The sequence below is a fragment of the Microtus pennsylvanicus genome, chromosome 1, assembly GCF_037038515.1.
Source record: "Microtus pennsylvanicus isolate mMicPen1 chromosome 1, mMicPen1.hap1, whole genome shotgun sequence".
In the NCBI taxonomy this organism is placed as follows: Eukaryota; Metazoa; Chordata; class Mammalia; order Rodentia; family Cricetidae; genus Microtus; species Microtus pennsylvanicus.
In genome coordinates this window covers 90,225,750-90,287,861 of record NC_134579.1, presented here as the reverse complement: position 1 = coordinate 90,287,861, position 62,112 = coordinate 90,225,750, and the positions used below count along the sequence as shown (strand labels likewise).

At 38.9% G+C, this 62,112-nt stretch overlaps 2 protein-coding genes and 1 pseudogene across 2 annotated transcripts; 2 read left to right on the top strand and 1 right to left on the bottom strand.

The window, feature by feature from the left end:
• Positions 1-9,652: 9,652 nt before the first annotated feature.
• On the top strand, positions 9,653-11,992 carry LOC142849940 (uncharacterized). Its single transcript, XM_075972830.1, has 3 exons — positions 9,653-9,686; positions 9,880-9,940; positions 11,047-11,992. Exons 1-3 carry the CDS (start codon positions 9,653-9,655, stop codon positions 11,990-11,992), a joined length of 1,041 nt encoding a protein of 346 aa, XP_075828945.1.
• An 8,223-nt stretch (positions 11,993-20,215) lies between these two features.
• On the bottom strand, positions 20,216-20,544 carry LOC142840230 (non-histone chromosomal protein HMG-14 pseudogene; annotated as a pseudogene).
• Positions 20,545-32,206: 11,662 nt separating this feature from the next.
• On the top strand, positions 32,207-34,602 carry LOC142849933 (uncharacterized). Its single transcript, XM_075972819.1, has 3 exons — positions 32,207-32,240; positions 32,432-32,492; positions 33,639-34,602. The coding sequence occupies exons 1-3, from the start codon at positions 32,207-32,209 to the stop codon at positions 34,600-34,602; spliced, it is 1,059 nt and encodes a 352-aa protein (XP_075828934.1).
• Positions 34,603-62,112: the final 27,510 nt, after the last annotated feature.

Below are 62,112 nucleotides of genomic sequence, written 5' to 3'. Positions count from 1 at the left end.
AGGTGTTTTCCCATTCTGTAGGCTGCTATTTTGTATTGTTGACCATGTCCTTTGTTTTATAGAAGCATCTCAGTTTCAGGAGGTTCCATTTATTAATTGTTTCTCTCAGTGTCTGTGCTACTGGGATTGTATTTAGGAAGTGGTCTCCTGCCAATGCATACAAGTGTATTTCCCACTTTCTCTTCTTTTATTTTAATATTTATTTATTTATTATGTATACAATATTCTTTCTGCGTGTATGCCTGAAGGCCAGAAGAGGGCACCAGACCTCATTTCAGATGGTTGTGAGCCACCATGTGGTTGCTGGGAATTGAACTCAAGATCTTTGGAAGAGCAGGCAATGCTCTTAACCGCTGAGCCATCTCTCCAGCCCCCCCCCCACTTTCTCTTCTATGAAGTTCAGTGTGGTTGGCTTTGATCTGTTTGGACATGAGTTTTATGCATGGTAACGGGTATGGATCTATTTTCATTCTTCTACATGTTGATATCCAGTTATACCAACACCATTTGTTGAATATGGTTTTTATTTCCATTTTATATTTTTTTGCTTCTTTGTCAAAAATCAGGTGTTTGAAGGTGTGTGGATTAATATCTGGGTTTTTAGTTCATTTTATTTAGTTTTCCTGTCTGTTTTTATGCCAGTACCAGGCTGTATTCAGTATTGTAGCTCTGTAGTTGAGTTTGAAGGCAGGAATTGTGATGCCTCCAAAATTTCTTTTATTGTACAGGATTGTTTTGTCTATCCTGGGTTTTTTGCTTTTCTAAATGAATTTGAGTACTGTTCTTTCAACGTCTATGAAAAATTTTGCTGGGATTTCAATGGGCATTGTATATTGAATCTGTAGATTGCTTTTGGTAAGATTCCCGTTTTTACCATGTTAATTCTGTATACTCAAGAGTATGGCAGATCTTTCTGTTTTCTGGTGAATTCTTCAATTTCTTGCAGGGATGGTTCAACATATGAAAATCTGTCAATGCAATCCATCATATAAACAAACAGAAAGAAAAAACTACATGATCATATCATTAGATGCTGAAAAAGCCCTACACAAAATTCAACAACCCTTCATGATAAAGGTCTTGGACTGAGCAGGGTTACAAGGAACATACCTAAACACAATAAAGGCAATATACAGCAAGCAAACAGCCAACATCAAGCTAAATGGAGAGAAACTCAAAGCAATCCCACTGAAATCAGGAACAAGACAAAGTTGTCCACTTTCTCAATATAGTTCTTAAGGTCCTAGCTATAGCAATAAGACAGCAAAAGGGGATCCAGGGGATACAAATTGGAAAAGAAGTCAAACTCTCACTATTTGCTGATGATATGACAGTTCACATAAACAACCCCAAAAATTCTACCAAGGAACTTCGACAACTGGGAAACACTTTCAGTAATGTAGCAGGATACAAGATAACTAAAAATAAATCAGTAGCCTTCCTTTACACAGATGATAAATGAGCTGAGAAAGAAATCAGGAAAACATCACCCTTTACGTTAGCCACAAACAACATAAAATATCTCAGAGTAGCTCTAACCAAACAAATGAAGACCTGTATTACAAGGGCTGATTTCTCAGACAAAGTGTTGCTTCTGTTGGATGGTGATTATTGATGACTCATTCAAGTCTACAGTAAAAAATGAAACAAGTGGGACAGAAAGAAAGGAAAAGTTTGTTTGGTAGAAGAAAAAGCATTGGGAAGTTTTAGATGCCAGTCGTATGGAGAAAAAGGCAGAAATTTTCAAGTAGACTGTCAGCATTAAAGAAAAGCCCATTGCTCTAGAGTGAAAGCCTAGCAAGTTGTTGTAAGGGTAAGATTCCATACAGCTAAACTTTCAACTGATGGAAGGAGTAAGCAAAATGTTTCCTAGTTCCAGGGATCAACTTCCTAAAAAAATCTACTGCAACTCTAGTCCATGCAACTCTGTTAGGGTCCATTCCAACATGTTGGAGCCCATGTGGGTTCAACACAGACAATTATATTCCCAAACTGGACTGAAACGTAGTCACGAGGAATAATCAGACACAACTTACACGGTTGTCATGGAAGGGCAAGATCTCTCTCGTTTATTCTCCAAACAATTTATAAATCGCGTAAATTGAGCGGGGACAACACATTTGGCTCTATCCTAGGTAACCCTGGTGAATGGCCTTTAGTCACGTCCCTCCGCGACTACCTGTAGGGTAGCTGTGTAGGCCATGAATTAGCATCTCTATAAGACTTCCTCCAAATTACCAAGAAATAAGCACCAAACATCCTGACCAGTCTCAGCCAACACCTCTCCTCAGGAGATCTACATTTCTAACAAAAGAAGAAAGGAGCAGTACATCCTTGCTATTGTTACGCAGCCACAGCTTGTCTGCAGAGCTACGTGATCAGCTCAGACTAGGTCTGTGGCTTTTATGCCTGGCTGGTACACCATACAGAAATATAGGCCTACACCAACATAGAAGCCAGACTTGTCATGATCATCCATGTTGTTCTGGTTCTGGAAACAATAAAGATGCAAATGTAAAGGTCATGGATTCTCCCTCTGTGGGTTCAGTTCAGCACTGGTGAACCCATCTGTGTTTGGCAGGGTCAGAAACCTCATGAGGAGCCTTTGGGAGTTGATAGCATGAAGTTGTAAAGCATGTTTGGAGCCTATCCAGAAACTAGCTCTGTAGACCAGGCTGGTCTCGAACTCACAGAGATCCACCTGCCTCTGCCTCCAGAGTGCTGGGATTAAAGGCGTGCGCCACCATCGCCCGGCTTTTTCTTTCCTTCTTTAAGGGATTTATTCTCATATGCCCTGTCAGGACTGATATCATCTTTATAAAATTTGTTTAAGGTCTTTTACTTGTGCTTCTGCTGTGTTGGAGTATTGAGGACTTTTAGTAGGATAGCTGGGCTTTGATGGGTACAAATTGCCCTGGCTGTTCTTTGTGTTCTTTAACTGGCATCTGTGTATCTGGGTTTGTGGTGATTGTGAGTCTACATTCCTATTTCTCATTTTGTGTCTTTTGAATGGATGTTTTGTTCTTTGGTTTCTATTTGTTCTCCTCTCTTTTTCTGGTCTGTGTGGCTAGCCTATGGTTCAACAACAGTCCCCCTTATCCATATTTGGGACCAGAAATCTGGGGGCAGATGTGCCCTTTGTTCTTTTAGGGTGTCTTTGTGACAGTTGCAGACTGGGGAAATGTGAATGGTGGATGTGAACAGTGTGGTGTTGGGGACTTTAAGAGTGGGGGTGTCTGTGGGCAGGCGGCCTACATGGACTTCTAGCAGCTGGTGTGTCTTTTTTGTTCAAACAGAGCATCCCCACAGATGTTGAGCACTAAAACAGAGTGACAAGGAGGCAAGTGGGATTTGGAGTAGTGTGGGGGAGGTACTCAAAGAGTGGAGGAGATCAATTCGTGGGCAGTCTGCCTGGAATTATAATGGCTCATGTGGACTCTGTTTCATCAGGGAGTCTCAGTCTGAGTTCACCTACCTCTTCTTCTGGCTTGTTTGACCTGCTCATAAGCAGGGGTCTCACACCCAGTTTGGGTGTGGGGATATGGCTTCATGGGTGAAGGCTGTGGAATTGCTGTGGGATTGTGTCTATGGGAACTAAAGGAAAGGAGGAGTTTCATGGACTGCTGACCTGTTTTTCTGTCTGTTGTGGTCTGTATATGAGTATGAAATGTCTGCCCAAATTGGAGCCTGGACCACCACCAGTCACCTTTCTTTCTTTCTAAATGGGAATATATCCCGTGCCATTATATATCTGAATAGTTTGCTTTGTTTATTATTTTACAAGATATCACAAGACAATATTTTTTCTTGATTATCAGAGGTGAATTTGGATATTTGAACAGCATGGGGCTGTTAAAGAGTATGAGGATCATAAGTTAGAATTAAAGCTGCTTTTTCATTTCTTTTTGTTTATTTTCTTTATTTGTTTTTCTCTCATACAATACATCCCGACCACAGCCTAAACTCTGTCTGTTCTTCCTAGTCCCCAAGATTCCCACTGCCTCAGATCCACTGTTCCTCTGTTTTCTTCAGAAACAGCAGGCCTCCCAGGGATATCAACTGAATATTATGACAGGATACAATAAGACTAGACACAAACCTTCATATTTTAGGGACATTAGGCAGCCCAGTAGAAGGAAAAGAGTCCCAAGAGCAATAAAAAAGAGTCAGAAATGCACACACTCTTACTGTTAGGAGTCCCACAAAGACACCAAGCAAAGCAACCACAGTATGCGTAGAGAGGATCGGACTCAGACCCTGCAAGCTCCATAATTGCTCTGTCAGGCTCTTTAAGCCCTTATGATCCCTGCTTAGTTGATTCTGTGGATTGTGTTTTTTTCTGGTGTCCTTGACATCTCTGGCCACTATACAAACTCCCATCCAAATTTCTGCATCCTTCCAGTGCTTCATCTAGTGTTTGGGTGGAGTTCTCTGCATCTGCCACAATCAATTGTCAGAGGAAACCCCTCTGATGACAATTAGGATAGGAAACAATCTATGATTTTATCATGCAGAGTAGAGCTAGGAATCATTATTGGCCATTATTTTCTTTTTTGTTACTTAAATTTTGTTCTACTCTAAATCTCTGAGCCATCCAACAACTTCTTTTCTTGTCATCCAGCCAGTGTTGATTTAGTTTGGGCCTCAATTTGGTCCAGTCACTTGTTTGCCATTACACCAAGTTAAGACACCAGTTCCCTGATATATTTTCCAGACAACACAAGTATGTGTTGAATAATTTATGACTGGCTTTATTTTCTAGTCCCACTACTTGGAGCCATATGTCTGCAATTACAGATGATGACGCATCCACATTTTTAGTTATTGAGAGTCCTCACTAATGTCACCATCATAGCTTGCAGAAGTTTCTACTGTACTAAATTTCCACATCAACCCTAAAATTTTCTCTATTTCAGTCACCTCTCCTTCTGATCCTCAATTACTCCCATGACCCTTCCTGTTGTTGCTCCCAGTCCACTCATAAAAACCTAATTTGTTTTCTCTTCCCATGGGAAATCAATGCATCCCCTACTACAACCTTCCTCTCTGGGTCTGTGGATTGTACTGTGATGATTCTTTATTCAGCTGCTAATATCCACTGACATGTGACCTTGATAATGATGTGAAATATCAGGAGCCAGATCAAGAGGTTTCAGAGTAGGATTTAAGTATGTCGCTTAGAAGTCATTCTTGTGATATTTTGGTGAAGGATGTGGTTGAATTTTGCCATGGTCCCAAGAATCTGCCTGAGGCAAAAGTGAAGAGTTTTTTATTAACTCCATTTGAAGAAAAAAATCTCAAAACAGTGTAGGATTGACTCTGTCATATGGATATTAGTGGTAACTCTACTGAAGATATATATTGAAAGGAGCAGCTAAAAAAGGAAAAATACTTTAGGAAAAGGGGGGCATCCAAAAGTGGGATGTAGCTACGTTCACAATTTGAGGACATAAAACGATTAAGAAATGGAATAAAGGGTATAGTGACCTGAGGGGTTGGTGGCACATGCCTGTAATCCTAGCATGCAGAAAAGAGAGGTAGGCATATCTCTGAGTTCAATGCCATTGTGGTCTACAGAGCAAGTTTCAGGACGGCCAAGCTTTGGCAGTGAAAGGCAGAAAGCTGGTGAAGATGTAATTAAACAAGGGGCCCAGTTCCAACCCCAGTAAGCAGCAGAACCTGACAGCTTGGGACACATGGTTCTGGCTTAAGAGTTAAGAATAGAATAAAAGCATTAAATCCTCTGCTTTGATTAGCTGGGGCTGAAGAATCAGCTGTAGTGAGCAAGTTACGAGACGTATTTAAGTGAAACTTTGCTTTGCTGGGTAGTTGAGGCTGGTCAGGTAGAGCTAAGAAATTAGTGTTGATTAAGAGACCAGCACCACAGATATGAAAATGTCTTGGGATTATTTTCCTCAGAGCACAGAGAAGCTGTCTTTTAGATGTAGCCAAGGTTGTATCTCATGTTGGTAGGTAGACTTGGTAATGTGTATCACCCAGGTGGTACTGGTTTTGAAGGTATGGATGGATGTGAGGCATGGCACTGTGAGGGACCAGAAAAGGCCATCACTGAAGGTGTAGTCTCATTGGCAGTTGAAAGCCCTGGACTCTAGAAGTCATGCCAAGAAGTTGAGGTGTGGCACCTTGAGGAGATCCTATTAGAGACTACTGGTGAAAGTGCAGCCAAGTTGTAACAGAAGCCCCCATTGTTTTGGAGATGCTAGCACTGTGAAATGAACATCAAAAATAGCAGGAGTAGTGAAATTGAGCCAGCTGGAGTCTAGAAAACCAGTTGTCTGTACTTCAGAGGGCAGAGTCAGTGTAATTGACACAAGGCCTGTGAAGGAGTCTGGAAGATCGTAAGTGGATCTTTGATATTGGAAGGTTACAAGTATTTAACTATGTAAGATGATAGTGATGCCAGCGTCATAGGTTACCTGCCAAGGAGAGCTGCTAATGGGGAGTGCACAGCCCAAGAAAAAGAAGTGTGTTGTACTTAACAAGGCTGAACAGAATTGGAGACCTGGAGAGCCATTGGACATAGAGTTAGGTATCATTACATTGACTTATTTTTTCTTCTTCCTTAGTTGTATTTAGTTCTACCCTAGTTCTTTGAGATATCCAACTTTTGATTCCTGCCTATCTAGGCATACATCCTGGCCAACTTGGGCCTCAGTTAGGCTAATCATTGGATTACCACTAGACCAATTATGAGCCATCATTTCCCTGATATCTATTCCAGACACAACGAGTGTGTGTCAAATATTTTATGGTTGGCTAAGTTTCCTAGTCCAACTCTTGGGAACTGTATGTGGTTACAGAAGATGGCCAGGTCAGGCTCCATATTCTGAGTTACTGGTAGTTCTCCCCAGAGTCACCTCGTAGCTTGTAGAAAGTTGCTACTGCACTGTTTCCACATCACTAATGAAAGATTTTCTATTCCAGTTATCTTTTGCTGTTTCTTCCCCTCTCTCCCTCCATTTACTTCCATGATCCTTACTGTTTTTGCTCTGTGTCCACCCATAAAATTTAGTCTATTTCCTGTTTGCATGGGGCCTCATTGCACCCCTTGCTACAGACATCCTTGTTCCTTACCATCTCTGGGTCTTAGGATTGTACTGTGATTATTCTTTATTTAACAGCTAAAGTCCACTTAAAATGAGTATATATCATGTTAGTCTATGTGGTTTGAGTTTACTTGCTTAGAAGGAAAAAGAACTGAATATGTTACACATCAACAAATAAATCAACTAAAAATATGGTAGAGATCTAAACAAAGAATTCTAAATAGATTGAATCTAAACTAGCTTAGAAACACATAACTAAATGTTCAACATCCTTGGCCATCAATAAAACGTAAATCAAAACAGCTTTTAGAATTCACCTTCTAATGTGAGAATGGCTAGGTTCAATAACACAAGTGATCACTCATTCTGGCTAGAGTATTGAGCAAGGAGAACACTACTCCATTGCTGATGAAATTGCAATCCCTATAATCACTATGGAAATCAATATGGTAGCTCCTCAGATAATTGGGAGTCTCTACCTCACTGTGGTATTTTGCATGTAGTTGGCTCCCATTATCTCCTGTGGAGTGGCAGCTTTAGGAGGTCTGGCTTTTTTGGATTGGGTATGGCCAAGTCAACTCAATATCATGAGTGTTATAAGAAATTTCACATTGAAACAGTTCAGGGACTGTTCCAGGCTATGACAATCATTGAAGTTAGACAACATACTTTTTTTTTTTTTCGAGACAGGGTTTCTCTGTGGTTTTGGAGCCTGTCCTGGAACTAGCTCTTGTAGACCAGGCTGGTCTCAAACTCACAGAGATCCGCCTGCCTCTGCCTCCCGAGTGCTGGGATTAAAGGCATGCACCACCATCACCCAGCAACAACATACTTTTTTTTTATCATAAGATGACTATGAATATTTAGTGACCATAATCAAAATACAGTTGATTGACAGAAAAGATCCCCAAATTGGATTAAGCATTTGAACCCTTGTCTGTTATTGATGCCCTTCTTTGTTGTGTTTGTAGAACCTTTCGAAGGAGGAGCCTCTTGAATGAAATTCCTCATTGGGGATTGGATTTACATGTCTATAGCCTCAACCCATTTCTGGTTATGTGTGTCCTGCTCTCATGAATTCACCACCATTATAGATGGTATCACTAAATGACAAAACACACATTTGAAGTAATTGATACTCAATATTAATCCTCTTTGCTATCCTGATTTTTATTTTAATTATTTTTGGTTTCAGTTTTGTTTTTGAAAGACAATGTTTTTCTCTGTATCTTTGGCTGTCCTGAAAGAAGCTCCTTAGAGCACACTAACCTCAAATCAGAGATATAAATGATTCTGGCCTCTGGACACAGGGATTAATTGTGGGCCAATATGCTTCTTTTTATGCAATTTTTATTTGCTAATGGACCTTGAATGTAGATTTTTGTGCATTCCAAGCATTTGTTGCTATGCTGAACTTCCCTGCATCTTACTTTGACGTTTAGTGGAGGGTATCCTTCTCTTTCCCAAGATAGCAATATCCATGCTATTAATACCTTGACTTCTGAATCATTGGATTGGAGGTATATTACATGCTTCCTGCCTGTTTTTCTGTTTTGAAATCTATTGAATGAACATGTGTTTTTCCTTTATTCATTGGTTTGTATCACATGTGTTCTTGTTCCCCAAAGTAGTCAGAACAGGCCTCAGAACCCGGGGAGTTGAAGTGCTGGATAGTTCTAAGCCCCTGTGTAAGTACTGACAATTGAGCCCACCTATCTGTAAGACCAACAAGACCATCTTAAGTGCAGGGCCATCTCTCCTGCCCTGTGTTATTTATGATCAACATTTACATTGCTGATGTTATCTTTGGTCCATTTGTAACTTTTGAAACAGGCCCACTATTTAGAAAGATCTTATTCTGTTACACTTTAAACGGGCCCACCACAGGTTCTGGAAGATGAATGCAGAGCAAGAAGGAATGCAAAACTTTTTGTAGGAACTTCAGTAAAAACCTCTGATTTCTTTTTACATTTTTTATTTGAATGATTTTTTTTGGGGGGGCGGGGAGACCTAGTGTTATCAATTTGTAACTCTAGCTAAACTGTAACTCAGTGCATAGGCTTTGGCTGGCACCCAACTCAATTTAATTTATCAGCTTTTACATAGAATACTGGTATTAAAGGCATAAGCCAATATACTAAAGTTATCCATCTCTTTTGTAGTTAATAATTGTCTCTGCAATCTTTCTGATGTGTTCTCAGTAGCACTGATCTGCTTGCTTGTCTGTCTCTGTATGTCTGTTCATTGGCATTTCTTTCTCAAGGCTGTATCCTATTTAAAGGCGAGGGAATGGCACATGTGGTCCTCCTGTTCAGTTTCTTTCTACAGTAACATGGTAATGACCTATGTAATATACATAGGTAGTTATAATACCTATGTCATGGAAGAAGTGTGGGACATACCAGAATTATGTGAATATATTACTGTAAAAGAAGTATCCATTTACAATATCAGGATCAGACTTTGTTTTACTGTTGGTTTTATTATTGTAGAATACCATAAACTATGATGATGTGCACATTGACTTCACTCAGGATGAGTGGGCTTTGCTAAGTCCTTCCCAGAAGAGTCTCTACAAAGATGTGATGCTGGAGACATACAGGATCCTCACTGCTATAGGTGAGACTGTAAACTTTCCCTTACATTTTTATAGAAGGGGACAACTGTGTCTTGGTTACTTATACTCTTGTGTGATTTTGTTGGAGAAAGTTTGAGATATGACCTGAATAACCAAGGCATGGTTCACTTAAATTATTATTTTTTTTACAATACCCAATAATATATCCTATATTTTTCTGGTACTATATTTTAGGCTACAGTTGGGAAGACCATAGTTTTGAAGAACATTGCCAAAATCCTAGAACACATGAAAGGTAATTTTCATGTACAACTGGATATAAATTTGCCTCTGAAGAAATTGTAATGTGTCCTAGAAGATTTAAAGCAAAGCAACAGTATAAATATGAACAGATTAAAGTATATTGATCATTATCAATTTCTCACAAAATCATATGCTGCAATATCAGTGTTTTTAAGGCATTCCTCTAATAAAGAAAAGAAATAAACAATGACTTATCTGACACCACCATTTGAATTATAGCCCCTTGATAACTATATTATAGAACAGCGAATCCATTTAGTTTCATACAACTCTGATACTATACAAGGCATACGCATTGAATAGATAATAAGTACATGTCAAAATCTGTCTGAGAAGTAAACAGTCTGTAGTAAAGGTAGAGTTACTCAAATAATTGAGATATTATTAACCCTATTGAAAGGGTGAGATCATGAAAGTCAAAAAGACTCTTGGGGAGAAGCTTTAATCCCTGTACCACATAAGCTGGAGGAACAGAAAGTGAAGCTGTGTGAATTCAATGAAAAAAAAATGTTCTTCATTTAATAAGAATATCATATGTCACTCTGAACACGAGCAAGTGAACATTCAGGTTATGGAAAGGACTGGACCTCACTCAGAATAATGAGAAGATGTGAAAGGTATTTTGTATTTCAACATTGAATAGATTATTTGAATGTGATTCAAGTTTATATTTAATTAGTTTTCCAACTTTATTGGGAAGACAAACTCACAGTGAAGAAAAGTCCTATGAGTGTTGGACTGTATACTTACTTTGTTTGTCCTGGCACACTTTCTTATATAGTATGTATTATATTATAGAAATATGGTAAAGCTTATTTAAAACTGAGTTCATCTGGTTCTTTTCAAATATGTAAAAAATCTCATATAAAATGATGCTATAAATGTGGTCTAAGAAATGATGACTCTTATTATTACCATCACAGATTCTTCATAGACACCAAACACTCCATAATGAAGGAAAGTACCAGGAGTGCAAAACTTAAAATCTGATTCCTCTTTATAATTAGACAAAAGTATAAAATTAATTCATAAAGATATTAAGATTCATCAGTCTAATGCATGTGGTAAAACATTTACATGTGTCAATTATCTTTGCAGGGATGGAAGAAGCCATCCTGGAGACAAGCCCTCTGAATATACTGCATGTGTTAAAGCCTTTGCATGTTACATTCATCTTCAAAGGCATGAAAATAGCCATTCTGCAGAGAAACCATACGATGGTGTTCAATATGATGAAGACTTTGCAGGTACCAGTTGTCTCCAAATACCTGAAAGAACACATGCTAGAGAAAAACCCCATGAATGTAATCAATGCAGTAAAGCTTTTGCCAGTCATGATCAGCTCCAAAAACATAAAAGAACACATACTGGAGAGAAGCCATTTGAATGTAATCATTGTGGCAAAGCCTTTTCATACCCGAGTCATCTCAAAGCACATAAAAGAACACATACTGGCGAGAAACCTTATCAATGTAATCAATGTGATAAAGCTTTTGCAGACAATGGCATGCTTCACAGACATGAAAGAACACATACTGGAGAGAAACCTTATGAATGTACTAAATGTGGTAAATTCTTTGCATATCACAATTATCTTCGCATACATCAAAGAACACATACTGGAGAGAAGCCCTTTGAATGTAATCAATGTGGTAAAGCTTTTTCACAACACTCTAAACTCCAAAATCACAAAAGAACACATACTGGAGAGAAACCCTATGAATGTACTGAATGTGGTAAAGCCTTTGCACACCTGCATCATCTCAAAATTCATAAAAGAACACATACTGGGGAGAAACCTTATCAATGTAATCAATGTGATAAAGCTTTTGCAGATTATGGCACACTTCACAAGCATAAAAAAATACATACTGGAGAGAAACCTTATGAATGTACTGAATGTGGTAAATTCTTTGCATATCTCTATTGTCTCTCCATACATAAAAGAACACATACTGGAGAGAAACCCTACACCTGTAATCAATGTGGTAAAGCCTATTCCCAGAACAGTCATCTCCGAGTACATCAAAGAACACATAAGTAGAGAGAAACCTTGTCAATGTAATCAATGTGGTAAAGCTTTTGCAAGTCATGGCAAGCTTCACGGACATAAAAGAACACATACTGGAGAGAAGCCCTTTGAATGTAACCAATGTATAATGCTTTTTTTTCACAGCTCTGCAAACTCCAAAGACACAAAACAACACGTATGGGGGGAAAACCCTATGAATGTAATCAATGTGATAAAGCCTTTTCACACCTTAGTAGTCTCCAAAAACATTAAAGAACACATACTGGAGAGAAATCTTATAAATGCCATCAATGTAGTAAAGCCACTGTATGTTGTAGAAGTCTTCACATCCAACAGAGAACACATACTGAATAGAAACCTTATAAATTTAGCCAGTGCAATAACGCCTATGTAGGTATCATCAGTCTTTAAAATCATGAGAAAAAAAATCATACTGCAGAGAAATTTTTTTTTTAAGTTTTTTGAGACAGGGTTTCTTTGTAGCACTGGGAGTCTGTCATAGACCAGACTGGCCTTGAAGTAACAGAGTTTCACACATCCCTGCTTCCTGAGTGCTGGGATTAAAGGGGTATGCCACCAGACTCTGGCTAGAGGAACTAATTTAGTGTAATGAGTGTGGTAAAGTTTTCCTCTTTTTAGTATTCTTTATACAAGAGTAAAACTTTCGAATAGTAGGTCTATTAAAGCCTTTGCATATTGCAATACCCTTTGAGGCACTGAGAAAATTCATACTGAAGGGAATATGACTATAAATTTTTGGTAATATCTTCAGTCAACACATAGTTACTTATATAAGATTGTAAAGAAAAAAATCTACAGGTGTAGGTTCAAGCATTGTGTAATATTTTCTTCAATTACATAAATACACTTATCCAGATGTAAAATTTTATAGATGTGTATGAGTGCCTCATCTTTGTCTGTGATAAAACATAATGTGTATGTCAATTTATGAAAGAGTTTAAGTTGATCCTGGGTTCCAGAGGGTTATATGATCACCATAAATGTATCATGTCAAATGTCAGACATGGCAGCCACATTGGGAAGCTAAGAACATACATCCTTAGCCTGCAGCATGAGCCAGGGATAGGAACTTGAAATGGTGTGTGGATGTACAATCTCAGGCAGAACCCCAATGACAAACTTCTTTCAGAAGAACCGTGTTTTTTAAAACATCCCAAATGATGCCACCAATTGAGAAGGATTTATTTCTTTAACTCCAAGTCTCCATGCTTGCATTCTATTATACGACCCCATGAATGACGAAGAAAACTCTGATAGTAAGCCTTTAAATGCCTCAACACCTGTGTTACACGAATGAATATTCAGAGGAGACAAGTGAAAGTCTATTTGCTTGTAGATTTGTTTTGATTTTAATTATATGATGTCATTGTATGGTCTGGGAATCTTTGTGCTTGTTCTCAAGAAGGTTAGACTTTTGTGTATTCCTGTAGCAGGATCTACAGGAAATTCTCAAAAACCTGAATTTTTTTTGCTGGTAATGAACTGAACATAACTGCTTGTCCATGTCTCTAGCCCTATAAATATTTTAACGACTTTTGTATCATCTTGATATCAGGTAAAAGGAATGAACTGCAAGAGAAAAAGCCTCTTTATATAAATGATTTGGTAAAGACTTTAGACATCACAATTGTCTGTAGTTTTAAGAAATTCTTGTTTCATGTCTTTTTTATTATGAAGAAAGTTAATTATTTACTATTATCACTGAAGACTGATGGTGGAGATCACTGCATTGTGATTTCTACATTTCAGCATTTGAGACAGATATTAAAGTGTTCTATATGTTTCACAAACCCATTTATTGAAGTTTATTTTGTGCTCTTTGTGTTCCTTCTGTGACTTTTGTATATCTCCCACAGTGCTTTAACTTAGTGATAGGTATTTTTTCTGCTGAAATGTTAAGAATCAGATGCCCATCATCTAAGTGTTACATTGCTTATTTAAATATCAGGCAGTGTGTGATCATGCTTTTCAAGTAAGGGTGTCTGTGAAAGGGTAGAGGATTGTTGTTCTTGGTTTTGTTTTTCATATCTTTACAAATTCCCTTGATGTTTGTTACCCAGCCTAGCTTGTATGTCAGTAATTATGGATATATTTGAACTGAGAAACCTCAAGACTTAGTCTCTTGAGTGTAAATCTAATGGTACATGATGTATTCAAACATTTGCTGTTTTGTCAACATATTTTAACAAAGTTAATGTTAACATGCTTAATAGAGAATATAAAAAAATCTTAAATACCTCAAATGTGGATTCAAACCAACCTCTACATCGGACTGGTAGAGATGTAATAATGTCGGATGATCAGTCATCAATTGCATATTTCACAGTACAGCTTGAAGTCCTAATGGAATTGCTTTCTTCTGAGGGAATGATCTATAGATGCCATATAATGTAATATCAATAATATGTATTTTTAAAAGCTTCTATTATATGTATGTGTAATATGATTCTAGGGTTTTAGGTCTGACAGATATGTGGAGACCATAAGACAACATTATGTGGTTGATTTTTGTCTCACTTCATATGGTGATCAAGATTAGGTCACCAGCTTTGCACACCATACACATTTCCCACTGGGGCATCACCCTGATAAGTTGAAACATTAAGTCAGTAAAATATTGCCTTCTTTTCAGATTGTAAACATGTTTTCTTTGCAGGATAGAAGAAAACAGAATTTGAATAATAAAATCTAACAATTTAAAATGATAAACTGGTATCTTTTTTTTTTTCCTTTTCTGTGGAATGTGTTATTCTGTGGACTAAGTGGCTGCTAACCCTGATGACTTGAATTTCTCAGTGTATATTCCAAGTGGATGCCAGGGACCAGTGGAGCCACAAGAGGCTATCTGATCCCCTGTAACTGGATTTAAAGAGAGTAGTAAGCTCCTCTGGTGGTTGTGGGATTCCAAGTCCAGCCCTGTGGCTGAGCAGCCAGTGTTCTCATCTGCTGAGCCATCTATTCAGCCTATGAGCATGTCATTATAGCAGTGAGGTGTGAATGGGTGATCCTGAGTTCATCTCTACCTCACTCCTTGGGACCCAAAAGAAATACAAGACGGATAATAGCATCATAAACGAACTTAGACATGGTGCACAAAGATGTCTCTGAGCCCAAATCTCCACTAAACAAGGAAAACTCTTGAGGAGAGAAACTGATAATACAAGTCTTTCAAATGTGACTGACACGATAAAACCACAAGACTGAATTTCGCCCAAAAGTGGTAAATAGTCAGCCATGGGAGAGCACAAGGATAAACGTCAGGGGGTCCCCTGCTGGAGTTTACACTTCCTTTAAGGAAATAAAGGTAAGTTGCCGTCAAGAAGAATGACTTTTCTGATTGTGGTCATAGTCTGCTTCCCTGATGACTGTAAAGTTTTCAGTTTTGCAGGAGCCTTGACCTGTGGTGACTCCCAATGAAATGCAGATTTTTAAGAAATTCTGGGACTTAAAGTGAAATCCCTCTAAGACTTGGACAATCAGGCATTTACAGAGAGCTGTGGAGCAGTGAGTTGTTAGTGGGGTTGCTCTGCATGTGGAAATCAGATCAAATGGAGAGAGGGCAATGCTTGTGCTGTACCTGAAGACAAGTTCGCTCTACTGTGGTGATCCACCCCCTTCAGATCTTCTACTGTTTTGTTTTTTTGACAACTATATTTACCTATCATTGATATTTTCCTACAGACTGATACTTTCAGGTCACCACATGGGCAATAAATTTTCAAAGTCCCGATCCTTTCAATAATGTGCCTGTCTCGGAGGACTAAGAATATTCTAAATAGACAAATCTCTCCCTATGACCAACAACTAGTAAAACTGTGGACCCAACCACAACTGTCAGTTGTAACAGGGAGCCATGGGTAAACATCATGGTATTAGGAAGGCCCATCTCTTTTCTTTTGAACACCAGAGCCACATACTTGGTACTGAAGGAGTTCTAGGGGCCTACCTCTCCTGGTTTTCCTACCTCAGCAGACCCTAACACTTAACTGTGTTTTTAGGGGTTTTTATCTCATTCATTCATTTTTAGTCATGCCAACTTTCCCAGTACCTCTTATGGGAAGAGATTTTTTTTTTTAGCAAACGTAGGAGCTTCCATTTCATTTGCTCCTGTTCACCTTACACCAACTTGCCAGCTGCTCTACTCCTCCTCCTTCTAGCCTCCCAGTCTCCAGCCCCAATGTTTACTTCTACCAATGTTTTCCTCTACCAGCCTCCCAGGATGACCCCCAAGTCTGTGACACCCAAAATCCCTCTGTTTCTAAACACCATTCCCTCATCGTTATTCAATTACAAGATCCTACTAAGTACATTACCCAAGCTCAGTACCCCCTCTCTCTCCAGGGGCTTAAGAGACTTAATCCTATTTTCTCTAACCTTTAGAAAAAAAACCTACTTTGCCCCACCTCTTCTTCCTTTAACACCCCTATACTTGGTTAAAAAACCTAATGGAACCTATTGCCTGGTTAAAGACCTCCAGCTTATTAACTCTGCAGTGGTCCCTCTTCATTTCGCAGTGCCTAATGCTTACACACTTCTTCCCACTATCCCCCCAGACACCTCCCACTTCTCAGTTCTAGATCTCAAGGATGCCTTTTTCTCTATTCCTCTCAGCTCACAATCTCAAAACATCTTTGCCTTCACCTGGACTGATCCTGACACTCACCTAAGGATTCTTGGACAGCCCACACCTCTTTGGTCAGGCTTTAGCTTCAGACCTTCTCTCACTGTCTCTCCCTAAGTCTTAACTCAAACAGTATGTGATATTTTACTTTGCAGTCCATCTTTGGAGATCAGCAAACCGATACCTATGCTCTTTTAAATTTCCTGTCCAAAAGGGGCTATCGAGTCTCACCTTCTAAGGCCCAACTGTCTACCCCCTCAGGTCATTTATTTGGGATTAACTATAATTCCAACTCAAAAGGCTATTACCCTAGACAGAAGGAAACTAATTCAGTCCCTTACCGTTTCTTCCACAAAAGAAGACGTTTTATCATTGTTAGGAATAGCTGGCTTCCTGCGTTCCTGTATCCCCTCTTTTTCTCTCCTCGCCTGCCCTTATATGAGGCAGCTCTTGGCTCTCTGCATGAGCTCCCTCTCCATCCCATTACTAAACCCTTTCAGAGACTCCAGCAAGCCCATATCCAGGCCTCAGCTCTTCATACCCCAGATTTAACATGTCCTTTCTCCCTCTATGTAATAGAGAAGGAATATGTCCTTGGTGTCCTAGGACATCAGCTGGGATCTTCTTTTTCACCTGTAGGGTACAAATAAAAGAAGCTGGACCTCACTACTCAGGGCTGGGCACCCTGCATATGTGCTTTAGTGGCCACTGAGCTTCTTATTCATGAGTCAAAGAAACTAAATTTTGGGTCACCCAAAACTGTCTTCTCCCAGAACAATTCATCCCATCTCTTAATTTGCAAAGTCTTATAAACTTTATCCCCTTCCCAAGTTCTTTCCCTCCAGGTGGAATTAGTAGAAGTTGCCACACTGACTTTCCAATGTTGTCCACCTTTTAATATCTCAAATCTCTCAAATCTCCTACTTCAACCTAACATTAATTATTCCCCATCTCACACCTGAAATGATTTTAAAAAGTATTATATTGCCCCAATTTTCTAATTCTGCTATCTGGAATGTTATTCAGTTTTGTGTGCTGTCTCTCTCTCTCTCTCTCTCTCTCTCTCTCTCTCTCTCTCTCTCTCTCTCTCTCTGTGTGTGTGTGTGTGCCTATATAGACTATATAGCACATATTTTGAAACTCACAATGATATTCTTTTCACTTTGTCTGGAGTACTGGTACTAAAAGAATTTTGGAAAAAATAATTTCTTTGGTGTATATCACTTGTCTTATGGTTTTGTTGTGATTACTTTTAAAAACTATTTTTACTCATTTCATATGTATGGGTGTTTTTCTAGTTTGCATGTCTTTGTGTCCCATTCATGTATGGTGTCTAAGAGGCCAGCAGATGCTGTAAGAACAGTTACAGAGAGTACTGAGCTTCAACATGTACTGGAAATGACACCTGGTTACTCTGGAAGAATCTTCAGTCCTCTTAACTACTAAGGTATTTCCCACCCCAAGTTTTCTCTTCTTCATTGTTTCCTGTCCAAGACAACCTAATCACAGTCAGACTCCTGATATTGATTTAAAACAGTTTAATTCCCCTCTATGTGATAGAATAAGCCACCAGTAGGGCTGAAGTTCTTAATTGTTTATAAAATACAGTGTTGTCAGCCCCTAAACCACAAAACTACAACTAATAAAACAAACTCATCAGACTGTAATCTGATATTTCAGCCTATTTGTTCACACATACTTAGCAGGTGAGACATTACAAGGGAAATATTTGGTAAGAGATGGAGGAAAGGCAAAATAGAGGAAAGTGATGTTATGTCTTTTAATTAATAATGTGCAGAGATAAATTTTAAATGAAAGAAGTGGGTCTTGAGAGATGCCTCAGCAATTAAGAGCTCTGGGTACTGTTACAGAAGACTGAAGTTCCATTCCGTACCCCACATGGTAGGTAAGACTTGGCATAACTGTAGTCTCTGGATTATTGTCCCTTCTTCTGACCTCTGTAATTACTGTGCACATACAGATGCAAACAATACATATATAACTATAATTTCTAGTTTAGAAAAAGTAAAGAGTCAAATTCTCTAGAGTAATGCCACAACCCTGAGACAAGAAGCAGGCAGGGTTAGTTAAATAAACTAATTCTGGTCTTTCATGGAAGCAGCTGTGGCCTTCTTCTGAGGCAGCCTGCTCAGAGACTAAAGCAGCTGGTGCTCAGGTTAAAGAAGATCACTAGAGCCGTTCCTCTAATAACAGATTACTGTTAGGTGACTCTTCCCTGATGTTATCTGTGTTTGTGTTCTCTGTCATTTGGATATGGAGAGTTGTGTCATTACCACATATAACTTTTAGATCGAGCATCACAATTATGTTATCAAACATAACAAAAAGGCTCCAAGCATTCTGCTTCACAGTCTCTTTTATTTGATTCTCAACTCAGAAGTTTTAGTGTAAGATAAACTTGCCAGGGAATTTCTTTTCATTTTATAAAAATTTACATAGGTTCCTGCATGAGTTATAGATAAGAATGTCCCTAAATATCTCTCTTTTTACACTGTGATCATGTTGATCATGTTTAGAAGTGGATTTGTTGACGGACTATGCTTAGGAATTAGGCAGAATTCCACAGGAACATGTCCAGATTCTATAAGTAAAATCTCCATGCTTTCCTTCTTTAGGAACAGCTTTGCTTTGGAAGTAATACCCATGTTCTCCTTGTCACCTGAGGTAAGTAAGCTGTCTCATTTCTTCACTTTTGGCTGAAGTGTGTTCTAGGTACTCAATCTGTCTACCTATGAAATTAATTAAAACTCAAAACATGGGTACACCTTTAGGGGTTTTTCTTATTTAAGGTTTCAAAATGGGAAGACTCACCTATAATTTGGATCTTTTTTTTGTTTTACTCTTTCACAACGGAGATTTTATTGGTTGAGGAGTAAAGTACACAGACATTTCAATTCTTAAAACATGTACCCAAACTCTGAGGAATCATACATTGTGTTCACGTACCCAAAAGAGCCATGTATTGTTTCTCTTTGAACTTATTCCAAGAGATGTTCCATCCCCAAACTCGGCAAGTCTTCCCCAAGACCTCACATAACAATCAAATGCTCACAATCCTCAACTCCACTGACTCACCATTTTATGCCACACACAGGCACCCTCTAAAGTTCAATGTTTCCCAGCACATTGTTACACTTGTTAGGAAAACGGACTGCCATGGGCAGACAGTCCTGACAGGGCAAGGACCGAGGAGTGGATTTTTAACCAACAGTTCTACAAAACACGACACCGGATATAACAGAAAATATTTCAGACACAAACGCACAACCGAGACTCCAAATTACCACTTAGTATATGCTTTGTGTTGTAGGATATAAAACTAGCCCCTCTACGGAATGTTATGGTGACCCCCGAGACAGTCACAGCCTCTCTCGATTTAGTATCCTATTTTCTGGTTGTACCAAAAAATAAACAACCAGCAAGTGATTTAACCTCTTAAAAAAATCATTTACACTTAAAAAATGGGATGAGGCAGGATTTCTCCCCACCTTTTAAAAATGTTTCTAGAGCTACTAAAATACTCGCATTTACAAAATAGTTGATAAAAATATTCATCTGGATTGATTGTACAAGAAGGGAGGCGGGGACACTGACAGACATGATGGATGGTTAGTCGGACTTGGCTTCTTTCTCTTCTTCAGAGGCTGGACTCTGGTTTCGGTCTCTCCGTTCTCTGCGGGCAGATCCGTGGTTTGCTGGTCGGCCACTTCAGCTTGTTTGCCCTTTGCTCCCCGCTTCCCTTTTGCTTGCCTTTTTTTTTTATCAGATGATTTACCTTTCCCGCGGCCTCTTTTGGCTTCGCTTCCACCTTGGCTGGGGCGGGCTTGGCCAACAGCCTCGCGGAGCAGCGCTTGGGCTCCGCCTTCGCCGCTCCAACCGCGCTAACCTCCCTCTTGGGCATCATGGCTGCGGTGCGTGCGAGGCCGAACCTATCACGGGGCCACCGCCGTATAATTTGGATCTTTTGAGGTGAAAATATCCACCTTTCCTAATTGGTGGTGGTGAGGATCTTTAATCCCAGCATTCGGGAAACTGAAGCAGTTGGATTTTCTGAATTTTTGAACAGCCTGGTTTAGAGAATGTGATCCAGGTCAACAAAGATAAACAATGTCTAAAAAAAAAAAAAATCAAGAAAATCGATCAAACAAAAATATCCATTTATAATCTGCATCCCCTCCCCCCTTTCTGGTGCAGTTTACTTAATAGGGATATTGAAGAAAAAAAGCACTGTCTCTATTTGTCTGCTTGCCATAACTCAGTCTCTCTCTCTCTCTCTCTCTCTCTCTCTCTCTCTCTCTCTCTCTCTCTCTCTCTCTCTCTCTCTCTCTCTCTCTTTCTCTGCTGGTTCCATATCTGACTAGGAAGTTTATTCCTTTAATAGATTTAGAGCCTTCATCTTTGGAATTCTCATGTATACTGCAAATCTGCTGAGACATCTAGTTCATGGATTTTCATTCAGCTTTCTATTAGTAGGTAGCCATTGTTGGAATAGCTGGACCACAACCCGTGAGACATTCTAATAAATCCACCTTCTACATATATGAAGAATTTCATTCTACCAGTCCTGTTCAAGTAAAGAACCCTGAATAATGCAAGGATTTTTTTCACCTGCTCACTGAGGAAGATGTGCTGACTCATCATACTGCCCATAAAGGCATTCTTCTAGCCCTGGTCTCTCCAGGTGTTCAACTACTATGAGACAACGCATTATTATTCTTATTATTATTATTCTTTTCTTAAGATTTGGACCACAAATTCAGGAATTAAAATCCTGGATGTATCAACTAGTTTTCTTTCAGGAGAAAAATATAGTATGTTGTTGGTGATGTAGTTCCTGAATTGCTCTCATGGTTGTCAGAAGTATCTGTGTCAATCAGGTAAAAATTACCCTTAGTTCTCCTGATGCCAGCCTGAAGCCACAGAACGAACTTCAACTTTTGTATTCTAAATGCATAATTTTGTAATATTCAGGGCACCCTTCCATCTGTTGAACAAGAGAATCACTCCACTCCATAGTGTGTAATGGGCTGTGCAAGCCGGGCACATTGTGTCCGAGAGGAAGAAGGCCATGTGCCTATGGGCTGCAGGAAGATACCTCGGCCATCTACTGGAGACAAAGCTAATGATATTGACATTCATATCTCTACAGATCCATAAATTCTGGTTCTAGCATGGAAGCCAGAACCAAGGACTGCTGCGCTGTGCCTTTAAGAACACTGTGCCACTGGGAGATTTGTTCTTGTCACTCAAGTCTCACTAGCCAATCACAGCCTCCAAGCTGACCTGTCAGTCAAAAGTCAGGTGGGACTTCCTGGCGCCATATAATAGGCTTGATTTTTTAAAGCGGACCATGCCTCAGTGGATCGTGCACTGTTTTGTGAGTGAGCCGGGAACTGTGAGGAGAGCATGGGTGAACGTGGAAGCCACGACATGGTGAGCAAAGGGCTGCTGTCCCGATATGGAGAGGAGAGGAAGGTGAGCTATGTGGGGCTGTGTTGCCGATCTCTCACTGAGCCTGAGTGGGAGCTTAAGGCCACAGTCAGGGTTCTCTTAGGCCCCATGTGGGACTTGCAACTCTTCAGCCACAGTTTCCGGTCTCTGAAAAATTCCTCTGTGGGCTGCATCTGTAAAAAGCATTTCGAGGAGGGATCTGTGTGTAGAAACTTCTTTGTAGTCAATATCAACGTGATTTTGATGCATATGGTAGCCAAGCAGTCAAACTTCTAGAGTTTTTCTACCTTCTCCCAGAACTTCGGCATTTTGTGTTTAACATTTAGGAATAAGAGCCATTTGGAGTTAATTTTGTGGAGTTTGTAAATGGCATTTTTGCATTCGTTCCTCCTCCACTACTAAGCTGTGATGCGGAAGAGTAGAATTGTTGATATGAAGGCTTCACCAATGCTTAGGAGATATTTACCTGAGGAAGCCTGCCTTTAAATTACCTAAAGATAAATCGTATGCTAACTAGGCCTGTTAGAGATTAGGATGCTAGGAGACGTATTTGTTCTCTAGGATTGCCCAAACATTTGGCTCTAGTCCAGGACACAGTAGACAATGCTGATTTACAAACAGCCACGTGGCCTATTCCCCTATCAAAGAACAGGCCTCTCACAAGCTGCTCAAGGGGCCATTACAGGGTCACAATGAACTTGAGGGCATGGTCTGCCATAAATACCCAGTTTTCTTCTATGAAAAATTAATGTTCTGCCAGATGCCCACGATGAGAGCAGGTTTCAGCTGTTTGAAAAGGAAAACACTGTTGTGCAGAGGACTGGGCTGATCAAGCAACACTTTTCATTTCAGTTCTCCCTCATGGAGATGGAACATAGCTCCTTCTCAAACCCGGGGACTTTTTGGTAGAGCCAGGAACAGCCTAGTGTATAGGTATTAGTAGTTTTTCCTAAATTCCTGAGCTATGCAAAATAAAATAGAGCTTCTATATTGGAAGCAAGAATGTGCTTGGGAGAGGTGGCAATGGTCTGGAGCCTGTGTCTGGGTGGACAGTGTCTTCAAGTCCTGAGAACAATACTCTTTCCACCACGTGGAGCTACAGTTATCAGTCCCAAGAACACTGTGGGCTTAATCCATAATATTCTTGACATATTCTGTGATCCCCTTGTGCTGTAGTATTTGAATAACTGTCTCATGAGTTTGTCCTATTGTATGGTAATTTCTGCTGACTTTGATTTTCCTCTGGAAGTAGTATACAAGAAGCTATTCCAATTGCTTGCTCGGAACAAGACATATATGCAATACTCCTGCCTCAGCGTTTATCTTTTCTTTGTTTTACTTTTTTTTTTTTTAATCTTTCTCATCTTCTGGCGCTCCACCTCAGGCCGTATCACTAAAGTATGACTCTGGTATACTTATGTAAAATTATGGTAATATCTTTGCTTTGTAAGTCTCCCATTTGCCTAACTGGCTAGACTTACATTTCCTGTTACTATTTAAATTCTTCTGAGTGTAAGCAAGAGTCTGAACCTAAGAGAAAGTTAAGAATGGCGGCACATGTGGAATGCAGTGTTTGTTCTCGACTCTCTCCTCTTTGAGCATTTACCAGAGAGGGGTGCATGCTATCATTACAAAGCTTTTTCTTTATTAATCTCTCAAGTGAATGGAATGATTTCTCTCTGGAAAGACTATTCTAGAACAGCTGCACTTCTAGCCTTTTAGAAAAATATTTCTGAGACAAGCTCTCCTATATTGACATAGGTGACCTTTATCCCAGTGTGTTGCTTTCTGGTCAATGACCTTGTTATCCTTTTGATTATACCTCCAAAATTCTTTTTTTTTAATATTTATTTATTTATTATGTATACAATATTCTGTCTGTGTGTATGCCTGCAGGCCAGAAGAGGGCACCAGACCCCATTGCAGATGGTTGTGAGCCACCATCTGGTTGCTGGGAATTGAACTCAGGACCTTTGGAAGAGCAGGCAATGCTCTTAACCTCTGAGCCATCTCTCCAGCCCCAGCCATCTCTCCAGCCCCTACCTCCAAAATTCTTTTTTTTTAATATTTATTTATTTATTTATTATGTATACAGTATTGTCAGTATTCTGTTTGCATGTGTGCCTGCAGGCCAGAAGAGGGCACCAGATCTCCTTATGGATGGTTGTGAGCCACCATGTGGTTGCTGGGAATTGAACTCAGGACCTTTGGAAGAGCAGTCAGTGCTCTTAACCTCTGAGCCATCTCTCCAGCCCCTCCAAAATTCTTAAATGACTGTATTATCCTCAGACTTTTAAAATTACCCACTTGAGTCATGTAATTTACTATCCATTACAGTCACAGGAGAAGGATTTGCATGTGAAACATGGTTTCTGCCTTCAGACCAGAGTAGTAAGAATAGTTTACTGAGAGCGCTGCAGGGAAAATGGTAGGAAATCAGCTGCTGGAGTCACAAGTACGAGAAAGGACCTGATTTTGGCAGTGTGGTAGTTTGAATGTAATTTGGCCCCTATAATCTCACCGGGAGTGGTACTATTAGGAAGTATGGGTATTTTTTTTTAATTGGGTATGGTCTTGTTGAAACCAGTGTGTCAATGTGGATGGGCTTGGAGACTTCCTGTGTTCTGGATACAGCCATGCATGTCAGTCAACTTCCTGTGGTCTGCATACCACGTTGTAACCAGCACCACATCATCCTGCCCCCACCATGATGAAAATTCACTGAACTCTGAACTGGAAATGAGCAAACTTCATTAAGTATTTTCTTTATACAGGTTATGGTGGTCATGTTGTCTCTTCACATCAATAAAAATCATAACTAATACATTTTTAGTAATTTTTTAACATGCCAGGATGTATTAATTTTGTCATGTGAATGAAGATAGACATGATTTGTGATTTTATAATTTGGGAAGATTAGCTTGAGCCAGTGAATACTGAGTTTCCAGTTAGGTAACTGTCCTGTGCAGATGTGTTCAATCCTGCTTGACTCCGTAAAGTCAGCTGTGAGGACTGAGAAACAGTCATTGACTGTAACTCTGTATGTCGGGTTACAGAGCCCAGCAGTCTGTATGTGCATTTGAGTTATTCCAATCAATCTATTATTAGTGACATTTAGTCTGCAATGAAATGTCCTAATATTTTTCACAGTCAATATACCTGAGGTATTTCTTATTGTTTTTAAAATAAATTATTTTTTTTTAAAGATTTATTTATTATATATACAACATTCTGCCACCATGTATGCCCACATGCCAGAGGAGGGCGCCAGATCTCAGTACAGATGGTTGTGAGCCACCATGTGGTTGCCGGGAATTGAACTCAGGACCTCTGGAAGAGCAGCCAGTGCTCTTAACCGCTGAGCCATCTCTCCAGCCCAATAAATTGTTTTTTTAAAAAGCACAATATTTGTATCTTTTTTCGAATTTCATTTCTTTAAATGCATTCCTGCATTATTTTCTGTTTAGTTCTGTTCCCCACTCTTACTTCGTTATTACAGATTTCATTTTTTTATTTTTTCAAGCATTGTTGGTTTATCTATTTCTCTTTAGAGCAAGGCATTTGTTCATTCAGGCTTGCCCCCACATGATGTAGTTGGAAATTTGAAACTGGACGCTAAAAAGAAATCCTACACTAGCTCAGAATTGAGGATAATACAGGGTTATTTATTTAAATCACAGTCCTCTGCTCGAACAGGGAACAGCAAACAAATCCTGCAGCCAGATGTGAGAGTGAGTGCATGCTTTACCTCAGCACTTATAGTATAGAGGCCACGCCCAATTGAGTGGGTAACTTAAAGGCTACTGACTGTAGGATTTCCTACAGTATTTCCTCCTTTTATTTAAGTGAGTTCTAAGCCTAATACCAAATTATATACAATAAGAACAAATATCAGGTATAAAAATTAGAATTACAACAAGCATAAACAATATTAAGCAAGAAATGTGATAAATGTTTCAATAATTATCCTATCCTAAGGAGTTTAAATCTTGTGTTATAAATAAATTGGAGAGGAATGTAACTGTAGCTATCTAGTCTTCAACTCCATTTAAGACCTGAGAAGGGAAATAATATTTCCTGAATAAGCAGGAAGTGCAATCGAGCAACTCCCAAAAGGTACAACAAATGACAGAGATAGTCTAACAATAAGTATGACAAATATGGATGACTAATGACCTTTAATTCTTTTTTTTTTTTTAGTTTTATTTTGGGTTCTTTTTTTTTTTCATGACAGGGTTTCTCCGTGGCTTTGGAGCCTGTCCTGCAACCAGCTCTTGTAGACCAGGCTGGCCTGGAACTTACAGAGATCCTGGCCTTTAATTCTTAATACCTATATATAACTTATATGTGTCTTCATATATAACTTCATATATGGTACCTATATATAACTTATACTTATATAAGACTTCATATTAGAATATTAAACAATCTTTAAACAATTGTCCAACAAATGAGGATAATGTTCTCAAAGTGTAAACAGTGTATAAGTATCTTAATCAGAGGTAGAAATGTATATGATAAATACATCCTAAAATTGTATTGATATCCAAAATGTCTTAAGCAGAGGTAGAAGCATGCATGCATACAATATGACAAAATAATTTTACTTAGGATATAAATAGTATAGATGAAAATAAGAGCATATTCAAATTTAAGTTTATATCAATAAATAAGATTCTAAACCAATGGAAATTGCCTGTTGCTCACAAGTAAAAAACCCAATTAAATGCTCCATAGCCAAAAGTCCCAGAGTCATTACCCCACTACTATAATCCTTGCTATAATTCCCACAAAATCTAGTCTATTTAATCTTCCTGTTTGGAGCCATGAACCCCCTGCTACAGCCATCTTTGTCACTTCCCCGTCTGGGTCTGTAAATTGTATTGTGATTAGTCTTTACTCAACAGCTAATATCTACTTACAATGAGTACACATCATGTTTGTCTATGTAGTTTGGGTTTACTTACTCATAAGCAAAGAACTCAAGAAGCAACACATTAAGAAATAAATTAATTGAATAAAAATGTGATACAGATTTAAATAAGGAGTTCTAAATAGATGAATCTAAACTGTCTTAGAAACACTTAACTAAATGTTCAATATACTTAGCCATCAATAAAACGTACATCAAAAGAGCTTTTAGAATTCACCTTCACCTGTCAGAATAGCTGGGTCCAATAACACAACTCATGCTGACAAGGATGTTGAGTAAAGAGAACATTTTTTCATTGCTGCTGGGAATGCAAACCTGTATAGCCACTCTGGTAACCAATATGGCAGTTCTTCAGATAATTGGGAATCTATCTACCTTAAGACTCAGATAAACCACTCTGGTAGTTTGAATGTAATTAGACCCAATAATCTCCTAGGGAGTGGCACTATTAGATGTGGCTTTATTGGGCTGGGTTATGGCCAAGTCAAGTCAATATCATGATTGTTATAACAGACTTCACACTGAAACACTTTAGAAACTGTTCTAGCCTATGACAATTATTGAAGTTAGACTAAATACGTTTTTATCATGCGATGACTATGAATATTTATTGATCATGGTCAGAATGTAGTTGATTGAAGGAAAAGGTCCCAGATTAGAAGAAGTGGTTGAACACTTGTCTCTCCGGGGTGCTCTTCTTTGTTTTATTTTCAAACATTTAGTAGGAAAAATCTTTTGGATTAAATTCCTACATCACGGATTCGATTTACATGTATATAGCCTCAACCCATTTCTAGTTATGTGTGTCCTCTTGTTATGACTTCACCGCCATTATAAATGGTCATGCAGATGAAGCAATTGCTATTCACTCTTAAGCCTTTGCTATCCTGATTTCTTTTCTTTTTTTTTTTTTTTTTTTTTTTTTTGGTTTTTCGAGACAGGGTTTCTCTGTGGTTTTGGAGCCTGTCCTGGAACTAGCTCTTGTAGACCAGGCTGGTCTCGAACTCACAGAGATCCGTCTGCCTCTGCCTCCCGAGTGCTGGGATTAAAGGCGTGCGCCACCACCGCCCGGCTGCTATTCTGATTTCTATTTTAATTTTTTGTTTTTACTTTTGTTTTTGAAAGACATGTTTTTCTGTGTAGCTCTGAGTCTTGAATGTATCTCCTTAGACAATGCTACCTTCAACTCAGAAATACAAATGATCCTTTCTTCTGCACAGAGGGAATTGCAAAGCAACATGCTTGAGTTTTTTTTTTAATCATAGAATTTATATTTATTACAATCCAAGGTAAAAATAATAAATGTTAGTATGAATTTTGAAGTCATATGCAATGCTCCTACTAATACAAATTCATAACTATTTAATCCTTAGGTAGAATCACCAAGGTTACAGTATTTGCCTGTTGTACCTTCTCTAAGGCTATGTGCTTTGTTCAAAGCAATGGAAGCCTTTCTTAGCGTTGTGATTTGCACACATACTATTAGTATGCTATCTTTACTTTTTCTTTCCTTTCATGTCACCATTTAGCATACACGGCAAGGCAACATGGCTGAGAAATGGTGACAGGCTTCCTTTTTCATTCCTGGTTCTGAGAATGCCATTTGCTCCTTTTTTAATTAATTTATTTATTATTAAAGATTTCTGCCTCCTCCCCGCCACCGCTTCCCATTTCCCTCCCCCTCCCCCGATCAAGTCCCTCTCCCTCATCAGCTCAAAGAGCAATCAGGGTTCCCTGATCTGTGGTAAATCCAAGGACCACCCACCTCCATCCAGGTCTAGTAAGGTGAGCATCCAAAATGCCTAGGCTCCCCCAAAGCCAGTACGTGCAGTAGGATCAAAAACCCATTGCCATTGTTCTTGAGTTCTCAGTAGTCCTCATTGTCCGCTATGTTCATCGAGTCTGGTTTTATCCCTTGCTTTTTCAGACCCAGGCCAGCTGGCCTTGGTGAGTTCCCAATAGAACATCCCATGTCTCAGTGTGTGGGTGCACCCCTCGCGGTCCTGAGTTCCTTGCTCCTGCTCTCTCTCCTTCTGCTCCTGATTTGGACCTTGAGATTTCTGTCCGGTGCTCCAATGTGGGTCTCTGTCTCTGTCTCCTTTCATCGCCTGATGAAGGTTAATATTCAGGAGGATACGTATATGTTTGTCTTTGGATTCACCTTCTTATTTAGCTTCTCTAGGAACATGAATTATAAGCTCAATGTTCTTTATTTATGGTTAGAAACCAAATATGAGTGAGTACATCCCATGTTCCTCTTTTTGGGTCTGGCTTACCTCACTCAGGATAGTGTTTTCTATTTCTATCCATTTGTATGCAAAATTCAAGAAGTCCTTGTTTTTTACTGCTGAGTAGTAATATGTATATATTCCATACTTTCTTCATCCATTCTTCCATTGAAGGGCATCTAGGTTGTTTTCAGGTTCTGGCTATTACAAACAATGCTGCTATGAACATAGTTGAGCATATACTTTTGTTGTATGATTAGGCCTCTCTTGGGTATATTCCCAAGAGTGGTATTGCTGAATCCAGGGGTAGGTTGATCCCGAATTTCCTGAGACACCGCCACACTGCTTTCCAAAGTGGTTGCACAAGTTTGCATTCCCACCAGCAATGAATGTGTGTACCCCTTTCTCCACAACCTCTCCAGCAAAGGCTATCATTGGTGTTTTTGATTTTAGCCATTCTGACAGGTGTAAGATGGTATCTTAAAGTTGTCTTGATTTGCATTTCCCTGATCGCTAAGGAAGTTGAGCATAACCTTAAGTGTCTTTTGGCCATTTGAAGTTCTTCTGTTGAGAATTCTCTGTTCAGCTCAGTGCCCCATTTTATAATTGGGTTGATTAGCCTTTTACGGTCTAATTTCTTGAGTTCTTTATATATTTTGGAGATCAGACCTTTGTCAGTTGCGGGGTTGGTGAAGATCTTCTCCCAGTAAGTGGGTTGCCTTTTTGTCTTAGTTACAGAAGCTTCTCAGTCTCAGGAGGTCCCATTTATTCAATGAGGCCCTTAATGTCTGTGCTGCTGGGGTTATACATAGGAAGTGGTCTCCTGTGCCCATGTGTTGTAGAGTACTTCCCACTTTCTCTTCTATCAGGTTCACTGTTTTCGGGCTGATATTGAGGTCTTTAATCCATTTGGACTTGAGTTTTGTGCATGATGATAGATATGAATCTATTTTCATTTTTGTACAGATTGACATCCAGTTTTGCCAGCACCATTTGTTGAAGATGCTTCCTTTATTCCATTGTATACTTTTAGCTCCTTTATCAAAAATCAGGTGTTCATAGGTTTGTGGGTTAAAGTCAGGGTCTTCTATTCGATTCCATTGGTCGACTTCTCTGTTTTTATGCCAATACCAAGCTGTTTTCATTACTGTAGCTCTGTAATAGAGTTTGAAGTCAGGGATGGTAATGCCTCCAGACAATCTTTTATTGTATAGGATTGTTTTGGCTATCCTGGGTTTTTTGTTTTTCCATATAAAGTTGATTATTGTCTTCTCCAGATCTGTGAAGAATTTTGATGGGATTTTGATGGAGAATGCATTGAATCTATAGATCGCTTTTGGTAGAATTGCCATTTTTACTATGTTGATCCTCCCAATCCAAGAGCAAGCAAGGTCCTTCCATTTTCTGGTGTCCTCTTCAATTTCTTTCTTCAAAGACTTAAAGTTCTTGTCAAATAGATCTTTCACTTCCTTGGTCAGAGTTACCATGCTTGGGTTTTTTTTTTTTTATGTTTATTGTTTTATTGTCTGTTGAGCCTGGAATGTAGGTTTTTGTACATGTCAAGTATAAGGTTTTTTTTAAAAAAATATTTATTTATTTATTTGTTTGTTTATTTATTTATTTATACAGTATAGAATATTCTGTCTGTGTGTGTGTGTCTGCAGACCAGAAGAGGGCAGCAGACCTCATTACAGATGGTTGTGAGCCACCATGCGATTGCCGGGAATTGAACTCATTACCTTTGGAAGAGCAGGCAATGCTCTTAGCCACTGAGCCATCTCTCCAGCCCCAAGGATAAGTTGCTATGCTTGAACTTCACCTACATCTTGAAATTTGAAGTTTGGTGGAGGGTATCATTCTCTTTCCCAGGAGAGTAGTATCCATGGCATTAATACCTCTGCCTTCTGAATCATTGCACTGCAGGGGTGTGACTTTCTACCTGCCTCTAATTTATTTTCTTTTGAATGCTTTCAATGAATATGAGGTTGTATCTGGATTCAAGGGTATGTACCACACACGTGTCTGTTCCTCATGGTACTCACAAGAGGCCTCAGAACCTATGAAGTTGAAATAATGGATAATTACAAGCTCCCTTTTAGTACTGGCAATTGTGCCCACTTATCTGCAAGGACAGCAAGACTGCTTAATTGCTGACCCATCTCCCTTACTCTACGTTATTTATGATCATCATTTGTAGCGCTGATGTTTTCTTTGGTCCATTTGTAACTGTTTAACATGCACTCTCTTTATTCAGATCTTAGTATGCAACAGTTTAAACTGGGTCACTGTAGGTTCTGGAAGATGAATGTAGGACTAAAGTGAATCCAAAACTTTGTGTAAGAACTTCAGTAAATCCTCTGATTTCTTTTTACACTTTTTATTTGAATGCTTTTTGGATGGATACTGGGTTTTATTAATTTGTAACTCTGGTTTACCTGTAACTCATTGCATAGGCTTTGACTGACATCCACCTCAATTTAATTCTTCTGCTTTTTCATTGATTGCTGGGATTAAAAGCAAGAGTCAGTATATCAAAATTTCCCCATCACTTTTCTAGATAATCATTGTTCTTTTATTTCTCTAATGTTTTCTCAGTACTGTTGATCTGCTTGACTGTCTGTCTCTGTATATCTGTTTATTGGCATTTCTTTCTCAAGGCTGTATCCTATTTAAAGGGCCAAGGAATGGCACACATGAACCTCCTCTTCAGTTTCCTTCTAAAGTGACTGGTGATTACATTAATTGTAATGTCATGGTAGAAGTGTGAGAAGCAGCAGCATTATAAAAAGATGTCATTTTAAAAGAAGAATCCAATGTCAGGATCACACTTTGTTTTACTGTTGGTTGGATTATTCTAGAATTCAGTGACCTATGAAGATGTGCGCATTAACTTCACTCAGGATGAGTGGATTTTGCTGAATCCTTCCCAAAAGAGTCTCTACAAAGATGTGATGCTGGAGACATACAGGAACCTCACGGCTATTGGTAAGATTGTGAACTTTCCTTCACGTTTTAAAATAAGGGGACAACTCTGTATTATTTATTGATACTTTTCTATATTTTTGTTGGAAAAAGAGTAAGAATGAGCCAAATAACTAAGGCATAGTTCACTTAAGATATTCTATTTTGCACAATATTCATTAATATATTATCTTCTTTCTGTTACTATATATTAGGCTACAGTTGGGAAGACCATAATTTTGAAGATCATTGTCAAAGTGCTAGAAAACATGGAAGGTAATTTTTATTTGCAACTTGGTATATATTTGTCTCTGAAGAAATTTTAATTTGTCCTGGATGATTTAAAGAAAAACAATAGTATAAATAAACACAGCTTAACGTATATTGATGATTATTGATTTCTCATAAAATCATATGCCTCAATAAGACATAACTGGTCTATGTTTCCAAGGCATTCCTCTAAAGTCAGAAGAGAAACAAATGATTTCTTACCTTAATCATTCTTACCATTTGAATCATAGCCCCATGAGAACTATGCTGTAGAAATGCCAATCCATTTAGTTTCATAGCACTCGGATATTGCACAAGGAACACACATGTATACATTGAATAGATAATAAGTATATGTTTAAAACTGTCCAAAAAATATATAGACTGTAGTAAAGCCAGTGTTACTCATGTACTTGTGACTTTGCCAAACTTATTGATAGACTTAGTTTATGTGAGTCAAAAGGGCTCTTGTGGAGAAACATTAATTTCTACACCACATGTCTGTGAGGAACAGAAAGTCAAACTGTGAATTCAATGGATAACCATTTATTTATTCTTCCTTTAATAAGAATGTCATATGTCACAAGTAAGCTTCCCAAAATGGAAAGAGGGTCTGTATCTCTTTCAGAATAATGAGAAGATAGGAAAGATATTTAGTATTTCAACACTGGGTAGATTTGTTGAATATGCTAAATGATTATATTTAATTGGTTTTCAAATTTCCTTGGGAAGACATCAGCAAACTCACACTGAAGATAAGGCCTATGAGTGTTGGACTGTGTACTTACTTTTGTTTGTCCTAGTACACTTTCTTGAGGTAGGTATTGCACTACAGGAAAACATAAGAATGCAAAAAGAATGTAAGGTTACTTAAAACTGAGTTCGTCTAGTTCCTTTCAAACATGTAAAATAACAATCTGGTAGAAAACGATGCTATAAATGTGGGTCATTAAAAAAAAAAAACCCTTAACATCAAAAGATCTTCAAACACACAAAACATCCCGTACTGAAGGAGAGCACCATGAATGTAAACTTAAAATCTGATTCCTCTTTACAATTAAAGAAAATCATAAAATTAATTCCTACAGATATTAAGATTCATCAGTGTAATGTTCGTGGTAAAACTTTTACATGTGTCAATTATTTTTGCAGGTATGAAAGAAACCATAATGGAGAGAAACCCTCTGAATATACTCAATGTGATAAAGCCTTTGCATGTTACAGTCATCTTCAAAGGCATGAAAAAATTCATTCTGCAGAGAAGCCATATGATGGTGTTCAACATGTTGAAGCCTTTGAAGGTACCAGTTGTCTGCAAATACTTAAAGGAACACATGCTGGAGAGAAACCCTATGAATGTAATCAATGTGATAAAGCTTTTTCAAAATGTGCTAACCTCCAAATACACAAAAGAACACATACTAAAGATAAACCCTATGAATGTAATCACTGTAGTAAAGCCTTTGCACATCAGTATAGTCTCCAAATACATACAAGAACACATACTGGAGAGAAACCTTATCAGTGTAATCTATGTGGTAAAGCCTTTTCACAGAACAGTAGTCTTCGAGTACATAAAATGATACATACTGGAGAGAAGCCCTTTGTATGTAATCACTGTGGTAAAGCCTTTTCACTGGACAGTAGTCTTCGAGTACATAAAAGGACACATACTGGAGAGAAACCTTATCAATGTAAAGAATGTGGTAAAGCTTTTGGGAGTCCTGGTGAGCTTCGCAGACATAAAAGAACACATACTGGAGAGAAGCCTTTTGAATGTGATCAATGTCATAAAGCTTTTTCACAGAGCTGTAAACTCCATATACACAAAAGAACACATACTGGAGAGAAACCGTATGAATGTAGTCAATGTGGTAAAGCCTTTTCATATATCAGTAGTCTCCAACTTCACAAAAGAACACATACTGGAGAGAAACCATATGAATGTAGTCAATGTGGTAAAGCCTTTTCACAAATCAGTAGTCTAAAAACACATAAAAGACTTCATACAGGAGAGAAACCCTATGAATGTGATCAATGTGTTAAAGCCTTTTCACGCCGAGGTAGTCTCCAAATACATAAAAGAACACATACTAGAGAGACCTTATTACTGTAATCAATGTAGTAAAGAGTTTGCATGTCATAGAAGTGTACACATCCATCAAAGAACACATGCTGTATAGAAACCCTACAATTTTAGCTAATGTGTTAGAGTCTTTGTATGTGTCATCAGGCTTCAAAATCTTGAGAAAAAAATCATACTGCAAAGAAACTCTTTTCTTTTTCTTTTATGGTTTACCTAGATAGAGTTTTCTCTGTAGCATTGGAGTCTATTTTGGAACTCACTCATAGATGAGGCTGACCTTTAACTCATAGAGATTTGTCTGTCTCTGTCTCCCAAGTGCTAGGATTAAAGGAGTATGCCACCACAGTCCAGCCTGACAACCCCTTTAGGTGCAATCAGGGTAGTAAAGTTTTATTCTTCTTGGTAGTGTTTATACAAAAGTAAACTTTTAGTGGATTTAAAGTCTATTAAGCCCTTTGCATATCACAGTACTCTGAGGACCTCAGAACATTCATACTGAAGGGAATGTGACTATAAATGTTTTGAAAATATGTTCAGCCAACACACATTTACTTACATAAGACTGGGAGGAAAACAAGTCTACAAGTGTCAAATCTGTTCAAGCATTATGAAGTCTCTATTTTGTTTGCACCTGCAAAATTATATGGACAGAAGTTCTATGAATTCAATGATAAGGTAACCCTTTTTGATTTGTCACTTTTCTTCAGTTATATAAATACAAATATTAGTTTATATAAATATAAATCTGTAGAAGTTATCTCAATTCAGGAAATACTCAAGCTAGCTTAAAGATAAACAATTATATTTTTACTTATTATAAGGGGAAACTCATTCCACAAGAATGGAAAGTTCAAGTTTCACTGTGTCCCACGAGAATCACCCAGAGAGCAAGCACCTGGTCCATCTCAGTTTTTCTCCTGGGCTCCAGGAAGCCACAACTTAACTAGGTTCCAGTTCTTAAAGATGATTGATTAACAAAGCTCCCCCTATCACTTATCCAGTTGTAAAATTTTGTAGATGTGTATGAGTGCCTCTTCTGTGCCTGCGATAAAGCATAATGTCTAAGTCAATTTATAAAGATTTTAATGTGAGTCTGGATTCTACATAGTTACGTGAGCCCCTTGATAGTTTTGTCATAAGAAGTGTCAGACAGCTACATTGAGAGGCTAAGAACTCACATCCTCAGCCTGCAGCATGAACCAAGTATAGGAACATGAAATGGTGTGTGAATGTTAACTCTCAGGAACAAACTCATGACATATTTCTTCCAGGATGACAATATTTTCTAAATTTTCCCAAATGATGCCATTAATTGAGAATGATTAATATCCGTAACTTCAAGTCTACATTCTTGCTTTCTATTGCATGATCCAAATCACGATCGAGAAAAACTCTGGAAGTAAGCCTTTAAAGGCCTAAACACCTGGGTTACAAGAATGAATGCTTACAGGAGAAAAACATTCATGCGTGAAAAAATTGTCTAGTCAAAGATTTTATTTAATTATGTTATTTTAGTGTGCCTTTGTGTGGGCATGTGAATATTCATGCCTGCTCCCAGGAAGGGTAGACCCATGGGTCTACCTATTGCAGAACTATCGGAAGTTCTCAATAACTTGACCTTCATCCTGACAATGAACTTGTCCTAGCTGTTTATCCATGTCCCTAGCTCTGTAAATATTTTGAAGAATTTTTTTTAAAATCTTAACATCAAATAATAGGGAAGATTTCCTGCAAGAGAAAAATCTTCTTCATGTAAATGATATGGTAAAGACTTTAGACATCACAGTGGTCTTTATTGTCAGAAATTCTTGTTTCATATCTTTTTCATTATGAACAAAGTTAATCATTTACTATCTTCTCTCTAATGTGATGGTGGACATTTCTCCATTGCAGTTTCTGGTTAGTGAGAGATATTAAAGTGTTCTATACATTTAGCAAATCCTTTTAATGAAGTTTATTTTGTGCTCTTTGTATTCCTTCTGTGATATTTGTACATCTCCTACTCTACTATCACTTAGCCTTAGATATTTTCTTGCTGAAATATATAAAATGAGATGTCCATCATGTAAGTGGAACATTATTTTAATATTAAGCAGTGTGTATTCATGCTTTTTAAGTAATGCTGTCTGTGAAAGAGGGGGGGGGTGAATTTTTTTTCCTGGATTTCTTTTTTCCTATAGTCAAAAATTCCCTTGAGATGTCATTTGCTATCCAGTCTAGTTTTATGTCACTAATTAGTTATGAATACATCTGAACTCATAATCATCATGGGTCAGTCTCTTGAATATAAGTCCAAGGGTACATGTTAGACCCCAACATTTGCTGTTTTATCTACATATTTTATCAAAATTAATGTTAAAATGCATAATAGGATAGAGTATAAGAAACATTACCTCATGTGTGTCCACAGCATCATTTTCATCAAACTGGTAGAGATGTAAAATGTAGGACAATCAGTAATCAACTGAATATTTCACAGTATAGCCTGATGTCCTGTGGATATGTGTACATTATTTGAAGTTCCATGCATCTTCCTGTCCCCATTAGTTATCCATTTGTCACTTCATCATGAAGTGCTTCCTTCTAAGGGAATTATCCAGAGGTGCCAGGTAATGTAACATCAGTGAGATTTATTTGAAAAAGTTTATTATATGTATGTGTGATATGATTATGGAATTTTAGCCCTGACAGATATGTGTTACACCATAAGACAAGTTTTTGTGGTAGACTCATGGCTCTCTTCATTTGATGATCAAGATTAGGTTACCAGACTTGCACACCACACTCATTTCCCATTAAATCTGCACACTGATTAATTGAAACATTCTACTAGGAAAATGTTGCCTTTTTTCAGATTGTAAACATGTTTTCATTGATGGATAGAGGAAAATCAACAACTTAAATAATAAAACCTATTTTCACTTGAAAACGATAAACTGCTGTCTCTTTTGTTTTTCCTTTTTTTTGTAGAGTATGTTATCCTTAGGACTAAACATTTTTCATAACATTTTCTCAAAGACCGCAAGGAATACCATAATATTTCTCAGTACATAAAGTTTGTTGCTGCTGTCTGATAACTTGAGTTTGTCATTGTATATACCGAGTACAAAAGTGGAGGCCATCAGAGGGTATCTGATCCCCTTTAACTGGAGTAAAAGAATTGTGAGCTGTTTTGTGGGTTATGGGAAGCAAAGTCAGGCTCTGTGGATGGATAATCAGCCAGTGTTGTCATCTGCTGAGCCATCTATTCGGCCTAGTGAACATGTCATTAGGTTGTAGAGGGAGCCCAGAGTTCCAAGAAAGACTGATTAGCTCAAATGAGTGTTCAGAGTGCTCGCTGCAGGTCCAGAACTTCAGAGTCATTAATTACACCTGCAAGTATCTGATGAGGTATTTGCACCCAGGGTTTTCTAATTTTGATAATGTTTCCTACTCAAGGAATCCTAGGTCACTCTGGGGTCAGATCATTTTGTTCATTAATTACTGGAGATTTTCTTTAAGTAGGAGAATTTGACTCAGGCAGGGATGAGCTAACTAGTTGAGTATCCAATGGAACATGTTCAGCCCTTGAACTAAATATACACAACCAACAGAAATGGCCTCAGCAGGTTTTATACATGTATTTGCACATACTTAGTCACACATGTATATAAAGGAGAAAATTAAAAGGAAATAATTTATGAACATGTGAAGAGAACAAAGAAGGGTGAAAGTTATATAATATATAAAGTAAAATGTATGAAAATAAATTTTTAATTTTTTAATTAATTTATTTATTATGTGTACAACATTCTGCTTCCCACACACCAGAAGAGGGCGCCAGATCTCATTACAGATGGTTGTGAGCCATCATGTGGTTGCTGGGAATTGAACTCAGGTCCTCTGGAAGAGCAGTCAGTGCTCTTAACCTCTGAGCCATCTCTCCAGCCCTGAAAATAAATTTTAAATAAAAAAGCAGCTGTAGAGACAGTTTATCAGCTAAGAGCACTGTCTGTTGTTAAAGAGGAAAAGGATCCATTGCAAGAAATCTTGGTGGCTAACCATCTCCTGTAACTCCAGTCCCAAGGGTTCTAATGCCCTCTTCTGGCCTCTTAGGTACTGTGCACAGAAAACGGCAGGCAAACACCACATACCAAAACCATAATGAAGCCCTAAGACAGGCAGAGGGCAGGTCTGGATAAACTGAACTCCTGGTTCTGCAAGGAAGCAACTGTGACTTTAATATCTAGCTAGCCCTCTCAGAGGAAAAGGCAGTCTTATTCTAACATTTGAAGAGCTCAGCAAGGCTGTTCATTTAATAACAGCATTCACAGTGGGGATTGGGGACTTACTCGATTTTCCCCATTTTTGTGTTATTTCCCTTTTATATGTGTGAGGATTGTGGCAATGGTACATCTTTGAAATGTCTTAGTGCTTCTCTTGTTGCAGATCATAATGTATGATCTAAAAGATTTGCTCTGTAAATTTTCATCTTCCTAAATGGCTAGACTTGCAGGCTCCTGTCACTATATTGTTCAATGTATAACTTGGGACATGAACTAAAAGAAGAAAAAGGATGACGGCATATGTGGAATGCGAAGTCAGTTCTAGGCTGGCTCCTCTTCTAGCGTTAGCCAGAGCTGAGTGCATGCTGCTATTAACCAGATTTTTGTCTGTCTTTGAAGTGTGAAATATGCTTTATCCCTGGGAATGCAAATAAATTCTTATATTAAATGACTATAACACCACTGAATTTAAAATTTCCCATTTGAGTCATGTAGTCAACTGTTCATTGAAGTAACAGGAAAAGGATTTGCATATGGAACCTGGTTTCTCCTTCAGAACAGGAAGAACAGTTTACGGAGTACACTGCGGGGTTTGGGGGAGGGGGACACGACAGGGAAGGCAGTCTGTTTCCGGAGTGACCATTATGAAAAAAAATTACTGATTCTGGTAAGGGCAGTAAACAGCGTCTTTTGGGGGTACCAGCCCCTCAGATCCCTTTAGGATTCAGCTAAGGCTTTACAACTGGTAAAGGAAATCTTTAAGTTTAAAAAATGCATCTAGAGCCTGTGGCTAGGCCTTCAGGCAGACTACAGGAGAGAGCTGTCCTATTTTGGGATGAAGGTGGCTATTGTAGAGCCTGGAGGCTTTAAGACTGCTCTGAATGACAGGCATTCGTCAATTATCAAGATGCTGTGGGACCAGGCCAGCTCAGTGGTCAAAGAGATCTATTGAGAGAAATTTTTGCAGTCCTACTTGCGAACAGTGACGTCTTTGGTGGAAACATGCTCAGAGGACCTTACTTTGGTGACGGGCTGCATGGAACATGCATTGACTTCCTGTCATCCTCACACCCGGTACTCAACCAGCTGGGACGCTAAGCTCTTGTACCTCCCCATGAGCTACCTGCCCACCTTCCTCTCAGATGCCTTCCACTGGAGCTCAGCAAAGCCTGCCCAGGCCCTGTGAAATCTGCCCTTGTGCAGAGTGGGGAAGTTAGGTGGATGGAGGGAGGGGATGGTACCAGGGGCCATTGTTCACCATGTTCATGAAAATCATATTGCTTTCACACTGCTCTCGGCCATTGAAGTCTAAAGGAGCCAAAGAATTCACCAAGGAATAGGGATACAAAGGTGCTGGCAAGAACTTCTTAAATTAGGCAACTTCCCATGAGTCTGTGCGTCATGGCTGATTGTGAGAATCCACAGAACTGGGGGAGGTTACAGCCCCTTTCCTCAGGATGTGCATGGGCCTGGCTTCTCACACCATTACGTAGCATGGAAAGAACCCTCTCCTCAATCATCTTTGTCCATGCTGTCAAGTGGGAGGGCCACCGCCAACACCCCATGTCCTAATGCCTCATTAGAACATAACACTCATGGCATGGAACCTGCTCAAGACTGAGAAACCAACTTTTGATTTGTACTGAAACATGGCTTTCTTTGGATTCCTTTCATTTTAGAATAAATGTTGGAAAGATTAAAAAAAATGCATTTACTAACTGGTGATTTTTCCTGAGCATATATGTCTCCTTATTGTTCTCTCTTTCTTGTTCTCTTGTGCTGCAAAGATTTTCAGTTGTTATACACTTACAATTCTCCAGCCCTAGTAGAGTCCAGGACTGGAATTCTTTCATGGCCATAAAAGACAGAGAAGGATTTTTACACACTAAGCAGTAGCTGCCAGCTTACTTTATGTCTCTAGGTGGCTGTGGATAGTGAGTGGAGAGGTTTATTAAGGGAGAGATTAAATCATCACTGAAATCTAGAAGGGGGACTTGTGTGCTACACTATATTCTTAAGTGATTAGATGAGAAGTTAATGGATTTAGAATCAGTAAAAATTAGGAGCAAGGCAAGGCTGCCTTTTTACTGAACTGGTTTTCTCCCCAGTAGGCATAGGGTAGAGGGTAACAAGGCAAACTATGTAACAACCAGGGGAAACATCTGTCCCTTGGTTCAAGAGCACTTTTGCCAAAGATTAGCAGCCTCTAGGGGTTGTTTCCATCAGATGTTTACACCTTTTTCTCTAAGCAGTTGAAACAAGGAGAGGATGTTGGAGCCACAAACACTGCCCAGTGAATGAATGTACTGCTGCCAGGTCAGTAGACCTTAAGTGGAGTTCAGATCCCTGCCTGCTCTGAAGAGATTTCTTTACTGTAACTTGCTGAAAGCTAAATGATCAAACTTGTACTTTAAACCCTAAAACTGTCTTGTAGGAAACCCAGGTACCTACCCCTGGTGCTTCTCATTTAAATGACAAAGCAAATTTCACTAACACGCCCCCAGCCTTAGGCTTTGTGGAGAGACCATTTTAGATGCTTTAAAAACCCAAATGATGATTTTTCAACATTGCATAAATGATTCCTACAGCTTTTCTTCCTGTCACCTGTCTAAAACCTCTCTTTCTTTCTGGGTGAGGCTATCCTTCTTCAGTAATGTTTACAAAAAAATAAGTGGCCAGGCACAGAGAGTTCCTGCTAGCCCATTCAAGACCAAGTCCCTGAGAGGATGTTCTCTCCGATGACTTGTGAAAACTCTACAGGATTTTTCCACTTGGATTGGAGACATTCAAGATAATGAAATAAATCTTACTTTATATTGCACATTAACTCTGCATCAGTCTAATTGTGTGCACTCTCCCAGACAGCTCTTTCTGCCCCTCACCCCTGCCCTTTCACTGTCTATCCCAGCTTGCTCAGGTATCAGCAAGCTGCCACTCTCCTACAGTCCTAGGCCATCCCAGCCATCTAAGAACAAAAACAAAACAAAACAAAAAAACACATGCCGCTGTTCGCTCTTTAAATTTAAAACCTGTACTCTTCATTTAACTCTAAACATTTTTTTTTCATTCTAATACTAGGGACCTATTTCTTCAACTGTATAACTGTCATATTAAGTGCTATTTACCTTACAGGTATAGATAAAATATAGCTGCAAAATAGCTGTCTCTTTGCTTCTTTCACAGTATGAATTTCAGTACAGACCACAAATAGTAATAACCTAATAGATATTGAAAGACCCTACAGACCCCCTCCTCAAAACCCGCAGCTAGCATGCTCCTGGTGGAAGGTCCTGTTTGCTTTCGTAAGAACATCCCATGTGCTTGAGAGAGCAGGATGTCTATGAGATAGGAAGACTGCAAGGCAGGATATCAATAAGATAGGACATCAACAAAGCAGGTTGACTGCAAAACAGGATATCTATAAGATAGGAACAGGATGACTGTTGTCAGACATCCATGCTGAGAGAGGAAACCATTCATGCCCCCCCTCCCCCCGCCTCATTCCAATAACCACGCTTTTGCTTCTGTAAACTTGCTTTTTGCTCTTCCCTATAAAAAGCCCACCCTCCAGTTGGCAGGCGCGCAAGTCTTCTGAGAGATCTTGCCGCCCGCAGGTACCTGTGTCTACTCAATAAACCTCTTGCGATTTGCATCCTTGCGGTCTAGGCCTGTTCCTTGGTGTTGGGGAGGTCTCCTCCCGACAAAAGGTCCTCGACGAGGGTCTTTCAGATATAACATTTTTGCCTCTTAACAATGATTCTTATGAGCTTCAAGAGATCGATTTAGATCCAGCAACATTGTCACAACTAAAAGTAAACTCAGCTAAGTATTATTTGTTTGTAATTTGTTTTTCCACCTGCATAATTCTTTTGTACAGGAGAGGAACTTTCCCTGTCTCCCTTGCCTGGTTTGCCTTTTTTTAATCTGCCAAAACTGTGCACTTAAAAACTTCATGTGTGCACCTAAGAGATAAAGTTTCTTCTTTAAGATTCCTTAACTTCCTATTCTTCCATTAACATGTATTTATTCCACCGTATTTATAATTATTTAAGCTGTTAGAGATTTCTAGGCAGCTTCCTTGCCACAGCTGTGCACCTTGCCCTCCAGCTCTCTCTGCAGCTCTCACCCAAGGAATCCCTATTGCATTCTCCTGACACAGACTGCTCCAAGGCTGCCTGTAGGCCTCACAGAGTCTAAGGCAGCCTGCTCTTCCCTGGTCTCCATGGGTTTCCACTATGTTCCAGCCTTCAAGACAAGACCTACAACTTCTCCCCTTATCAGCAGGAAGCAACTATGAGAGAACCTCGCATCTTATGTCACCTTTTACTGTGTTAAACTCTATGCCCCAGAGACTAGACTGCCTTTAAAAATATTCTATCACTAATGTCTATATTCTGCCCATGAGACTGTAATGTATATGTTATCAGACACTCTCCTCGTGTATTTCTGACAACTGTTCTGCTATGAAAATCTAGCTATGTATGTTTTGAGAAAGTTGGTAATGCCCTGTCGTGAATAAAACGGGTTATTTTTGCCTTGATCACAAACTTTACTTACCAGGTCTATTTCAACTGCAAGCATGGTCCCACAGATGCACACCAGGTAAACTCCACCTAACCATTCTTCATCAACGTACATTCTAATAATCAATGACTAATAGACAAAACTAGCCTTCTAAACTTACAATCCTTTCTTTAAGAAATTCTACAACTTTTAGATGGACTTAACTACATCATGTCATAATAACTGTCAACTTTTATATTAGTGCTGTGTTTTACCATAGATGAGAGATATTCTAAAAACCTGTAAAACTCATCTGTAGGATAGACAAACTAGTTCTCTGGTTGTCATCAATAGACTATTTGGCATTAATTTTAAAATTATTATTTATTTCTCAGAAAAATCTGCACATGCTGTTTTGATTTAAAAAAGGAAGGGGCGATGTTGCAGCCACAAGTGTTACACAATGAAGGCACAGCTGACAGACCTATAGGCCGATTCTCAGGAATATGCACTCCATATGGAGAACCGGATTGAGAGCTTTGGGGACACTTGTGTTTTGGACAGTCACTGTCAATTCTGCAGAAATCTTGTGAAATCATGGCATTTCTCCCCTTCAAAAAGTTATTCACACCAAAGTACCCAAGCAGTATATGGGTACCAAATAACCTTCTCTCATTCACAAATGCCACGCGACTTTTGAGCAATAACTTTCACTCTATGTTGAATAGTCAAGTCTACATTACATTAATACCCCATAATTTCCCTTGCTAATAGACCATGTAGAAATTCGAAAAAGATAGAAAGACAACATGCCCACCCTTACTGGCAAACAGGTCTGGGTATCATAAGCTGGTGATTACAGTTGAGACTGGGCTGAGGGGAGTGGGTGAGTCCAGGGTTTATGGAAGTCTACTGATCCTATCCAGAGGTTTGGAATGTCAGATATGTCCCCTTGGATACGGGCCCTTCTTGTGTGGTGTCACTTTTCCTGCAGGGCTGCTTTGTCAGGTCCCTCCTACTTATTTTTTATGATTCTGTAGTGCATGTAGAGATGACTGTTAATGTCTGTGTGGGTTATATAGGCTGGAAAGCTCATGCTAGGTGGGAACAGCAAGCACAGCATAACCACCAGGAACAGCAAAGAACTATGAACAGCATGGTTAATAGAGAGGCCATAGAAAGAATAAACAGGACGCGATAAAAGGATGTGTGTGAGTTAATTTATTTATTCTTTCTGCTCAGATCCTATTAGTCAGATTTCCCACTGCTATATCAAATCTTTCTAAACGCTGAATGGTTTAGTGGGATTTACCCCCAAAATAAACCTTGATAAGAGGTACTGAAGCTCTAAATGAACAGATCTGGTTTTTGATGCCTCTCTGCCACTTTGGTCATTGGTAGTGTAAGTCTGGAGGCCCCAGAAAAAGATGGATTGTCTTCTTTGGGCTGTGGGCAGATATTTAATTCTTTTTCTTCCTATCTGGGAGAGTAAAATATAAGTAGCAAATCTCATGGACTAAAGTCATCTATAAATTTAGGTGAAGGTGAGTATAAAGATTTAGGAGTCTTTAACAGCAAGGTTACTTTAGGCCAATCTCTTCTCTTATCTGTAAATGAAGTAAAACCAGAGTATACTTATTTTTCTGTTTATTTGAGTGACTATCAATCTACAGTCTTATGAATGTAGTATTTCTATGCCCTTGAAATCTATGAATGGTTTTAATGAAGTACTTTTGCCTCGACACTTAATGCTGGCCAAATGGCTGCCAATAAAGATAATCACAAGAAGTTATAGGTCTGTGTATACATTGGAAAAAAGAATGAAGATCGGGTAATGGGGAACAGGTTTTTTGTGATACTGTGCCTGCTTTTGCACATAGTTAGGGGAAATTGTGCCCAAAATGAGATCAAATCATGCTGAACTGTGGGCGATATATCCCAAAAAGGTAACAGATGAGAGTAAGTTATGGGAGAATTCTGTAGCCAGGAAACATCCAGTTCATTTACAAGGCAGTTATGCCGATATGCCTCACATCTTGATTAAATCTATCACAACAGAATCATTGATTCTGATGGGTCAATCTCAAAAAATGATAACTGTATAATTACTGCATAATCCTGTGGCTCACAGTAGGGAGTGATTCTGTAATTTTCCAGCATGTATTAATGCATGTCATGTGAATGAAGACAGACCAGATTACTGGGTATACAATTGGGGGGATTCTCTAGAGCAAATGAATATTTAAGGAAAAGGGTTTTTGTAGATTTTTGTTTTGTTTTGCAAATAGGTACTGTGGAATACTCCTATATACCATGACAATGTGTTGGTGTCATTATTAGTAACAAAGTATAGGAAGGAAAACCAAACTGAGGAGTCTGGGAAGAGCAAGAGCAGAGTCAGAGAACTCACAAACCAAATGCAGACATATAAGGAGATGAATGTGTTATGCTAGTAAATGTACCGCCACATGGCTGAGCATAGATAAGAAATATGGGTTAATTTGAAATGTTAGAGTTACCTAGTAAGAAGCCTAAACTCTCTGCCAAGCATTTATGAATTAATATTAAGTCTCCATGTCAGTTTTTGGAAACTGTCAGAAAAGGAAATCTTCGCCTACAAATGTGTATAGTCCTGATTGACACAACTGGGTCATCCCAAGGTTTCAGACACAGGCCATTGACTATAGCAGCGGTTTCATGTCACAGATCTAAATCAGCTCACATTACACAAGTTCACACTGCTGTGGGATAATGCTTCTGTATTCTTTGAATATGTATTCCCTTCATTGGTTAATAATATACCAGAATTGGCCTATAGTTAGGCAGAATAACGCTAGGCAGGAGTGTGCAAAGGAAATACAGAGATCAGCAATTAGACTTTGATATGACAGTATATGTCCAAGTTAATGCAGCTGCCAAGAAGGCCTGGTGTAGACTTTCGTCTTCTAAAGAACAGGCTGAGGAGTTGTCTAGTATGACAGGGACCAGATAAATTATTTCAAGACTTTGTCTCCAGACTGACACAGGCATCTAATAGGTTGATTGGAGACACAGAAGCAGGGCAATCGATAGTTAAAGAGCTAGCATTTGAGAATCCTAATGACGTGCATAAAGTGGCTCTAAAACCTTTTAGAAAGCATGGTGTCATTGTGTACAAATGGCAGCCCAATATGCCACAGTCAGCCAACAAATGGCACCTAAATGCGGGCCTGAGCAGTGATCCCCAAAATACACAGAAGTGTGGTCACGTGTACATGGGAGCACGTGAGGGATCCCACAAGAAAATTGCACCACAGGTGGAAAGGTAAGTAATGAGTGCTCAGAAATAAGTAGTAGATATAAAAATGAAAGAGTAAAGCTGGGCATAAAAGTGAGAGTAAAAATGCAAATATTTGTAAACATGGCACAAGGAAATAGTACTCAAGTATTTGTACAGTTGCTAAGATGGATTTTAATGGCCAGAGGAGCTGAAAAGAAGCAGAGACAAAGGCAAAAATTTTTAGAGTTTTTAAATATTATAGTTTTCCCACAGCACTGATAGTGTATCCACTGCCATCTTCAGAGAGCTCCAAGACTTGGAGAGACCAAAATAAGTTTTGCCTTCACCCTTGCAACCAGCAGTGCTGTGCTCACCAAGCCACAGCTTCTCCCACTTCTGCCTGGGTGAAAAGAATGAAGGGGGTATGGTGTTTGCCCTAGAATTGGCCTAGGTTACTGCTGAGATTGGGGTAATCCAAGCATACATGCTGTGGCCAGCTGAGTCTGACCCATGCTGTGTTGTGGAGCCAGGAAAGGCAGACAGGAAAGTTTAAAGGGCTATACCTCCCTCAGTCAGCACCCAGAGTCAGCCAATGGAAATACCTACAGGCTAATTGACCCATGAGACAAAAAGCCTATAATAGATAAATCTATGGCTTTTAAAAGAGGAGAGGATTCAGAATTCTTCTAATCGTGTGATTATAAAAGATAAAATAATAAAGCAAGTATAGTAAAAATCGGTATGACTGTACCCACTTAAGCTTAAGAATGTGGCAGTTCAAAGCCTCTGTAATGGTGAACACCTGAGAACCTGAGCTAAATTTGCCAGCTGGTCATAGTCTGTAATGGGACATAGTCTGTAGCTATCATGCAATCTTCTGGCAGGAGAAAGAGATATCAACTTAGTTGTCATTTGGTGCTTGGGTTGCTCTCATGGCTGTCAGAAGTGACTGTGACTCCTGGTGTCAGCCTGAAGCCACAGAACAAACATCATCTTTGGTTTCCTAAAATCTGTACTCATTAGTATTCTGTGTACCCTTCCATCTTTTGAACAGGAGAATCAGTCTACTCCACATTGTGCAATGGGCTGTGCTACCTAGTTACTTCATGCCCAGGAGGATGAAGGCAGTGTGGCTGTGGATTGCAGGAAGATAGCTGTGTCATCTATCTGATTGAGGCATAAGTGATATTGAAATTCATATGTCTGCAGATCTGTAAAAGTCTGGGTCTGGTGTGGAAGGCAGAACCAAGGAATCCTGCGCTGTGTCTTTAAATGCACTGTAAAGCTCAGGGAGGTGCTCTTGTCACTCAAACCTCACTAGCCAATCAAGACTTCCAGGCCGACCTGGCAGTCAGAAATCAGGCAGGGCACTTCCTGGCGCCATGTTGCTGGATTGATTTTAAAGCTGAGCACATGCAAGAGGATTGTGTTCTGTGCTGTGAGTGCTACTGCAGCGAGCTCTGGAGAACATGGGTGAGCCTGGAAGCCACGACATGGTGAGTAAGGGGTTGCTGTTCCAAGATGAGGAGGTGAGGATGGTGAGCCATGGGAGACAGTGTGGCACGCCCTCCTTGTGCAAGTGTAGGAACCCGCTGCTACCATCAGAGTTCTCTGAGGTCCCATATGGTCCTTGCAACTCCCCAGAACCAGGTCTTGGCCTCTGAATGACTTCCCTCTGTGGGCTGCATCTGTGAAAAGCATTTCCAGCAGGGAATTGTGTGTAGAAACAGCTTTATGGTTCACATCAGCATGGAAGACAGGATCCCAAACTTGGAGATGCCTAGTTTTTCTATTATCTTTCAGAAGCTCTGCCCTTTTCATTTAACATTTAGGAGTAAGATCCCTTTGGAGTTAATTTTGTGGAGTTTGTAAATGGCATTCTTGAGTTCCTTCCCACTCTACCACTAACCGATGGTGCAGAAGAGTAGAAATTTGAAATAAAGGCTTCACCAATTCTTAGGAGATATTAGCTGAGGAAGGTTGCCTCTAAATTACCCAAAGATAGCGAAGTAGTGTGCTAACTAGGCCTGGTAGAGATTAAGATGCTAGGATACAAAATTGTTTACAAGGATTGTTTAAACATTTCGCTCTAGACCATGACAGAGACACCACTGGCTTATAAACAGCCACTAGTCCTGTCCCAAATCAATGAAGAAGGTCAATGCTCAAGGTCATTATGAGATCATAATGAACATTAGGGTATGGTGTGATTTAAAGTCCCAATTCTTTTTAGAGAAAATTATAGTTCTGTCAGATGTATATGCTGAGAGAAGTGTTAGTCATTTGAAAAGTAAAATGCTGTTGTGTTGAGAGCTGGCCATATCAATGATATCTTTCCATTTAGGGTCCAACTCATGGAGAAAGAACATAGCTCCTTCTCAAAACCAGGGATACTCTTGGCAGAGCCAGGAACAGCCTAGTGAGTGTCTAGGCCTTGGGGTTTTGCCTAAGGTCCCGAGTTATGAAGAATAAAATAGAACTCCTTCATTGTAACCAGGAATATGTTTGGGAGAGATGGTAAGGATTTGGAACCAGTGCCTTTCTGGAGAGGTTCTTCAGATCCTGAGAACCCAACTCTTCCCACCACAGTGAACTATGGTCCCAAGGCCACTTTGGGCATAGTCCATAATATTCTTGAGATAGCCTTTGTTTTCCTTGTGTTGCATTTTTTTTTGTGACAGGGTTTTTCTGTGGCTTTGGAGTCTTTCCTGGAACTAGCTCTTGGAGACCAGGCTGGCCTCGAAATTCCTGAGAGCCACCCACCTCTGCCTGCCCAGTGCAGGGATTAAAGGCTTGCTCCACAACCACCCTGCTATTGTGTTCCATTGCTTGATTACCCTTATTCTGAGTTTGTCCCATTGTGTGGTAATTTCTGCTGATTTCCTAGAAATCTCCTATTTCCTTCCATTTCCCCTTACAAATGGTATACAAGAAGCTATTCATCTTAAGAAGCTTACTTAAAATAAGACATAGTTTATACAAGACTTCTCTGTCCCAGCTTTTTTCATACTTTTGTTCCAGTTTTCCTGTCTTTCTCACCTTCTGGCACTGCACGTAGGGCCCTGTCAGTAAAGTATGACCTGCTGCTCAGGTCACTTACATACTTTTGACATAATTGTGGCAATATCCTTGCTGAGATCTGGAACCTGATATACAGAGTTGTCAATGGCCTGTTTCTCAATCCTTGGATCTGTATTAACTGGATAAAGCAGGATTGAACATATTTGCACCGGATAGTTCCCTAATTTGAAATTCAATATTCACTTCCTCAAGCTAACCTTATTATTATTATTATTTTTGATTTCAAGACAGGTTTCTCTGTAGGATTTGGTGCCTGTCTTGGAACTAGCTCTGTAGACCAGGCTGGTCTCGAACTCACAGAGATCCCCCTGCCTCTGCTTCCCAAGTGCTGGGATTAAAGGCATGCACCACCACCGCCCGGCTTGACTGTAACTCTATATCAGGTTCCAGATTTCAGCAGCAAACATGAGCATGTGAGCAATATCATTCTGTCTTTTATCAGAGGCATGCCATCTAAAAGGGAATGGCCTACTCCTTTTCAAAGTCAATATACCTGAGGTTTATCTTACTGATTTTTAAAAACGATTTATTATGATTTATTTAACTTTATGAGCATTGGTGTGAAGTTGTCAGATCCCCTGGAACAGGAGTTACAGGCAGTTGTGAGCTGCCATGTGGGTGCTGGGAAGTGAAGCTGGGTCCTCTGGAAGAACAGTGTTCTTGTCTGCTGAGTCATCTCCACAGATCTTATCTTACTGATTTTAAAATACATTATTTTCATCTTTTTAAAAAGACCATTATTTGTATTGTCTTTCAAATTTCATTTCTTTAAATGCATTACTGTTCTAATGATTATTGTATTCTCTTCCCCCCTTTTTTTAAACATTATATTCCTGTTTATCCACAGGATAAACTTTCTCTTTATATCTCTTTATTTCTCTTTATATCAGTGTGTTTTCTAGCTCAGGCTTGCCCCCACATTGTGTACCTGAGGATTGCTTTGAGCACAGATAATTCTGCCTCTGTTACCCAGTGCTGGGAAAACACTCTTGCAATTTTTTCCAGGCTAGGCTTTGACTGGACATTGTGCAGGGAAAATAGACCAGTTAATGAGAGTCCTCTAATCCATCTGACTTTTCCCAGAGACTCATAATTGAAGAGAGATATGTGAAAGAATTGAGTCCATTTACCTACTCTGTAGCTGTTGAAGGCAGAGTGCAGAAAGGGGAGGGAAGGAAGCATCATGAGAGACTTACTGCTTTCGCAGCTGTTAAAATTTATTCGAGTCCACAAGAGTATATAGTCAATGCACAGACCAATAGGCAGATCCACGGGAAGTGTATATGTGCTCATCCACATGGAACAACCTAGTTTGTAGAGCTGTGGGAACACTTGTATTTTGGAAAGTCACCATCATATCTGTAAAAACCTTGTTAAGCCAAGATTCTTCCCTTTGAAATGGGCCACATTCCCAGAACACCAGGGCAGAGCAACCTCTGCTTGATCAGTGGACTGACCTTTCTCCATTTCCCCACATAATGAGGCCTTGGAGCAATGGCTTCACTCTTTGTTCTAGCACTCAAATTTACGTAGAGTCAATCCTACAAAATTACCTGCTAACAGACCACATAGAAATTTCTCTAGAAGACAGGCACTGAGCAGGAAGACAGCATGCCCCACCTTTGCTAACAAACAACTCTGGGTGTTTCCAGAGGCGTGTAGCACAGCAGAGATTAGATGAGAACCATGGGTGAATCAAGGATTCAGGGATGTTCAATAATTTTATCTAAGGGCTTGGCATGTCAGAATCTTCCCTTTGAATGCTGGCTCTTTCGTAGGTCAAGTTATCTGTTCTGGAGTACTGCTTTGTCAGGTTCTACCTGTCACTTTCTGTGATTTTGAATGCATATTATTGTCCTTGCCAACCATGTCTATAAAAACTAGAATTCTCATGGAGATTTGCCCTTGCTCTTACTCTTCTTCTTCACTTCTACTACTTCTCCTCATTATTCCTCTTCTCCATGCCTTCTTCCCTTCATTTTCCCTCTAGCATGAAAAATAAAGAAGGTGCCGAGGTAATATACTTGAGTTAAATGTTTTACCCTGAGATCCTTGCTTGCCGTAGATACCCAGTTCTGAAACCTGAGGGGGTACTTGGGCTGGTACTCAAGGATTCCAATAAAAATTAGTACTACAGAGTTTTATAATCAGTTTTAGATGATTGATAAATGGCATGACTAGCCATTTTGGGGGGTCCACAGACAAAAGCAATGAAAATATCTGGATAAAGTACTGACTTTATCATGAAGCCCAATTGCTGTAGTTTTACTACTTCAACCAAAATACAAAATCTCTGTAAACTGTAATGACCTTGCCTAACAGGACTGTTGTCCCTATTTACTCAGGAGATCTTGTCTATTTCCCCTGTCCAGGTGGATCCATATATGTTTCTGTTATGTTCTCCTTGTTACCTAGCTTCTCTGTGGTTGTGGACTATAGACTTGTTATCCTTTGCTTTATAAGTAGTATCTACTTTGGAGTGAGTAATACTGTTTTCTTGATTTTGAGTCTGGGTTACCACAAACAGGATGGCATTTTCTAGTTCCATCCATTTCCATTGCAAGATGTCATTTTTTTTTTTACCACTCAGCAGTACTCCATTGTATAAATGTACCACATTTTCTTTATCGATTCTTTGGTTGAGGGGCATCTATGTTTCCAGGTTCTGGCTATTACAAATAATTCTGATATGGACATACTTTAGCAAATGCCCTTGTGGTATGATTGACATCCTTTGGTACATGGCAAAGCGTGGTATTGTTGGTTCTTGAGGTAAGATGATTCACAATTTTCTGACAAACTGAAATACTGATTTCCAACACGGTTGTACAAGTTTGCAAACCCACAGGCAGTGGAGGAGTGTTCTCTATACTCCACATCCCCTCCAGCATAAATCAATTTTTGTATTCAGAAAATTTAGTATATTATTCTGACTTCCTTGAGGTTTTGTTGGTTTGGGTGCTCTCTGTGGCCAGACAGTTTTAGGTTTTTTTTTTCTCTTGAATTTAGAGGCTTGCTGTATTTCAATGGAGATCTGTGTTTTCTAATTGTTGCTATCTCTGTAATGTTTTTCTTCTCCTTAAGTGATTGATATGGTGAATGCACTGGTTTTGATTTTTACAACTTTTTCATATATTACAGTCTCTTTGAATTAGATTCACCTCTCAACATGATGTAGCCTAGAGTTTTCTGAGGAAACATCAGTTGAGGGCATGCCCACTCTGAATCACTAGTTACTATGTCTGTGAGAAATTGTGTTGATTGATGTAGGAAGACTCTGTCCTTGAGTCTGGCAATACTCAAAACCAAGTAAAGCTTGACTGGACAAGAGGGCTAGCTGAACTTGAGATAGTGAAAAACGGAGAGAAAAAGCTAATAAATCTTTCCCCATTATTTTTTTTTTACTTCAGTTGCTATCTTGAATTTCTATCCTAAGATTCCATGATGATGGCTTTGTGATCTTGCAGTATCAGTTAAGTAAACATGGAGATGCTTTTGATTAGAATTAAGTCAGAGCAAATAACAAGGAAGTTACAAGAAAATGTAGTGCAACAGAGTGATATTGTTACTGCAAAGAACTTGAAATTGATGACTTTTGGAGGATTGATGAGAATATTAAGATGGAGATGGCAAAATCTATAGAAACAAATACACAGAGCTTCACCAGTCACTCTTATGGGACTGAAAAGATGGGAGCATTGAGAGGAATGCAGAAAGTGAAGGTGGACTTCATAGGAGTTCAGTCGGAAATAGATTCCATGAAAAATTAATCTAGAGGTCATTGGATTATATTTTTGTCCCAAACAATTCTTACTTTCTCCATTACGTGAAAATTGAGTAAGCTGAAATTAAAAAGCAGAGGCTGATTTCTTAAAAGTATTGATTCAGTTGTGTAGTTTTTATAAATGACTGATTTGGGTTTACAATAGAAAATTAAACAAGTGGGACAGAAAGAAATGAAGAAGTCTTTTTGGTAATGAAAAAAGCTCTGGGTACTATTAGGTGGCAGAAACTTTCAAGTAGATTGTCATCATTAAAAAAATCCCTTGCTCTAGAGAAAAAGCCTAGCAAGGTGCTTTAAGGGTAAGATTTCATCTTGCTAGGAACTTTGGGAGTGGACATGTCAGTGCACAAGAGGCCTACATGGCCTTCTCACAGCTGCTGTGTCTTGTTCAAAGAGAACATCTCCACCTCTTTTGGGGTCTAGGACACAGTGACAAGAAGTCAGGTAGGATGGGAATAATGTTTGGGGGAGGTATTCAAAGAGTGGAGGAGATCCGTGGGTTGACAGGCTGCCTGGATTTCAAATGATTGATGTGGACTCTGCTTTATCAGGAGTTTTGCCTGAGTTCAACTACCTCTTCTTCTTGCTGGCCTGGCCTGCTCTTGGGGCCTGGGGATAGGTCTCAGGGGTGATGGCTGGAGAGTTGTTTGTGGATTGTGACTGTGGAAACTAAAGGAATGAAGAAGTTTTATGAGCTGGTGTCCTACCTGTTCTTTGCCTGACGTGGTCTGTATATGAATATGGGATTTCTGCCTGAATTCAGGACTGGAACACAGACAGACATATTCCTCTCTTTCTAAATGGAATATATCCAGTATCATTTTATGTCTGAAAAGTTTACTTTGTTTACTGATTTTAAAAGATGTCACAAGACAATATTTTATCTAGAGTATCAGAAGAGACTTTGGATATTTGAAGAACATTTTGGCTGTTAAAGATTGTGAAGTTAGATTCAAAGCATTTTCATTTCTTTTGGTTTATTCTCTTTATTCTTCTCTCATACAGTACAGTCTGACTACAGCCTCAACCGTGTCTAAACTCCCTTGTCCCCAACATTCCCACTGGCCCACATCCACTGTTCCTCTGTTTCCCTTCAGAAAGAGCAGGCCTCCTAGGAATGTCAACAAACATCATGATTAGATACAATAAGACTAGACACAAACCTTCATGTCCATTCATGATTACACAACCCAGTAGAAGGAAAATCGTCCCAAGAGCAAGCAAAAGAGTCAGAAACACTCTTACAGTTAGTAGTTCCAGAAAAACACCAAGCAAAGCAACCAAAGTGCACATTGAGAGGATAGAACTCAGACACTGTAAGCTCCATAATTGCTCTCTCAGGCTCTCTAGGCCCTTATGATCCCTGCTTAGTTGATTCTGTAAATTGTGGTCTTTTCCATGTCCTTGACACATCTGGCTTCTAAAAAATCCTCACCCAAATTTCTGCTTGCTTCCACATGCTTTAGCTAGTGTTTAGTAAAGTTCTTTGCATCTGCCATAATCAATTTTCAGAGGAAGGCCATCTGTTGACAGGCAGGAAACAATCTATGATTTTATTAGAGTAGAGCTAGGAATCATTATTGATTATTATTCTCTCTTTTGTTACTTGTATTTTGTTCTACTCTAAATTCTGAACCATTGAACTTTTCATTCCTTGCCATCCAGGCAGGGTTGGTCATGGATTGCCTCTTTTCACTTAGTCCTCAAGTTAGTCCCGTCATTGGTTTGCCACTACACCAATTTAAGCCACCAGTTTCCTGGTATATCTTCCAGACAACACACTGTGTGTCAGATATTTTATAGCTGGCTTTCTTTTCTATTCCCACCACAGGGAGCCATATGTCATTGGAGAAGATGACAGGTTCAGGCTCCATATTCTTAGTTACTGGGAGTCCTCACTACGGTTGCCCTCTTAGCTAGCAAAAAGTTTCTACTACATTAGGTTTCCACATCAACTTTAAACATTTCCTATTCCAGTCATCTCTCCCTGTATATTCTCCCTCCATCCCTCCATTATCCCATGATTGGTACTCTTGCCATTTTCTGTTCATTCATAAAATCTAGTCTATTTTCTTCTTTCATGTGGGATCCATTCATCCCCTGCTACAGCCATTCTTGTAATTTACCCTTTCTGAGTCTATGGATTGTACTGAGATTATTTTTACTCAACTGCTAATATCCACATATATATGAGTACATATCATGTTTGTCAATGTGGTTCTGGTTTTGCTTGCTCAGAATAAAAAAAAACTGAGGAAACTAGATGTTAAAATCAAATAATCAAATAAAAATATATTACAGACGAAAATAAAGAATTCTAAATAGATGAATCTAAAACTGGCTGGAAAACAGATAATAAATGTTCAACAACCTTAGCTATCAAGGAAATATGAATCAAAAGTACTTTAATGATTAATCTTATACCTGTCAGATTGGCTAGGATCAATAACACAAGTGACATATCATACTGGCAAAAATACAGACAAAAAGGAACACTCCCCTATTGTTGCTGAGGTTGTAAACCTGTATAGCCAGTATGGAAATCAATATGGCAGTTCCTCAGATAATTGGGAATCTATCTACCTCAAGACTCAGCTATACCACTGTGTTAGTTTGAATATAATTGGCCCCCATAATCTCTTATGGAGTGGAAGTAGTGGTAGGTGTGGCTGTTCTGGAGTTGGCATGGTCTTGTTGGAGGAAGTATGTTACTGTGGTTTTTTGAGGTCTCTTATTCTCAGGATAATTCCCAGTGTGTCAGACTATGTCCTGTTTCCTCTTAGTCAAGAACAAAGGACTCTCAGTTCCAGTATCACATCTGGCTGCCAGTTTACAAGCTTCAAGCCATGATGATAATTAACTCAACCTCTGAAATTATATGTGAGCCTCTTCAATTAAGTACTTTTGTTATAAAAGTTTCTCTGGAGCCGGGCGATGGTAGCGCACACCTTTAATCCCAGCACTCAGGAGGCAGAGGCACGTGGATATCGGTGAGTTCGAAGCCAGCCTGTTCTAGAAGAGCTAGTTCCAGGACAGGAACCAAAAAGTTACAGAAAAACCCTGTCTCGAAAATCCAAAAAAAAAAAAAAAAAGAGTTTCTCTGATCATGGTGTCTCTTTATAAAAAAAAAAAAACAACTAAAACAGAAGTTGGTCCCAGGGACTAGAGTATTGCTGTGATAGTCCCAACCATGCTTTTGTTTCGAATCATAAGGTCTTTGATTCTTTGGCTTACAAAAAGGAAAGAATGCATTTGGCTCTGCATACAGGGTCATACTAGGAGGAGCAAGGGTCAGTGACCTTGATGACGAAATGAAATATCAGGAGCTAGCTCAAGAGGTTTCAGAGAAGAATTTTAATGTTTCTTACAAATGATTCTTGTCATATTTTGGTGAAGGAAGTGCCTTGGTTCAAAAAATCTGCCTGAGGCTAAAGTAAGGAGATTTTGATTGATTCCCTGGGAAGAAGAATCCTCAACACAGCATAAGATAGACTTTGCCAAGTGGATGTTAGTGATAACTCTACTGAAGATGCTTAATAAAAGGGATTCGTGGCCTGAGGGGGTAGTAGCACATTGACTTTAATCCTAGTACTCTGGACATAGAGGCTTGCACACCTCTGTTAGTTCAAGGACAGCTTAGTTTACACATCAAGTTTCAGAACATCCAAGCTTATACAGCCCAAAGCAGAAAGCTGGTAAAGATAGAATTAAACAAGGTGCCCTGTTCCAACCCCAGTAAACAGCAGAACCTGACAGCTGGGGCCACATGGTTCTGGTTTAAGACTTAAGGATAAAAGGAAGGCGTTATATTCTCTGTTTCTTGTTAGCTGGGGCTGAAGAATCAGCTGTGATGAGCAAGTTATAGGAAGTATTTAAGCAAAATATGGTTCTGCTGGATACTTAATGCTGGACGGCTAGAGCTAAAAATTTAGTGATGATTACGAGACCAGCATCACTGATCTGAAAATGTCTGGGAAGTGTTTTCTAAGAGCACAGAGCAACTGTCTTCCGGGGGTAGCCACAGTTGTACCTCAACAGGTAGGTGGAGATTGTAATGTGTTTCACCGGGTGGTAATATTTTGAAGGAATATATGGATGTAAGGCTTGGCACTGTGAGAGGTCAGGAAAGGACATCACTGAAGGTGCAGGGTCATTGGCAGTTTAATGCCCAGGACTGTAAGGGTCAGGCCAAGAGATGCGGCACCCTGAGGAGATTCTATGAGAAACACTACACAAATCTTGAGCCACCATTTTCCTGATATATCTTCCATACACCACAAGTGTGTGTCAAATATTTTGTGGATGGCTTGTTTTATAGTCCCACTACTGGGAACCATATGTGATTACAGAAGATGGCCAGTACAGGCTCCATATTTCTGAGTTGTAGGGAGTCCTCACTATAATGACCCTCACAGATTGCAGAAAGTTGTTACTGCACTGTTTGACCATCAACCATTGAAAGATTTCCTATTCTAGTAATTTCTTGCTGTGTTTCTCCCCTACATACCTACATTTACTCTTATGATCCTTCCTGTTCTTGCTCTGTGTACTCCCACCAAATCTAGTCTATTTAATAGAATCTTTGGGATCCATGCACCCCTGCTACAGCCATCTTTGTTACTTACCCTATCTGGGTCTGTGGATTGTACAGTAATAAGTCTTTATTCAACAGTTAATATCCACTTACAGTGAGTACACATCATGTTTGTCTATGTAGTTTAGATTTACTTGTTCAGAAGCAAAAGACCTCAAGCAACACATCTAGAAATAAATTAACTGAATAAAAATATGGTACAGATTTAAACAAGGAGTTCTAAATAGATGAATCTAAACTGTCTTAGAAACACTTAACTAAATGTTCAATATACTTAGGCATCAACCAAATGTACATCAAAAGAGCTTTTAGAATTCACCTTATACCTGTAAGAATAGCTAGGTTCAATAACATAATAGAAAAGTCATGCTGGCAAGGTTGTTGAATTAGTAGAACGTTGATTTGCTAGGATCAATAACATATCATACTGGCAAAGATATGGACAAAAAGAAACACTCCCCCATTGTTGCTGAGAATGTAAACCTGTATAGCCACTATGGTAACCATTATGGCAGTACCTCAGATAATTGGGAATCTATCTATCTTGAGACTCAGATAAACCACTCTGGTAGTTTGAATGTAGTGAGACCCAATAATCTCCTAGGGAGCGAGTGGCACTATTAGGTGTGGCTTTATTGGGCTGGGTTATGGCCAAGTCAAGTCAATATCATGATTGTTATAAGAGACTTCACACTGAAACACTTCAGGAACTGTTCCAGCCTATGACAGTCATTGAAGTTAGACTAAATACGTTTTAATCATGGGATAACTATGAATATTTATTGATCAGGGTCAGAATGTAGTTGATCGAAGGAAAAGGTCCCAGATTAGAAGATGTTGAACACTTGTCTCTCTGGGGTGCTATTCTTGTTGTATTTGTAGAACATTGAGTAGGAGAAATCTTTTGGATGAAATTCCTATATTGGGGATTGTATTTACATGTTCATAGCCTGAACCCATTTCTGGTTATGTGTGTCCTGCTGTTATGACTTCACCGCCATCATAGATGGTATCACTCAATGACAAAATATGCAGTTGAAGCAATTTCTGTTCACTCTTAAGCCTTTTGCTATCCTGATTTCTATTTTAATTTTTTGTTTTTACTTTTGATTTTGAAAGACAATGTTTTTCTGTGTAGCTCTTGGTCCTCAGTGTAGCTCCTTAGACCATGCTGTTCTCAACTCAGAAATAAAATGTTCCTGGCTACTGCACAGAGGGATTAATGGCAGAGCAACATGCTTGTTATTTTTCTGTATTCTTTTATTGTCTGATGAGCCTGGAAGATAGGTTTTTGTACATTTCAAGAATAAGTTCCGATGCTGAACTTCTTGAAATTTGAAGTTTGGTGGAGGGTATCATTTCCTTTCCCAAGAGAGTAATATCCATGACATCAATACCTCTGCTATCTGAATCATTGCACTGCAGGCGTGTGACTTTCTACCTGCCTCTATTTTTTTTTGTTTTGTTTTGAATGCTTTCAATGAATATGAGGTTGTATCTGTATACAAGCGTATGTACCACAGGCGTGCCTGTTTTTCATGGTTGTCACAAGAGGCCTCAGAACCTATGAAGTTGAAGTAATGGATAATTACAAGTCCCTATTAGTACTGGTAATTGTGCCCACTTATCTGCAAGGACAGCAAGACCGCTTAATTGCTGACCCATCTACCTTACTCTATGTTGTTTATGATCATTTGCAGGGCTGGAGTTTTCTTTGGTCCATTTGTAAGTGTTAAACATGCACTCCCTTTCAAGATCTTATTATGAAACAGTTTAAACTGGGCCACTGCAAGTTCTGGAAGATGAATGTAGAACTAAAGTAAATACAAAAGTTTGTGTAAGAACTTCATTTAAAACCTCTGATTTATTTTTATTTTTTTTTATTTAAATGATTATGGATGTATACTGGGTTTTATTAATTTGTAACTCTGGCTTACCTGCAAGTCATTGCATAGGCTTTGACCGACATCCAACTCAATTTATTTCATCTGCTTTTACATTGATCACTGGGATTAAAGTCACAAGTGAATATACCCAATTTTGCCATCCTTTTTCTAGATAATCATTGGTCTCATTATTTCTGTAATGTTTTCTCAGTAGTGTTGATCTGATTGCTTGTCTGTCTCTGTATGTCTGTTTATTAGCATTTCTTTCTCAAGGCTGTATCCTATTTAAAGGGCCAACAAGTGGCACATATGAGCCTCTTCTTCAGTTTCCTTCTACAGTGACTTTTGTTTATATTATAAAGCAGTGGCATGGCAGAAGTGTGGGAAGCAGCAGCAATATACAAATATATCATTGTAAAAGAAGTATCCAATGTCAGGATCACACTTTGTTTTATTGTTGATTGGATTCTTCTAGAATTTAGTGACCGATGAGGATGTTCACATTGACTTCACTGAGGATGAACGGATTTTGCTGAATTCTTCCCAAAAGAGTCTCTACAAAGATGTGATGCAGGAGACATACAGGAACCTCACCACTCTTGGTAAGATTGTGAAATTTCCTTCACATTTTAAAATAAGGAGACAACTGTGTATTATTTATTGATACTTTTGTATACTTGTGTTTGAGAAAGAGTAAGAATGAGCCAAATAACTTAGGCATGGTTCACTTAAGGTATTCAATTTTGTACAATATCCTTTAATATATTATCTACTTTCTGTTCCTATATTTTAGGCTATAGTTGGGAAGACCATAGTTTTGAAGAGTATTGTCAAAGTGCTAGAAAACATGGAAGGTAATTTTTATTTGCAACTTGGTGTATATTTGTCTCTGAAGAAATTTTAATTTGTCCCGGAAGATTTAAAGAAAAAAATAGTATGAATAAGTAGACCACAAAGTATATGGTTGATTATTAATTTCTCATAAAATCATATGCCTCAATATGAGGTAAATGGTGTGTGCATTCCTCTAAACAGAAGAGAAGGAAACAATGTCTTTACTGATACTACCATGAGAATTATGCTGTAGAGCTGCTAATCCATTTAGTTTCATACCACTCAGATAACACACATAGACACATTGAATAGATAATAAGTATATGTTTAAAACGTCCCAAAAATACTCTGTTGTAAAGTGCATGTTACTCATGTACTTGTGACTTTGCCAAACTTGTTGAAAGAGTTGGGTCATGAGAGTCAAAAAGGCTCTTGTGGAGAAACATTAATTCCTACACCACATGTCTGCCAATTACAAAAAGTCAAACTCTGTGAATTCAAGGGACAATTCTTCTTCCTTTAATAAGAATGTCATATGTCACAAGTGAGCTTCCCAAAATGGAAAGACAGACTGTATCTCTTTCAGAATAATGAGAAGATTGGAAAGATATTTAGTATTTCAACACTGGGCAGATATGTTGAATGTGCTATAAGATTATATTTAATTGGTTTTCAAAATTCCTTCGGAAGTCATCAGCAAACTCACACTGAAGATAAGCCCTATGAGTGTTGGACTGTGTCCTTACTTTTGTTTGTTATAGTACACTTTCTTGTGGTAGGTATTGCACTACAGGAAAACATAAGATTCCCAATGTAAGGTTATTTAAAACTGAGTTCGTCTAGTTCCTTTCAAATATGTAAAAAAAATTCATATAAAACGATGCTATAAATGTGGGTCATTTAAAAATAGACCCATACTATCAAAGGTTCTTCAAACACACAAAACATCCCATACTGAAAGAGAGCACCATGAATGTAAAACTTAAAATCTGACTCCTCTTTACAATTAAACAAAATCATAAAATTAATTCATACAGATATTAAGATTCATCAATGTAATAAACATGGTAAAACTTTTATATGTGCCAATTATCTTTGCAGGGATGAGAGAAACCATAATGGACAAACGCCCTCTGAATATACTCAGTGTGATAAAGTCTTTGCATGTTACAGTCACCTTCAAAGGCTTGAAAAATTTCATTCTGCAGAGAAGCCATATGATGGTATTCAATATGATGAAGCCTTTCAAGGTACCAGTTTTCTCCAATTACTTCAAAGTACAGATGCTGAAGAGAATCTCTATGAAAGTAATCAATGCAGTAAAGACATTTCAT

Bases quoted from the DNA above. Each gene is read 5' to 3' on its own strand.
- LOC142849933 (XM_075972819.1), top strand. From the start codon at position 32,207: ATGCTGGAGACATACAGGAACCTCACGGCTATTG. The intron at 32,241-32,431 runs GTAAGATTGTGA...ACTATATATTAG, and splicing joins CAGGAACCTCACGGCTATTG to GCTACAGTTGGGAAGACCAT. The intron at 32,493-33,638 runs GTAATTTTTATT...TTATTTTTGCAG, and splicing joins AGTGCTAGAAAACATGGAAG to GTATGAAAGAAACCATAATG.
- LOC142849940 (XM_075972830.1), top strand. From the start codon at position 9,653: ATGCTGGAGACATACAGGATCCTCACTGCTATAG. The intron at 9,687-9,879 runs GTGAGACTGTAA...ACTATATTTTAG, and splicing joins CAGGATCCTCACTGCTATAG to GCTACAGTTGGGAAGACCAT. The intron at 9,941-11,046 runs GTAATTTTCATG...TTATCTTTGCAG, and splicing joins AATCCTAGAACACATGAAAG to GGATGGAAGAAGCCATCCTG.